The 60,948-nt window shown below is 43.0% G+C and overlaps 1 protein-coding gene across 1 annotated transcript; it reads left to right on the forward strand.

Annotated features, from left to right (window-relative positions):
- The first annotated feature begins 16,274 nt into the window (after nt 1-16,274).
- LOC126272048 (nematocyst expressed protein 4-like) lies at nt 16,275-51,052 on the forward strand. Its single transcript, XM_049974563.1, has 3 exons — nt 16,275-16,381; nt 32,531-32,700; nt 50,499-51,052. The coding sequence occupies exons 1-3, from the start codon at nt 16,358-16,360 to the stop codon at nt 50,836-50,838; spliced, it is 534 nt and encodes a 177-aa protein (XP_049830520.1). The 5' UTR covers nt 16,275-16,357; the 3' UTR covers nt 50,839-51,052.
- Nucleotides 51,053-60,948: the final 9,896 nt, after the last annotated feature.

Genomic DNA, 60,948 nt, shown 5'->3' on the forward strand with positions numbered 1-60,948 from the left:
AAAAAAAGTGTTTCGAATGGCTCTGAGCAATACGGGACTTAATATCTGTGGTCATCAGTCCCCTAGAACTTAGAACTACTTAAACCTAACTAACCTAAGGACATCACACATATCCATGCCCGTGGCAGGATTAGAACCTGCGACCGTAGCGGTCACGCGGTTCCAAACTGAAGCGCCTAGAACCGCACGGCCACACCGGCCGGCCACGTATGAAATAACGAAGACATTACCTATACTTTTCCTCCAGGAGAACGGCAACCCTAAGATCGTCGTAACCAATTTGGCATTTTCTTTTTTCGATTGTACTCTTGTCGATATCTTCACTGCTGTCCTCACCGACCGAGAAAGAAACCATTACATTTAGTATTGTTTCTTTTCTTACAGCCTCAATCTTGATTTGATCTTTTGATCTCATACCACACGTGCTTCACAATCTTCTTCCGTTTATCTGGCGTTATTTGTGAGACAGCCTCGTTCACCAGTCTGTCTGTGTCTCGAAGCGTGCTTTAATTTGAGACCAGACAAGTTTAATAGCACTGAAGTGCCAGTGGTACGGAGGAAGACTTATAAGTCTGTGGCCATGGTTTTTTGCTATTGAATTAGCTAAATATTGAGTTTCCTTTGGTTTGCATTCTCTCAGTGATTCAAAAAGTTCTGCAGTTCTCATATTCTGTTCACAATCCATGTTATTTTCCTTCAATCAGATCGAAATTTTATCCTTTATTGTGGACGCAGTCGGTGCCTTGTTTAACTGAACAGAATGGAATGGCGTGTTTAAGTTACGAAAAAGCTATCCGAACCGACGTTTGATAGAAAGCGACCAACAAACCAATTCTGAAACGTTTCAGCTCTCATTTCTTCGTTGTAATCTACGGTTTCTGTTTGATTGAAAGGGCAAGACAGCACTATCCACGTAACCGTTAGAGCCAACATGGAGAAAAATAAGCCGTCTGCCCTCATTGTACCGTGACTTGCAACGAGACGAATCTTACATGACGCACGTTTTTTCATTCCCATATTAAGTTCTCTGGGTTCACAGCTAGCAACTCCCGGAATAAGCGACATCTCCACGCCATTACGTCTCCGCGTTTCATAAATACTTCTCTGCCCGATAAACTTCTCCACTTGAAGCTATTTTTTTTTCTGAAACCAATTGAAAGGCTTGTCGAACTGACTGAGAACATATCGCTTTCCGACAGTGAAACTAACAACTTTTTAAGTGTTGGATACTCTTTCTTGCAGTAAAATGCATACATATGCCGCCTAATTGCATTTTCGTCCAAGTTGTCAATATTTGTCACAATGAACATTTTCTTCTTTGTTCTTCCGGGTGTCACAAGATCAGAGCTTCCAAATGATTCCCTCTCTCCTTCTCCTTCGTCGCTCTCTTCACTGCCGCAGTAGAGATCTTCAAAGCTTCTGCTACTCTGTCGATCGCGTTACCGACTCTTATGAAAGGACGGTCGTTGACCCTTTTCCTTTCAAAGCAATCACGTAATCTTAGAAAAATTAGGGTGCTTGTCCTTTCAACACAACACGTTTTTCAAACTTTGTTTTTCCCGTTCTATAAGAAGCCATTATCACTAGCGTCAATAAACTCACTGACGGAATTCGTGGAATATACGCATGTAAAACATGCAAACCTCGCAAATAGTACCGAGCAAGCACCGAAACACTAACTGGAAACAAGGGCTCCCGGAATAGAACTCCGACAACAATGAGGCGTTTTACTGCGTCATTCTCGTATTAAAGTTTTTGTTCCGAACCGTATGAAAAGTGTTTTTTATTATTTATAAAGTTAAGATCGTTACAGGTATGTAATGGAACTGTCCAACTGATACTCTGGACGCCAACTGATTGCGGAAGTTGTGGATTTAGAAATCTAATTTATTAGTGGATGCTCGCATTAATGATACTTAAAATAAACTGCGGGACAATTTCAACAAATAATGCTGGTGCTCGATTTTTCAGATTTACTTCTTTCCAGAGAATAAACTTCGGCATGGTCCCTATGAACTTACGTGATTGTAGTGTTTAGTAATTCATATAGTTCATTATTATTATTAATATTGCTTGGCTGCAGTGTCATCTTTCATATTTCCCCGAAGCAAATATGAAAGAACGACTACGTCATATGTTCCTCACAAGCTGGCAATAGGATCCTGCAACACTTTCTAACGTGATTTCCTTGAAACTATCCAGCTGCCATTTTGTATAGAAGAGAATAGAAGCTTCCGAAATGTGGTGCTACAGAAGAATGCTGAAGATTAGATGGGTAGATCACATAACTAATGAGGAAGTATTGAATCGGATTGGGGAGAAGAGAAGTTTGTGGCACAACTTGACCAGAAGAAGGGATCGGTTGGTAGGACATGTTCTGAGGCATCAAGGGATCACCAATTTAGTATTGGAGGGCAGCGTGGAGGGTAAAAATCGTAGAGGGAGACCAAGAGATGACTACACTAAGCAGATTCAGAAGGATGTAGGTTGCAGTAGGTACTGGGAGATGAAGAAGCTTGCACAGGATAGAGTAGCATGGAGAGCTGCATCAAACCAGTTTCAGGATTGAAAACCACAACAACAACTACCCCTGTCCAAATCATGAAAACTCTAGGAGTTTTCATGATTTGGAAAATATATTTTTATTTAATCTTTGTGATCAGATGCACTCCATACCCGACATTCTGTTTTGTTTAGTGATGTGGCATACAAAACTCCTGGTTCAGATCCTCTCTCTACGTTTCCGCTATCTCACATTCTGCAGCCGGTTACGAAACACCAGACTCAGCTCTTGCGCCAGCAACTCGAGTGTGAAAGTGCTAGAAAATCGGAGGCCTTGATGCAAGGTTACGAGTAGGTGGTGTCATCAGCAAAGGTCGCGCTATCGTCTACAAGCACCCGTATCGGACAATGGACTCTTTATCACGTAAATAACGCCTATGTGATGGCAATGTCACACGGTCGAACAACAGCTGCTAGCCAGCCGAAACAGGACTGCTAGTAACAGAAACTTTCTGTCATATATTTTTTAAGCTTTACTTTTCTGTGGTTTTTCATTGCATTAACACAGCTGTTAAGAGAAGCTTCAACATTTACTTTTGGTTGAGTAAGATGTTAACATTCTCGAAGTGTTTGCTTTATATTACCTCTATGCCATATTCCGTAAGTCGAAATCAAATACTGAAACACTTGTGCTAAACTTTTTATCTCCTGCATTTATTTCTCGTCGTATAATAATCAAGTCTCCCTATAATCAAGCATTCACCATCAAAAACGATCATTCGTAAATTATAAATGCACCACCATTGCAGGAATTTTAGGTAACATGTGTTTTGCTTATTGAAACATTGTCGTCACAAAGTATAACGGTTCTCCGTCCAGCACCGGAACCTCTTAATCACAAGAACAATATCAGTGCCACTGATAACTCACCTTATTTCGTGTTTCAGAAGCGATTGATTCGAGTCCCTACTTTTGACATAGACTGGCATCGCCGCATTTTTGGCGTCATTCTTGTTGCCTTAATCGTCGTAGAAGACGATTATAACATCCGCGATATATATATGAACGTGTGGAAAATTACGTAACTCAGTAATATTCATTCAATTATGTATTAAAAAGATGATAATTATCTAAAACAGAGACAATATTTGTCTCACATTCTTTGTTAATCTATGTCATTCTTTTCTTTTGTTTTCTACCCTTTTGTCGTCTTCTTCTGACGTACGTCGCCGACGCAAGACGCGAATCGATTTGAGGTCTGTTGAATGAAAAACATATAATGTAAAATTATTGTATTTTTATGTTCATTTGCTGGTAAAAACAAATAGGGCCAAATGCGTTAAAACTATTTATGATTAATTATTGAAAAATCACTACCTCTTTTAATTGTAATTTTGTATTAATTGTTTTGTCATAGTTGCAAGAAGCGCAGCAGTTGTTAGCTGCGGTTATATAGCAACTTCGTCTGTACTTCTAGTTGAAAATAGCATGGGTTTGTGTTAAACTAATTTGCAAAACAATTTAATATTTTTTTATTGGTGGCATCAATTTAAATGATTAATTATTTATTGAGCAAAGGAAAATCTTAATTAAAAAAGAAATCCTCTATCTTTTATTGGCCGCCATCTTAACTTTTATCCAGCGGCAAATTTAAATTACTTCAAACTGCAAACAATAGTCTGATGTTTAAGAAATAAATGTGCACCGGTGGAATTGAACTCTATTTATAAAAGAAAAAATTAATCGAATCAGATTGTATTTTCTAAGAACAGTGCTGATGGTATTTATCGTTGAACAAGATTTCATTGCTGATGTATATGGCCAAAATTAAACTACGGACGAATCATGGAGAAAAATATTTCTTGTAGCATACGTCAGTGTTGTGTGCGGGTGGTATTCTGTGGTTCCTTTTCATGATCAATTTGCTAAGAATAATTAAATCCATCGAAGACAAAAATTATACAAGGTCTGATGTACTATCTGTAATTTTAGTGATATGAACACAACTTACAGTCAACATTATTACACTAAGTCAGGTGGAATTCTTGTGCAATTTGAACAAAATAATTATCCGGGAGAAGTTGTAGTATGAATAATGCATTATACATGTGTATAATATTGTCAGTATCATTTACAAAATCAAATCAATGCAACTGCTAAAAAACAGAGTGAATTCAAACCGCAGAATACCATAGAGTACCGTATCATCCATATTCATTGCATTTATCCATGTTGATAATACGCAAAAACAGCCACACGATGACAACCACTTTCTGCTTAAGTCATTTTGACAAACCGATAATTCATCGTCTGCTTAAGACGAAACTGAGACAGAGGTTACGATACTGCTATCGAATCCAAACGAGATTTACTGCGACTATCGTAAGTCATTTTACAACATTTAAAAAAAAATAAAACCGTGATGATTCATTGTCTCACCAGTATCCTAACGAGCTAACTCTCTGCCTTTAATGACTTGTATGTTCCGGTGACCTCAGACTTCATAGAAAAGCGTCAGCCGTGGCCTCAAAAACATCAAGAAAGGCGATGATAATTAGACGCTGAAGCATTTCGGGGCACGGTGCTTCCGAATTCTTCTACGGAGTGGCGCAACAAGTAACACGATGAGATTTGTACGACATCCTTAGGGTATTCCTCGGTCAGAACTCTGGGGTATTTCAGGTGCTAAGTATGTCAATGAGGGATGTGGCGAGTGACCTCTTAGCAGCAAATAATCTTGAGTAGTCCGCCTCCGTAGCGCTGCGGCAGCGTTTCCGCCTACCTCGCAAGAGGGTCCGGGTTCGATTCCCGGCATGAGACTGTGTGTTGTGTGTCCATCATCATTTTCATCATCATTGACACTCAAGTCGCCGAAGTGGTGTCAACTAAAAAGACTTGCAATACGGCGGCCGAACCACGAAGGGGATATCCCGGCCAATAAGTGCCACACGGTAATTTCATCTTGAGCAAAAACGGACCATCATGTTAGGTATAGGGATTAGGGACCGCACTGTCATTGTAGTAACACTGAATACCGCGACATCCAAATCTACCAATAATTAAGAGGAATTATATCTAAAAAAAAAAAAAAGAGGTACAAATTCGCTTGACGCCTTTCTACGAGACGGTCTTCAGTCCTAAGCTAACTAAATAAGCGTAGACCAGATGAGGATTAAATTCAAAGAAATAGTATTGATGGCAGTTGATATATTTCTATCAAGTAAATCAATAAGAGACGGAACAGGTTCTCCGTGACACACAAAACAGGTCAGGACATCTTGCAGAAGCAACGAAAGAAGCTTGCCGGTTTTAAAAGAACGCGAAATCTCCAAGACTGACGATGCTTTACTGAAGTTTGAAATTTAGAGCGTAATTTAGATGCTTCTAATAGTTTCGACAATGAAAATACGTCTTGAAACTTGGCAGAAAACCCAAAGAGATTCTGGTCGTATGTAAAGCTGACTAGCGGCAATATACAATCAGTGCTTTAACTGTGCGATAATAACAGCAATATTACCGGTTAAAGTGTCACTCAAGCGAAATTAGTAAACACGGTTTTCCGAAATTGCTTCACTCACGAGAGCGAAATAAATATTCCGGAACTCTAATCATGGACAAAAAAAAAAAAAAATGGCTCTAAGCACTACTGGACTTAACATATGAGGTCATCAGTCCCCTAGACTTAGAACTACTTAAACCTAACTAACCTAAGGACATCACACACACCCATGCCCGAGGCAGGATTCGAACATGCGACCGTAGCAGTCGCGCAGTTCAGGACTGAAGCGCCTAGAACCTCTCGGTCACAGCGGCCGGCCTAATCAAGGACAGCTGCCAACATAAGTAATTTAGTATATTTCTTCGATGTAGCGAAGAAACTCAAATCACTTAATAAACGCAAGCCTTCTGGTCCAAATTGTATACCACTCAGATTCCTTTCAGAGTATGCTATATAACAGCTCCATACTTACGTCGGATATAATCGCTCGCTTGACGGAAGATCCGTACCTAAGGACTGGAAAGCTAAGCAGATGGCACCTATAAATAAGAAAAGTAGTAAAAGTAATCCGCTGAGTTACAGATCGGTATCACTGAAGTCGATTTGCAGCAGGATTTTGGAACACATATTTCTTTCGAACATTATGAATTACCTCGAACAAAACGCTCTATTGATAGATAGATAGCACATATTGTTCTTGTGAAACACAACTTACTCTTTATTCCATTGAAGTAATGAGTGCTATCGATAGGAGATCTGACTGATTCCACATTTCTAGATTTCAAGAACGCTAAAGACACAGTTTCTTACAAGTAGCTCCAAATCAAACTGCGTGCCAATGGAATATCGTTTCAGTTTTGCGGCTAGATTCGTGACCTCCTAATGGAAAGCTCAAATTTCGTAGTAACTGCCGGAAGCTCATTAAGTAAAACAGAATAGGTTGTATGCAGATGATGTTGTTGTTTATCATTTAGTAAAGTCATCAGATCAAAACCAATTTCAAAATTATTTAGACAAGATAGTTGTATGGTGTAAAATGTGGCAGTTGAGTCTAAACAATAAAAAGCGTGAAGTTATCCACATGAGTACTAAAAGGAATCCGTTAAATATCGGTTACACGAAAAATCACACAAATCTAAAGGCTTTCAATTCATCTAAATACCTGGTGATTACAATCATGAACAACTTAAACTGGAACAATCATAAAGAATATTTTGTGAGGAAGGCAAACCAAAGACCGTTTTATTGGCAAGCTTTTCCGTTTTCTTTGGAGGACTGATGCGCAGTATGAGATCCATACCATACAGGACTGGCGAAAAGTCGAAAGAGTTGAGAAAAGTGCAGCTCGTTTTGTATTATCGGTAAGTAGGGAAAGAAAGGCACGGATACGATACGCCAGGGGTGCAGCAATCATTGAAACAAAGGCGTATTTCCCTACGGCCGGATCTTTTCATTAAATTTCAATCACCATGTTTTTTCTCCGAAAGCGAAAATTTTTGCAGGTGGCCAACTGCATAGGTAGAAATGATTATCGTAATAATATAAGAGAAATCAGAGCTCTCGTGGAAATTTTTAAGAGTTCGTTTTTCCTACAAGATGGTCAGAGTGGAACGGTAGAGAAACGACGTGAAGAATCTGACATCATAAAATGACGATGGCCTTGTGCGAAGTGTTGCACTCTAGAGTTTGTAGACGAACGTGTCCTCACACGTGATTTTTTTGGAAATTTGTGGGAAGATCCTGTGGGACCAATCTAGGCTTACACACTACTTAATGTAACTGAAACTAACTTACGCTAAGGACAATATACACACCGATGCCCGGGGGAGGACTCGAATCTCCGACGGGGGGAGCCGCATGAACCGTGGCAAGGCGCCCGAGACCGTGTGGCTACGGGGCGCGGCCCACACATCATCGACATGAACGATATTATATGAATATGTATAAACCAAAATCGTAAACCAACGTTTCTGGCCAAGTCATCATAAGTTCTCTACATTTTCAAGTGATCTGTGTGCTGGTAGTGACTGCTACATAATGGCCAGCGAGCTATAAAGAGCAGATTATGCGCAATCATGATACGTAAACGTTTTTGTTCACGAATGTGTCGTCCTGGGTGATATCAGTTTGCAAAGAGGTTCCGTCAAAAACTATAAGGATGTAGCATATAGAATGGAGAAGTCTCACAGTTCCAAATCAATTTTGTGGGAGCCAAGTGTTTTAACTCAATGTATGGCTGTGCACTTTTCAAGAGTTCATTAGGGTTGCATTTCAGTGCCTGCGTTCCTTTGCTCAGTTTCAAAGAATACCGTATTGTTAAGTTTCCCACAGTGTTTTCACATCAAAAGTCTCACCATGAAAATCAAATAAGACACTGGATAAGTACGGTTATCGCGTGCGTGTTAACTTTACGTAAAAAACGCAGGATTCTTTGATTTATCCCAACTTACTTGACATTATGTCATTATCAGTGTGAGTTTTACTACATTTTTCAAACTGTAAATGTATGGAAATACTACTTTAAAAAATTATTCAATTTAATTTTTTTGCGCCGGTTATTTACGTTTTATCTTAACCATTGTCGTTGTTTCCTGCTGTAATATTACAGTTGTGTATAGTTTAACATATCACTTTCTGCGTATTTGTTATCATTGTGGAGGCGGGATTCGAGAATGCACTAATGCTCACCAAGAATGTGGTGTTGTCACTAGTCAGTTGCCTAGAGACAATTACATGGCTTATAGCTATGCGAAATTATTCGTGTGTAAATGAAACTGGAACTCCATGCAACCCAGATTCATGATTGACCGTCAAACACACTGCCTGCATACGGCAACTTTATCTGAGCGTCGGAGTGAGAGATTTCCAGAAGGCACGCCCGAGTCTCGTTGAAGAGATACGGAGCTGTGGTAGTGCATCTTGCAGCCAACAGAGCGCGTTAGCGCTCGGTGTTAGCTGGCTCGTTGAAACGCCCCGCTTTTCGCCATTACATGACGAAGCCGCCAAAAACTTGTCATATGGGAATTAAAACTGATTTAAGCCCCCGTATGCGATCCACCAACACGAAATGCATATACATCAGAGAATCGATTAACCGAACAGCTGGAGACAAGGAGGTGTTCGGATAACTGCTTATTCGGATAAACGACGATTTAGGAAAACATATTGCACTAGCATTCATAGGAACCTGAAACAAAGAAACAGTTACACACAAAACTGTTGAGACTTAGGCCCTTTGTATCACATGTTCAAGAAAAACACAGAGAACTGACTAGCTTTGATTTTAGAACTGACTATCCTTGATTTTTAAGAGCAAAATGATAATTAAAGTAGGCCCACAGCTTAAGAAAAGAGGTCAAAAATTTTTCTTTGTGAACTGAGGCCTATATCTTCGCTGCAGATGTTTAAAGACAACATCTGGACAAGCATCACATTCTTGTTCTAACAACTTTGTAGCCGTCTCACGGCAGTGAAAAACTTCCTCACTCGACGGTCCTTCTCCAGGAGGGTCGTTATCGCTGAGCTAATCCTGGTCATCAGGGGGCTTTAGTCGTCGATGGCAGTGGCAATTATTTCGTCGTCCGTCTACACGTGATAGCCACGATCATCAACAACACATCCGAGTCTGTGTTCAATATTTTCCTCGTCGGAGCCATCAAATCTCGCAGATTCTTTAACCACTCCAGCCGCTTCGGAAACAAATTGGCTGTTTGGTGGCTTTCCAGAGAAGAAAGGAATGAGCTTACTTTTTCTAAGCTTTGTGCAGTGTCTATATTCGTGTTTTCTGCTACTTCCATCTTTTTTCTTTACAAGCAAGTTTAAAAATTTTCTTTTAGTATGACTAATTTTTAATGTCCGAATTGTTGTGTTTCCTTTCTATACACATAATTAAATTAAATTTCCCTGCCACTTTTTATCTGAATTGTGAAGGCTAGTCCCAGGAACTACTTTAGGGATTCTGGTGCAGTTTACACTAATACACTCTAAGGCAACAAAAAGAACAAAAAAAAAGAACGACGCACCACGAAAGAATTATTCGAATGTGCCGGAAATAAGTAGATGTGATGTACACCTTACCTTGGCTAGTGAGGTCGCCGAATCTCTCCCTAACTGACAACGTTTGGAGCATTATGGGTAGAGCCCTCCAACCATCTCGCGACAATGACGATCTAATGCGCCAGTGGGACGCAATATTGCCCGATATCCCTCAGGGGGGCATCCAATAATTCTGCCAATCAATGCCAAGGCGAATAACTGCTTGGATGAGGGCCAAAGATGGGTCAACCCGTTATTGACCTGCTCAGTTTGTTAAGCTCTTTCACATGAATAAATCATTCAATTTTTGTGAAACGTAATCATTTTTTTGTCTGTACATGTAAAAAACATCTAAAGATTTCCGTCCCATTCGGGTAATTCCTTCATGGTGCATAGTATGGTTCTTCGTTACTGTGTTTAAATGTAGAGAAACTGGCATAACCCCGTAACATCGTATGTTCTATGTCTGAAATTACATTAAGTAGTAGAAATAAGATTCAAGCAGTCTATACAGCATACAGTACTTGACAAGCTACTCGTTATTTGTTATTTATTTTTACGTTGTGTGTAGTAGGCTGATTCACGAGCAAGCTTTTTGTATTTACACTAGCGGATCAAAAGTATCCGGACACTTGGCTGAAAATGATTTACAAGTTCGTGGCGCCCTCCATCGGTAATGCTAGAATTCAATAGGGTGTTGACCCACCCTTAGCCTTGATGACAGCTTCCACTCTCGCAAGCATGCGTTCAATCAGGTGCTGGAAGGTTTCTTGGGAAATGGCAGCCCATTCTTCACGGAGTGCTGCACTGAGGAGAGGTATCGATGCCGGTCGGTGAGGCATGGCACGAAGTCGGTATTTCAAAACATCGCAAAGGTGCTCTATAGAATTCAGGTCAGGGCTCTGCGCAGGCCACTCCAATACAGGGATGTTATTGTCGTGTAACCACTCTGCCACATGCCGTGCATTATGAACGGGTGCTCGATCATGTCGAATCGGCATCCCCGAATTGTTCTTCAACAATGGGAGGCAAGAAGGTACTTAAAACATCAATATAGGCCTGTTCTGTGATAGTGCCAGCCAAGCCAAGCAACGCGAGAGATGCAAACCCTCTATTAAAAACGCGATCACACCATAACACCACGGCCTCCGAATTTTACTGTTGGCACTACCAACACTGGCAGATGACTTTCACCGCGCATTCGCCATACCCACACCCTGCCATCGGATCGCCACATTGTGTACCGTGATTCGTTAATCCACACAACGTTTTCCCGTTTTCAATCGTCGAATGCTTACGCTCCTTACATCAAGCGAGGCGTCGTTTGCCATTTACCGGAGTGATGTGTGGTTTACGATCCAAGTTTTCTCACATCCTGCCTAACTGTCATAGTACTTGCAGTGGATCCTGTTCCAATTTGGATGGTCTGGATAGGTCTGCCTATTACATATTATGACCCTTTCAACTGTCGGCGGTCTCAGTCAACAGACGAGGTCGGCCTGTATGCTTTTGTGCTGTACGTGTCCTTTCACGTTTCCACTTCACTATGACATCGGAAACAGTGGACCTAGGGATGTTTAGGTATGTGGAAATCTCGCGTACAGACGTATGACGCAAGTGACACCCAATCACCTGACCATGTTCGAAGTCCGGAAGTTCCTCAGAGCGCCCTATTCTGCCGAGTGAAGATGTCTAATAACTACTGAGGTCGCTGATATGGAGTACCTGGCAGTAGGTGCCAACACAATGCACTAATATGAAAAACGTCTTTTTTGGGGGTGTCCCGATACTTTTGATCACATAGTGTATAATCTATTACCGCTCACTAGACAGGCAATCCGGCCGTAGATAGTGTTACCCGTGCGAAGCCGGCGCGGGTCGTTATTATAGTACAGATTTAATTGTTTTGGGAAGTCCTTTCTGAAGGTGGACGTCCGGAACGTAATCTTCTGAGGAAGTGAAACTTGGCCAACTTGAATTTCAGAGAAGAAGAGAATAGAAGCTTTTGAAATATGATGCTACAGAAGAACCTGAAGATTAGAATAGCAGATCGGAGAACTGCTGAGGAGGTACTGAAGCGTATTGGCTACAAAACAAAGCACAGATTGACTGAAAGAAGCGATCGGTTGACAGAAGGCATTCTGAGGCATCAACGAATTGTCAATTTGATATTGGTGTGTGTGTGTGTGTGTGTGTGTGTGAGAGAGAGAGAGAGAGAGAGAGAGAGAGAGGGGGGGTGGGGGGTTAGAAATGTGCAGGAGAACTGAGGTATGAAAGGAACAAGCAGGTTCAAACTGATGTAGGTTGCAGTAGTTACTCGGAGATGAAAGGGCCTGCAGAGTATAAAGTAGCGTGGACTGCTGCATCAAACGATTCTTCGGACTGAAAGCCACAACAACAAAACAACGACAATAACATTCTTTAAGTTATCTGGAGACACAGGAAAAGAAACTAGTGGGTCCGGAATTGGCGTCACTTACTTCAAGTAAGATGGACGTAGAAGAATTATGGGCAAAGTTTAAGCAGATTGTAAATCGTGGGCTGGAGAAGTACGTGATTAGTAAGTGAATTAAGGACGGAAAAGACCCAACATGGTTCAGCAACAACATTCGGAAAATGCTGAGGAAGTAAAGGTTGTTGCAATCTAGGCTCAAAAGAGAACGCGCAAATAACGAGAGGCAAAGGTTAGTAGAAATTCATGCGTCTATGAAAAGATGACCCGCGAAGTGTACAACAACTACAGCCGTGATACCATAGTAAAAGATCTGAGCGAGAACGCGAGGAATTCTGGTTGTATGTAAAAACGCTAAGTGGGTTTAAGGCTTCTGTCCAGTCACTTGTTGACCAATCTGGTGTGGCAATTGAAGACAGCAAAACGAAAGCCGAAGTTTTGAATTTCACTTTTAAGAAATCGTTCGCGCAGGAGAATCGTACAAACACCGTCGTTTGACCGTCGGACAGACTCCCTTTGAGACGACATAGCAATGGACATTCCTGGCGTTGAGAGACAACTGAAAGAGTTGAAACCAAATAAGTCACCATGTCCTAGTGGAATCCCAAACCAGTTTTACAAAGACGACTCTACGGCATTAGCCCCTTACTTAGCTTGCATTTATGGCGAATCTTTCGCTCAGCACAAATTCCCAAGCGAGTGAAAAAAAGTACATGTGACTCCTGTACAGAAGACGGGTAAAATAAAGGAACCGCAAAATCACAGACCAGTATTATTAACATCGCTTTGCTGCAGTATCCTTGAATATATTCTCAGTTCGAATACAATACACTTTCTTGAGACCGAGGAGCTTATGTCCACGAATGAGCATCGCTCTTGCGAAACTCAGCTTGTTCTAATCTCACACGATATACTACGAACTATGGATGAAGAGCAACAGGCAGATTCCATATTTCTAGATTACCGGAACGTATTTGTCGTGGTGCCCCTTTGCAGACTAAGGAAGGTCCGAATAAATGGAATATGTGAGTGGCTCGAAGACTTCTTAAGTAATGGAACCCAGTATGTTGTCCTTGACGGCGAGTGTTCAGCGGAGGCAAGTGTATCGTCAGGAGTCCCCAGGGAAGTCTCATAGGATCGCTATTGTTTTCTTTATACATAAATGAACTTGCAGACAGGATGGGCACCAGTTTGTGGTTGTTTGCTGATGATGCTGTGGTGTACGGTAATGTGCCGAAGTTAAGTGACTGTAGGAGGATAGAATATAACTTAGACAAAATTTCTAGTTGGTGTGATGAATGACAGCTGGCTGTAAACGTAGAAAAATTTAAGTTAATGGGGATGAGTAGGAAAAACAAACCCTTGATGTTCCGATAGAGCAATATTATAATCCTGCTTGATACAGTCAAAACGTTTCAATATCTGGGAGTAACGTTGCAAAGCGATATGAAATGGGAAGAACAAGTAAGGATTGTGGTAGGGAAGGCCAATGATCGACCTCAGTTTATTGGGAGAATTTTGAGAAAACTTCCTCTGCAAAGGAGACCGCATGTAGGACGCTAGTGCGACCTTTTCTTGAGACTCGAGTATTTGGGATCCATAACGGTTTCGATTAAAGGAAGACATCGAAGCAATTCGAATGCGGGCTGTCAGATTTGTTACCATTAGGTTCGAACAGCACGAAAGTGCCACGGAGGTGCTTCGGGAACGCGAATGGGAGCCCCTGGAATGAAGGCGACGTTCTTTTCGAGGAACGTGTTTCGGCGCAACATCAAGCACCGACACATCGGCCTGCAACGTAACAGCTGAGAAGGCTGTGAGACGACGCCAGCCCACAGAACTCTGACTAAGACGACACCACGACACGAGCGGCCCCTACACGTAGAGAATATAAGCGCCGCTCCAGCTAACCTCGGTCGCACTAGAAGAGCCACATTAAAAGACAAGCCATCATCGTAACTCTTTAGTCGTGACTTGGGATCTATTTAAATTGCTTGCATGGAAATTGTGTATATCGATGGACATTGATTATTTGCGTTTTCTTGCTACCCATCATTGTAACGAACAACTTAAATTGGAAAGAACACATAGAAAATGTTGTGAGGAAGGCTAACCAAAGGCTGCGTTTTATTGGCAGGATAATTAGAAAATGTAACAGACCTACTAAAGAGACTGCCTACAGTACGCTTGTCCGTCCTCTTTTTGAATACTGCTGCGCGGTATATATATATATATATATATATATATATATATATATATATATATATATACCTCGTATCATTTTACGTGTATGAAGCACAATACTTGTCGTTGTATGCTTCCCTTAACGAATGTTCGTTTAATTAACCGTCTGGTTTAAAAAGATGTTTGACCCAACAATTTGCATGAAGCTATAAGTAGAACCACTTGGAATTGAAGATATGAAAACGCACCGCTACGAAAGCTAAGACTAAAGATAAACAATAATGTTTTGGTTTATAAGAAAATCTACTCTTTTGTTTTATTCTGATCCTCTGGGGCAGAAAATTTCAAATTAATTCAGATTGCAACCAGTTGCCACAGAAATGTGGGGGCATATCGATGAAATAATTAAAAGTAAATATTAAAAAGCACAGTTCGATAGTTTTCCAAAATACGTTCTGTTAGACAGCACCCACTCAACTCCCGAATGAAAGATTCTGTCTTCCAGCGAAGTTCGTTTATTGTTTCTGGGAGTACTGTCATTACAAAGAAAAAAGGATTTCCCCAATAATAACATTTCAAATACATGCATACTAGGCAATATCATTCATCCAGAAAAGCTGTACAGGAGAGGGAAAAGTCATAAAAGGAAACAAATTTTGAACCCATGCTATGCGTTTCTTACTTGCACAACATTCTGGTAGTAACTATTGACATTTTAGCGACAAGAGCCTGCATCCGACGTAATAGTGGCTTACTCTTTCATCCTCTCAACAGCAAGCATCTTTTTAGTTTGAGGAAAAATATTTCGTTGATTGTAATTTAAAGAGAATTCTGTGTTTCCCTTGTAAGTCTGTGAATACTATCCCGATATGCTAGTCAAAATTTAATTTCCTGGAAGCAATGTCAACTACTATCACTCCATGTGGATGGATGTCAGTCTTGAAATTCGCGGAAAGCGTTTTTCTACCTATAGGTTTAGGAGATAGCTTTCATTTTCCGAGAAGCGTATGCCATTCACGTATATTATCTTTAGAAAGACCATTTGCACGCCCTTTGCTAATCCGAATCCCACCAGACAGTGGGAGGAATGTAAATATTTTTCGTCGCCGATTTGCTAAAACTTATAAAGCTGCACTACGTAGTGAACGTTTACGGTAGTGTCTGAAAAGTAACACCAATACAGTACTGCCATTTCCTGAAATCTGGCCACCAAGTTTTCTACTGTTCCTAAATAATTTTCGTTACATAGTTTCTCTGGAGAACCACTATAAAGTGAGTTTATTTCAAAATACATAATTATCTTAGGTTATAGATATATACGACACTAAATTCTGAAATCACGTTCAGAAACATGGTGCGAGTAATAAACATAATATTTGTGTGAACACTGAGCTCTACTACTCGGCTTCCTGGTTCTTTACCATACGTCTGTTGTTCTTCTTCTCGTCTTGAAATGTCGTTAGCCATCTCCGGTTTCATTCATGTGGGGCACTCCGCATCTCGCATTCCGTTACAAAACCCACATCTGATTGCATACTTTTCCAACAGCGACACGCGGTGGCCTTGCAGCTGGTAAACTATTAAGGTAAAGGACTGAGTTCGGGTAATGACTTCTGCTACATATATACACCCCAGATACCCTGACAAGTCGTCAGTTTCTCATTTTCGAGGCAGCAGGAGATTACATGGACATCATGAAAGCGATTTTCGTAAGTATCACGCACCAACACGTTTAGCGCTTTTATGCAGCAGCGACATCTCGTTGCACGCCACCTGCTGCTAAGGCTAATATTCGGTTGAAAAACGAATAGCAGCTGCCTACACGTAGTTGTAACTTATTAAGTCATAGCTTTCTTCAGCGCTGCTCGCAAAATAAACGATACTTTTTTTTGTTTTCATTTATTCATGTATTTGTGTTATCAGTTTTCTGACTGGTTTGATGGTGCCCGCCACGAATTCTCCTGTGCCAACCGTTTCATCTCAGAGTAGTGTTTGCAACCTATGTCCCCAATTATTTGCTGGATGTATTCCAATCTCTGTCTTTATCTACAGTTTTTACCCTTTATATCTCCCTCTAGTACAATGGAGCTTTTTCGCTGATGCCTTAACAGATTTCATATAATTCGGTCCTCCGCGCGGGATTAGCCGAGTGGTCTGAGGCGCTGCAGTCATGGACTGTGCGACTGGTTCCGGCGGAGGTTCGAGTCCTCCCTCGAGCATGGGTGTGTGTGTTAGTCCTTAGGATAATTTAGGTTAAGTAGTGTGTAATCTTAGGGACTGATGCCCTTAGCAGTTAAATCCTATAAGATTTGAACATTATTTTTATAATTCTGTCCATTCTTCTTGTCAGAGTTGTCCACAATTCATTTCCTCTCCGATTCTGCACAGAGCCTCCTCATTTCTTACTTTATCAGTTCACCACATCTCAAATGTTGCGATTCCCTTCTGTTCCGATTTTCCCACAGTCCATTTTTCACTTTGCTACAATGCTGTGCTCTAAGCGTACATTCGCAGAAATTTCTTCATCTCAGAATAACTACTGCACCCTACATCTTTCTGAAAGCTCACTCTATTCATCTCTTGGTGTCCCTCTTCAATTCATCCCCCCCCCCCCTACCTCCCTTCAGTACTAAATTGGTGATGCTTGATGCCTCAGAATGTTTTCTATCTACCGATCCCTTTTTCTACTAACGTTGTGCCACAGATTCCTTTTCTGCCCAGTTGTGTACAATACCTCCTCATTAGTTACGTGATATACCCACCTAATCTTCAGCATGCTACTGCAGCAACACTTTTCAAAAGATTCTATTCTCTTCTTCTCTAGACTATCGTCAATGTTTCACTTCCATACTTGTTTACAGTCCATATAAATACTTTCAGAAATGGCTTCGTAACATTTAAATCTATATACGATATTAACAAATTTCTCTTCTTCAGAAATGCTTTTATTTGCCACTGCCAGCCTACATTTTATATCCTGCTTATTCCACCGTCATCAGTTAACTTGCTGCCCAAATAGCAACATTCAACTACTATTTTAAGTGTATTGTTTCCTAATCTAATTTTCTCAGCGTCACCTAATTAATTCGAATGCATGCCATTATCTTTGTTTTACTTTTGTTGATGTTCATTTTACATCCTCCTTTAAACACATTTTCCATTACGTTCAACTGCTCTTCCAAGTTCTTTGCTGTGTCTCATAGAATGATAATGTCTCCCTGAACTTTAATTGTACACCAAAATTCTTTGGTTTCTTTTACTGCTTGATCAATGTACATATTGAATAACATCGGGGACACGCTACAGCCCCATCCCTCTACCTTCTCAACCACTGCTTCCCTTTCATGCCTCTCGACTCTTGTAATTGCCTTCTGGTTTCTGAAAAAGGTGTAAACAGCATTTCTCTGCCTGTATTGTACCCTTACCACCTACAGAATTTCATAGAGAGTGTTCCAGTTAACATTGTGATAAGGCTTGTAAGATGTTTAGCCGGCATAATAAAAATTCAAATAAAATAGGACTTGAATGGTCTAACCTGTCAAACCGATGTATACGGATTATATTAATCAAGTACAGAACAGCCAAAACTTAGGTTGGTCACACAATTGTTAAAATGCAGTCTGCTGACCTGATATGCAATAAAACAGAAGCGAAATTAAAAAGTGGTCGCCATACGAAGGGAGGTAACGTCTCATTTGACATATTTTACTACGTTACTGGACTTTAAAATAAGCACCATGACACAAATATTTCTTGAATAGTTGTGAGATAACAGCAGACTACCTACAGCGAAGCCTCATGACCACCTGGTCGGACGTAAAACTGAGGGGCAAGCTGTGCTCCGCATGTCGTAGAAATTTAAGTAATCTTCATTCTTCTGCAAAGGTGAGGTAGTATTTGAATGAATGGGAGGAAGGAGAAAAGAATTTGTGTTTCTTTATTCTGTGTGCAGGGTTCTTATGAAAATCATATTTACATGTCTCTTAGCACCTAAATAACTAATAGAGTCGTAATTATGTATTGTTGCCTTCATCTAACATTACCTTCACTATCTTGTCGTGACATACACGTTGTTTGTTGTTGTGGTCTTCAGTCCTGAGACTGGTTTGATGGAGCTCTCCATGCTATTCTATCCTGTGCAAGCTTCTTCATCTTCCAGTACTTACTGCAACCTAAATCCTTCTGAATCTGCTTAGTGTATTCATCTCTTGGTCTCCCTCTATGATTTTTACCCTCCACGCTGCCCTCCAATGTGATCCCTTGATGCCTCAAAACATGTCCTATCAACCGGTCCCTTCTTCTAGACAAGTTGTGCCACAAACTCCTCTTCTATCCAATTCTATTCAATACCCCCTCATTAGTTATGTGATCTATCCATCTAATCTTCAGCATTCTTCTGTAGCACCACATTTCGAAAGCTTCTGTTCTCTTCTTGTCCAAACTATTTATCGTCCATGTTTCACTTCCATACATGGCTACACTCCATACAAATACTTTCAGAAACAACTTCCTGACACTTAAATCTATACTCAATGTTAACAAATTTCTCTTCTTCAGAGACGCTTTCCTTGCCATTGCCAGTCTACATTTTATATCCTCTCTACTTCGACCATCATCAGTTATTTTACCCCCTAAGTAGCAAAACTCCTTTACTACCGTAAGTGTCTCATTTCCTAATCTAATTCCCTCAGCATCACCCGATTTAATTTGACTACATTCCATTATCCGCGTTTTGCCTTTGTTGATGTTCTTCTTATATCCTCCTTTCAAGACACTGTCCATTCCGTTCAGGTGGTCTTCCAAGTCCTTTGTTGTCTCTGACGGAATTACAATGTCATCGGTGAACCTCAAAGTTTTTATTTCTTCTCCATGGATTTTAATACCTACTCCAAATTTTTCTTGTTTCCTTTACTGCTTGGTCAATACACAGATTGAATAACATCGGGAAGAGGCTGGAACCCTGTCTCACTCCCTTCCCAACCACTGCTTTCCTTTCAAGTCCCTCGATTCTTATAACTGCCCTCTGGTTTCTGTACAAATTGTAAATAGCCTTTCGCACCTCGTATTTTACCCCTGCCACCTTCAGAATTTGAAAGAGTATTCCAGTTAACATTGTCAAAAGCTTTCTCTAAGTCTACAAATGCTAGAAACGTAGGTTTGCCTTTCCTTAATCTTTCTTCTAAGATAAGTCGTAAGGTCAGTAATGCCTCACGTGTTCCAACATTTCTGCGGAATCCAAACTGATCTTTCCCGAGGTCGGCTTCTACCAGCTTTTCCATTCGTTAGTATTTTGCAGCTGTGACTTATTAAAGTAATAGTTCGGTAATTTTCACATCTGTCAACACCTGCTTTCCACACATACACGTGGTAGGGGACAATACAATGGTTGACTCTTTTGGGAACGTACGGTGTCAGAATTTTTAACTGCAATCCATAGAGTGATGCACAGCGCCTCTCTTGCAGCGTATGTCGCTGGATTTGGATGACCTTCTCCATCACTTTTCACGCATATTAAACGAACTTACGACGAACTGCGCTACTCTTCTTCGCGTCCTCTCTATTTCCTCTTTCAGTCTGAGACAGACGAGTAAAATTCAAGTTTTTGTTTTTTCCAGTCAAACCGATTCGTTGCGGCCTGCCACGAATTCCTCCCTTGCGCTAACGTTTTCAGTTCAGAGTATCACTATCTCACCACGTCTTCCCTTCCTTCCCCTAAAGTTTTCATCCTCTACAGGTCTCCCTCAAATACCATGAATGTCTCTCTCTGATGTCTCGACGTAGGTCCTGTCGTCCTGTCCCTTCTATTTCTCAGTGTTATCCACATGTTCCTTTTTTTCGTCGATTCTGTGGAGAACCTGATGATTGCTTATCTTACCAGTACACCTAATTCTCAACACCATTCTGGAGCACCACATTTTAAGCCCTTCGTTGTCAATGAATCACTAATATACAATTCTGCGCTCAAAACTTACTCAGAAATTGATTTATCAGGTTACGGCCGACGTTTTACACTAGCAGACTTCTGTTGGCCTGGAATGCTCTATTTACCTGTGCTATTTGTGATTTGTGTCCCAATTCCTTCTACAGTCGTGTGTTTTTTGGGTACCAAATAGCAGAATTCCTTAAAGTTCGTCTACTTCCCGGTCAGCAGTTTGGTTTCTAAGTTTATTGCTTATCTCATTTCTCCTATTACTCATTACTTTCGTCTTTTTAGGGTTTCGTTCCTCAATGTCTAAAAACGGAACGATTATAGCAGCGCTTTGTTGTCCGCCTGACTGCCCGACTGCTAAGAACCATTTTTCTCAGGAACTGGTAGACGTATCAAGTTCAAATTCTTGTCCCATATTAAGGTTCTCTGATCTGTTGGCAATGTAAAAATTTTAAGTTTCTAAGTGAATTCAGTCAAAAGATATGGCTATTTATGTCACATATTTTAATAATGGAAAACTCACTCATTAAAAAACCTGTATGGTACATCGCGTTGACCTAGAACCATGCAATTTGGCAAAAAGCAGGGTTTCACGGCACAAATAAAGGAAAAAGTTCAAACATGTTAATTTGTAATTATATAACACGAACAAATAGTTCTTATCGTTTTTATCCTTCTGTTTGTTTTTCTGTCCGTATGTTGTGACATATTTTTCTCGTGACAAATTGTGGTGTCACATTCAAATTTATGTCACTTAGTCAGGTCTTTAATTTCTTAGCGGCGTAAAAAAACTTAAGTTTCTAAGTCAATGCAATCAAGAGCTTCGGCCATTTATATAACATGTATTTCTATACTGGCAAACTCACTCATCAAAGCCTATAGTGTACTTCCCGTTGACGCAGAATCATGAAATTCGACAAGATGCAAGATATCGCGGCACAATTAAAGTAAAATAATACGGAATTTGTTAAATTGTAAGTACATCACAAAAATATCTTTTTGCTATAAGTAATTATATTAATTCATCATCAATGTGGCGGTTTTGAGGAGAAAGAAGAAACACTGTATCTCTGTTTGTAGGAAACTGATACTTATTTTAAAAAACTGAGAATATATTCTGATATTACAGAATTATTCAGCTCATCGCATCACCACGAAAAACAATGTGACGAATTACAAAATGAATACGTTATTAATAACTTTCTAAGGGCCGTACCAGGAGACTGACTGGTTCCAAGTGCCATAGAAAGTTTATACAAGTTGTTTCTTGGAAACAAGGAAGCAGCAGTCAGCCATTGTTAGTAATGTTTTGTATTTACAGAAATAGCGCCGTTGCCGGTTTCGAGGCGGCAGGTTCATCTTCAGGCTGGTCACGTTTATATCACATTAGTTGTTGTTTACATTAGTTGTTGGCTGCTTTTTCAACAATTAATGTAAACAACAACAAATGTGATATAAACGTGACCAGCTATCTGTAGATGAACCTGTTGCCTCGAAACTGGTTCAAATGGTTCAAATGGCTCTGAGCACTATGGGACTTAACTGCTGTGGTCATCAGTTCCCTAGAACTTAGAACTGCTTAAACTTAACTAACCTAAGGACATGACACACATCCATGCCCGAGGCAGGATTCGAACCTACGACCGTAGCGGTCACGCGGTTCCGGACTGTAGCGCCTAGAACCGCACGGCCACTCTGGCCGGCGAAACTGGTTACGGCGCTATTTGTGTAAATTACTAACAATGGCTGGTTGCTGTTTTCTTCTATGCAAGAATCATGCTCTCAAAAATGTCAATCTTCATCTACACCTAAGTGATTACTCTGCTATTCACGATAAAGTGTCTGGTTAGGGCTTCAGTGAACCACCTTCAAGCTGTCTCTCTATCGTTTCCCTCTCGAACAGCGAGCGGGAAAAACGAGCATTGAAATTTTTCTGTGCGAGCCCTGATTTCTCTTATTTTATCGTGATGATCATTTCTCCCTATATAGGTGAGTGCCAACCGAATGTTTTCGCAATCGGAGGAGAAAACTGCTGATTGAAATTTCATGAGATGATCCCGTCGCAACGAAAAACGCCTTTGTTTTAATGATTGCCACTCCAATTCACGTATCATGCCTGTGATACTATATCCCTTATTTCGTGATAATATAAAACGAGCCACCCTTCTTTGTACTTTTTCGATGTCATCCGTCAGTCACACCTGATACGGATGCCACACCACACAGCAACACTCTAGAATAGGGCGGACAAGCGAGGTGTAAGCAGTCTTTTTAGTAGACCTGTTGCACCTTCCAAGTTCAATGAATCGCAGTCTTTGGTTTGCTCTACCCACAACATTGTCTATGTAATAGTTCCAATTTAGGTTATTTGTATTTGTAATCCCTAGGTATTTCGTTGAATTTAAAGCCTGAAGACTTGTGTGACTTATCGCATAATCGAAATTTAGCGGATTTCTTTTAGTAATCATGTGAATAACTTCACTCTTTTCATTATTCAGGGTCAACTGCCACTTTTCGCACGATACAGATATCTTATCTAACTCATTTTGGAATTCTTTTTGGTCATATGATGACTTTACAAGACGGTAAATGACAGCATCATGCGCAAACAATCTAAGACGGCTACTGAGATATTCTATGTCTTTCATGTAGATAAGGAACAATAGAGGACCTATAACGCTTCATTGGGGAACGCTGGATACTACTTCTGCTTTACTCGATGACTTTCCATCTATTACTACGAACTGTGACCTTTCTTACAGGAAATCACGAATCCAGTCGCACAACTGAGGCGATATTCCATAGGCACACAGTTTGGTTAGAAGACGCTTATGAGGAACGGTGTCAAAAGCCTTTTGGAAATCTAAAAATATGGAATCAATTTGACATATCCTGTCGATAGCACTCATTACTTCATGAGTATAAAGAGCTAGTAGTGTTTGGCAAGAACGGTATTTTCTGAATCCGTGCTATGTGTCAATAAATCGTTTTCTTCGAGGTAATTCATAATGTTCGAACACAGTATATGTTCCAAAACCCTACTGCAAATCGACGTTAGTGATATGCGCCTGTAATTCAGCGGATTACTCCTATTTCCCTTTTTTTGGTCTTGGTATGACTTGAGAAATTTTCCAGTCTTTAAGTACGGAACTTTCTGTGAGCGAGCGGTTGTATATAATTGCTAAATATGGAGCTATTGTATCAGCATACTCTGAAAAGAAGCTGACTGGTATACAATCTGGACCGGAGACCTTGCCTTTAGCCGGTCTTGCCTTTATTAAGTGATTTAAGCTGCTTTGCGACACCGAGGATATCTACTTCTATGTTTCTCATCGTGGCAGTTGTTCTTGATTGGAATTCAGGAATATTTACTTCGTCTTCTTGGGTGAAGGAGTTTAATAACTAGTGTTTGGTCTTCGACAAAACGGAAATAAACAATTTTTTGTTCCAGATGCCATTAATACTCAGACACTTCTTTTCATTTATGGAAATGCAAGCATAAAAATACAGTATTAGATTTATAACTAGTGGAACTGCACTCAACCAAAACTATTTCCACTTTCTTTTAAATTTTGTAACTCCAGCGGGAAGCATAGCTTGGCACAAAGATCATGCGCCATCGGCTAACATATGTTTGAAAGTCTTTCGCAGTGGTATGGCGGCTGGAACAGGTTCAGGCACATGCAACAGAGTATCAAGAACACAATAGCAAGGAAGATGGGTTTTGCGATGAATGACGCTTTCAAAACTTTCCCTTTCCACCTTTATTTCTCTTTGTACCTATATTTGTCTGTCCAACTACTGTGACTGTCCTTTTTGAATATATATTATCGCAGTATATTGTATATACCCCAGAGAACTTCAAAAGCATCTCATCATTCTTCAGAATCCCATTTCTTTGCGTATTTATTCTATCGAATGAATCTTTTAAACTTCAACTTACTCTTCATCATAACTAAATTGTGATCCAAGTTTATTTCTGCTCCTGCATACGCCTTACAATTCAGTCTCTGATTTAGACATCCCTCTCTGACCTTTATGTAATCCAGCTTGAATCTTACTGTGTCTCCTGGCCTCTTTCAAGTATACCTCCTCTTCCTGTGATTTTTGAACAGTTTATTCGCTATTATTCACAGATATTTAATGCATGAGATTGCTTCCATTGTAAGCAAATTACTATCGACCACGTTGTATAATGGACAGCGTATATGCAGCTCAGGGTGACTCTGATGCGGCTGTACAAACACCGACATTTAGGCAAGGGGTTATTTGTGACCTTCCAACGCAAGATTTTTGATTGCCCCTTATAATTAGACAGAGCGCTAGATCGCAATGAAGAACAAAAGCGAAGGCAGTCGATTGAGCCCTTTTCAAATAAGCTTCCCACCATTTGCCACAAGCATTGTGGACAACCATAGAAAACCTTAATCTGGATGGCCTGTCGGGAAACTGAACCACTGTCCTCCCGAATACAAGTCCTGAAACTGACCACGTTGCCGCCTCGCTCGATTACCATACGTAATAGGTTAGAAACGCTTCGTAGGTGCGTTCCCAAAACCAGCAACATTCTAGTTTTTTTAGTTCATTTGGATTAAAACAGGGCACAGAATTTGTGAATCGACCGTCTCAAGTGATACCGTGATTTTTATTCAGGAGCTTTTCAATTTTCCAAGCTTATAAAAACAATATAAAAAACAAGGATTCGAACCCAGGCCCTTCATTTTCACAGGCATTATGTCATCGACTGAACCATGCCCAAGGTTTTGTTTCCGAACGAGTCTTTCGATCTGCAGCTGAACATCAGTTGTTACGAAACATACTGACAAACTAAAATCTTCTCTTCTATTTTCATACTAACTGAATACCCAGTGTTGTCTGGGCATTTACTTATTCCAGTCTTTTAACAGTAAGAGGAAAAAGAACTGTGTTTCTAGCGTAATGGCAAACAAATTTTGCCGGCCGGAGTGGCCGTGCGGTTCTAGGCGCTACAGTCTGGAGCCGAGCGACCGCTACGGTCGCAGGTTCGAATCCTGCCACGGGCATGGATGTGTGTGATGTCCTTAGGTTAGTTAGATTTAATTAGTTCTAAGTTCTAGGGGATTAATGACCTCAGAAGTTGAGTCCCATAGCGCTCAGAGCCATTTGAACCATTTGAACCAAGCAAACAAATTTTATTTGCATGTATTCGTGAAAAAGAATAAAAAGTAGTAAAACATTCAATTATACACTCACATATTATATGTGATTACTGGGTGTAACAGGTAAAAATGCAATTTTTTAAAATATGTGCAACGTTAATATGTACACACATCAGTATGCATGGTTGTTTGTTCTTTTATTCGAACGGTCCATCCACAAACATGTCGCTAACTTTGCGACCTGATGTTTCCTGCATGGTCGTTACTGCACCATTAAGTGGACTCGTCTTTCAGCATAGACTAACAGTCCTGCTCCCGCGCATCAACACTGCAACACCGTTGTATCACTGTGCGAGGTGGCGCAGTGGTTAGCACACTGGACTCGCATTCGGGAGGACGACGGTTCAATCCCGTCTCCGGCCATCCTGATTTAGGTTTTCCGTGATTTCCCTAAATCGTTTCAGGCAAATGCCGGTACGGCTCCTTTGAAAGGGCACGGCCGATTTCCTTTCCAATCCTTCCTAACCCGAGCTTACGCTCCGTCTCTAATGACCTCGTTGTCGACGGGACGTTAAACACTAACCCCGCCCCCACCGTTGTATCCCTTATTTACAGGGTCTAGGGGATATAAGTACATGTATTTTTGTTGGTGACTGTGGACGATGTGCTGAACAACATTACATCAGTATTTATTTCATTTGCAGACTAATAATTATAGCTATTAGGAGTAATATGTTTACAGGCTGGTTGGTACCTTCCAGTACACGTGGCAATGTTCATTTTCCCCTGGACAGCAGGCCAGATGTTGCAGTGTGGATGCCTTGGATGCAGAATGGTTAGTCTATATTGACAGGCATAGTCGACTTACTGATGCAGAGAGCAGTTCACTCGAACATGGTACATAATAGCACATCTGTTTACATACGCGGGACTTATTCTAAACAGTGTACTGTTTGCAATATGTCTAGCACATGTAAACAGATGTGCCTCTATGCACCATGTTTGTGTGATGTAACAAGCATCTGTAAGCACTATGTATATGGACATGGCCTTTTGAACAAGGTGACAAACTTTTTATAATGCGCTGATTTTTATCCACTTGACATTTTGGCGTGAAGTTCAGTGTAAAATGAACACGTATTACAACAAAAAGATCTTTAAGACCTGAAGATGGCGGCATAGTTTGTTGAAACAGGTTGTCTTAAATAAAGAAATTATTTTATGCGATCTTGGCTGTTGAATGGTTTTTAGCAATTAAACCAGATCGCTCTTCAGTATTCTCAAAATGAGAAAACTCCATCTTCATTTTTGGCATCATGAATAGCCCTTTCTCACAACCAGTTCAAACTGTGGTAGGTCTGGCAAATAGCCAGACAGACTGCAGGTATTAGTTCTGTGATGGACGTCCACATTGCAAAAATTGGATGATAATTTTATCTCGCCAGGCATTCTACATTCTCCAATCTCTAGTAGTTTATTGGAGAAAATTTGAGAGCTCTCATCCCTGAGATGTGCGACTCTGATGTTTGCCTGTCCCTTCTGTCTCTCTCTCCCCTCTTTTACATTTTTCATCACACCCTGTCCGTCTCTACCTACCTCCTCGCAATTTGTCCAACTGCCTTCCCACATTCCAAGCATTTCCTCCTGAGTCCTTATATCGTCTTCCACATGACACCATCTCCCTCTACCATCTGCCTCCTGACACATTCTTCCTTTCTCAGTTGCCCATTTCCCATCTTCCTCATGCCACCTACGCCTCCCACTCTTTATTTCTGCCCCTCTGCTCCTACCCCCTCTCTCTGTCCATCTCCTCTCCTGCTTTCTCTCTGCCCTTCTCTCCTCCTGCCCCTTTCTCTGTCTGTCTCCTAATCTCCCCCTCTGTCTGTTTATTTCTTACCCCTTTCTCTATTCATCTCCTCTTCGCCCCTCTCTTTGTCCATCTCCTCCTTCGCCTTCTCCTGCTCTTCTTCCCTCTCTTTCCATATCCTCCTTCCTCCTTTCCTGTTCATCTCCTCCTGCACCCTCTCTGTCCATATCTGACTTTCCCCTCTCTACCCATCTCGTACTCCCTCCTCGCTGTCTACTCCTGACCTCCTACCCTCTCTCTCTCTGACCATCTGTTCCTTCCCCCTTCCACTGTCCACTTCTTACTTCACTCTCACCTCAGTGCCCACTAGGTGATTCTTACTTGCACAGTGCTTCTTTTCGTACAATACCTTCAACATCCACATTATCACTTCTAATGTAGGCTTTGAATTAGGTGCTAATCATAACGTACCTAGGGTGCTTATCTGTCACCAAATGATCCACATTAATGGATGAACGGTCGGTGCTGTTGAATTTTCTCATTCGCGTGCCGAACTTGATATCCGTTTCGGGTAGTTGCGAAAGACAAGGAAGTTAAAGGGGTTACTATTAACCTAACTAAACAAAGCGCCAGCTTCCAGTTGTTGGCCCACATTTGTGATCAGATTCGTCACTTCTTTACAGATAGAAATCAACACGTCGGAATGTCGTGCTACCTTACGGAAGTGTTGTAGGACCTTTACAATAATGCTCCAGTACACAACATCCGATGATCTGTGATACTTTTCGTGGCCGATGCCGTTTTCAGGGAGAACGCAACACCAGAAGGCTGCAGCAAAACGCAAGAACACCTGCAGATGATCGACGATTAGCGAATGGACTAATAGTTAACTAGAAATGCAAATACATCCATTATGCGCATAAATAGGCGAAGGAATCAATTACTCCTCTATTACACTACTGGTGACAAATTACTGGAATCAGTAACAACCGTAATATACCTGGGAGTAAGTAACGGTCCGGAACACCCATAGTGGAATGACCAAATAAAACAAACAGTAGAAAAAGCAAATGACAGGCTGAGATTCATTGGAAGAATGTTAATCAAATGTTCGTCATCCACGAAAGAAGTGGGTTACGAAACACCCGTTAGACTGATTCTTGGCTGTTGCTTATCACATTGGGATCCTTACCAGAATCGATTAATCCAGGAATGAATGTAGAAGATTCAACGAACAGCTGTGTGCTTCGTTATGGGATCGTTTATGTCGGCACAATAGCGTCGCAGAGATGCTCAACAAACGACACTGACAGAAGCTAAAAGAGACGCGTTGTACATCACAGGCTGGTATGCCGTTGAAATTCCGAGAGAGTACATAACTGGAAGCGTTGGGCAGTGTATTAGGGGGTACGCTCAATAAGTAATGAAAGATACTTTTTTCTGAAATCAGGTTGGTTTTATTCAGGACTCTAATACACCATATCATTCTCCACTCTTTTGGCGTTCAATGCGACGGATTTACGCCATCTTTCTCGGAGGGCCTGCTGCAGCTTTACTGGTCGACATGTCTTGCTGCGTCAATAATCTACCCGTCACTGACATACAGCTTTCCGCGGAGTGCATTCTTGATTGGTCCAAACAGACCGAAGTTTTCAGGCAGATGCGAGATCCGGGATGTAGGGGGGATGAAGAAGAACTGACCAATGATGTTTTGCGAGCTCCTCTCGGGTGCAGAGACTTGCGTGAGCCATTGTGTCATCACTGAGAAGAAGTTCGTTTGCATTTTCGTGGCGACGATCACGCTGAAGTCCTTTCTTCAATTTCCTGATGGTAGTACTATACACTTCAGAGTTGATCTTTGCACCATGATGGAGGACGTGAAACAGAATAACCCTTTCTGATTCCCAGAAGATCGTGGTCGTAACTTTACCGGCTGTAGGTGCGGCTTTGAACTTTTTCTTCTGAGGAGTGGAGTGCCGTTTTGTTTCCCGTTCGACGTAATGAACCCATCTTTCATCGACTGTGACGATTTCGACAAGGATCAGCCTCGTAACGCGCAAGCAATTCCGCACAGATGGTACTTCGTTGCTCTTTACGATTTTATGTTTAGGGGGCGAAGAAGCAAGGGGGCACACACTTTTGAGTTCCTCAACTGCTGAACGAGTGCCAGCACTAGCAACAGAGACATCCAGTTGTGCACCGATGTGTATGATTGTGATCGGTCGTTCATTTCGAATGAGAGTGTCCGCACGTTCCAACAATGCTTTTTGCGGTCGGCTGGTACGCGGGAGATTGGACAGACCTGCGCGACCTTGTTGCAATGACGGTAGACGCCTCACCCAGCGACTCATCGTGATTTTGTTCATCGACAGTTCTCTGTAGGCGCTCTGCAAAAACCTACGGGTACCTACGATGCCCTGTTTTTGCGCCAAACGAAAATCAGTGACAGCTGTGCTTCGAATGCACCTCCGTTACAGACGCCATTGTGAAAGGTGTGTGTATCATCACCACTTCACGAAACTACAGAGGCTGAAGTGGGAATATTCCACGATGTCCCACAACAAATTCCACATTCTCTCAACCGAAACTGACCGAGAAAAAAAAGTGTTGCATTGCTTATTGAACGCCCCTCGTAGCTTATTCCAACCAAACGCACGTGCACATGATACAATGTGTTCGCCTTGTACAGCAGACACTCAGGCACGAATATCGCTTCCTGACGCTCCCGCCAGGCCTTCATAGTGAAGTCGGACGCAGACACGTCTCGCTGACGTCACGTCAAACACGTCTAGCTCACAAAGTTACGCAGCGGTGAATGTTCGGTCTTTTCCTCCCCGAGTCTCAACTGAGGGCAGTTCCATACAATGCTCCATGCTCGTTATACAGTACTGCAGAGTGCGGAGTTTTAAGTCCGATCCATTAACAAATGTCTCTGTGAACATCTACAGAGCCATACGTCGCCCAGTTTGTGCTCCGCTCTGGGTATCAGTACGATTGAGAGGGTCTGACCCCGGCCGCGTGTGGGAAATCCCGCGGCACCACGAAACTTAGGGGACGATCGAAAGAAAAATTTTTCTCTTTAATGTAAGACGCAGCACTTTTGAGCACTTGTCTGTTGCCTGAAATGGCCGAAAATCTTCTTACACCCAGATTTGCACTCTGCGCTGACGTGAAACTTCCTGACAGATTAAAACTGTGTGCTGGACCGAGACTCAAACTCGGGACCTTTGCCTTTCGCGAGCAAGTGCTCTACCACCTGAGGTTCGCAGAAGAACTTCTGTGAAGTTTGGAAGGTAGGAGACGAGGTACTGGCAGAATTGAAGCTGTGAGGACGGTTCGTGAGTCATGCTTGGGTAGCTCAGATGGTAGAGCACTTGCTCGCGAAAGGCAAAGATCCCGAGTTCGATTCTCGGTCCAGCACACAGTTTTAATATGTCAGGAAGTTTCTTACACCCATATCTGCATTAACAGTTTATTCGTGTTCGTCACATTCTTTTTACACTGAAGCGTCAAAGAAACTGGTATAGGTATCGGTATTCAAATACAGAGATATGTAAACAGGTAGAATGCGGAGCTGAGGTCGGCAACGCCTATATGAGGCAACAAGTGTCTGGCGCAGTTGTTAGATCGGTTACTGCTGCTACAATGGCAGGTTGTCAAGACTTACTTTAGTTGGAACGTGGTGTTATAGTCGGCGTACGAGCGATGAGACACAGCACCTCCGAGGAAGTAATGTAGAGGTCATTTTCCTGTACGACCATTTCACGACTGTACCGTGAATATCAATAATCCGGTAAAACAGCAAATCTCCGACATCGCTGCGGCCGGAGAACGATCCTGCAAGAACGGAACCAACGACCACTGAAGAGAATCGTTCAGCGTGACAGAAGTGTAACCCTTCCGCAAACTGCTAAAGATTTCAGTGTTGAGACATCAACAAGTGTCAGCGTGCGAACCATTCAACGAAACATCATCGATATAGGCTTTCGGAGACGAAGACCCACTCGTGTACCCTAGATGACTGCACAACACAACGTTTTATGCCTCACCTGGGACCGTGAACACGGACATTGCACTGTTGATGAATGGAAACATGTTGCGTGGTCGGAAGAGTCTCGTTACGAATTGTATCGAACGGATGGACGTGTACGGGTATGGAGACAACCTCATGAATCCATGCACCCTGCATGTCAGCAGAGGAATGTTCAAATTGGTGGAGGCTCTGTAATGGTGTGGGGCGTGTGCAGTTGGAGTGATATGACCCCCGATACGTGTAGACACGATTGTGACAGGTAACACGTACGTAAGCATCCTGTGTGATCACCTGCATCCATTGTGCATTCTGACTGACTTGGGCAATTCCAGTAGGACAATGAGACACCCCACACGGCCACAATTGCTGCAGAGTGGCTCCAGGAACACTCTTCTGAGCTTAAACACTTCCGCTGGCCACCAAACTCCCCAGACATGAACGTTATTGGGCATATCTGGGATGTCTTGCAACGTGCTGTTGACTAGATCTCCACCCCCTCGTACTCTTACGGATTTATGGACAGCCCTGCAGGATTCATGGTGTCAATTCCCCCCAATACTGCTTCAGACGGCCGGCCGCTGTGAACTAACGGTTCTAGGCTCTTCAGACCGGAACCACGCAGTTGCTACGGTCGCAGGTTCGAGTCCTACCTCGGGCATGGATGTGTGTAAGTCCTTAGGTTAGTTAGGTTTACTTAGTTCTAAGTCTAGGGGACTGATGACCTCAGATGTTTAGTTCCTTAATGCTCAGAGCCATTTGAGCCATATTGAACTACTTCAGACATTAGTCGATTCCATGCCACGCCGTGTCGCGGTACTTCTGCGCTCTCGCTGGGGCCGCACACAGTACCAGTCAGGAGTACCAGTTTCTCCGGCTCTCGTATTCCGTACTTCCGAACAGTGACGCCCGACGTGTCGGTTTCCGGAAATGTAGCTGCAGTTTTGTCGGCAGTTGCTGTCTGTGCTGGTGGGTGCGGCCATCGCGGAGGAGGCAGCCACCGTGGAGAAGCAGCAGGTGGCGGCAGTGCCGGCAGCGGCGGTAGGAGGGGCGGAGCTTGGCCCCAGGACGGGCGCCGTCGACGTTGGACAGAGGAGCGCCGTGCCGCAAACGCCCATCTACCCGTGAGTACTGCTCCGCAAGCGTCTGGCACTGCAGCTCGCACCGACAGTACACTGGAGTTCAAAATTAAATCAACAAACGGAAATTTTGCAAGGTTGTCTTCATTTTGTTTCGCTGTCTCTGCTTTGTTATTGCTCGCCTAACAACTAATATATGAGATAAAATATGTTGCTACGAAAATAGCCCTGAAATACTTTTTAGGGCTGCTGTGCTGCGACTTTCTTTGGCTCATTAATTTTCAACTTAACAAACTATATTATGTTCTTATTATTCTGGATCTGGCTTTCTATTAAAGGAACATTGTTTCGTTACTGTAACTCGCTACAAAGTTCAGCTTATCTTCCTTACTTTACAGTTATTGAGAAGGTTACTGAAAATTATTTCGTTACAAATACTGAGGTTACAGTACGCAATGTTTGTTCAACATGAATATTTTGCAGTGGATTTTTGTTAACAGTAAAACAAAAATAAGTACCACGACTAACCCGAGAACATGAGACTTTTATCAGAGAAAAAATGTTTTCACTATAATGATTGCCAGACCAGAACTAAGCACAGCAAGATTGCTTTTATGTCATGAAGGTAAATTATCTTTTTGTCCTGTTAATAATACATCTTCCGCAGCCCACGTCCACCTGTAAAACACATCATGCAATCTGCTGCTCTGCCCTGCAATCCCGAAAGCTCAAAGAAATAATTTTAGTTCACTATTACCTGTACGCTTCTTTGCGGTATGATTGATTTCATTTAATGCAGTTTGAATGCGCCGCGGCAGCGGCTCGTTCGTTCGTAGCGCAGCTCTGCACCACGAATAATATTTGAATAGCTGAAAATGTCTTAAAAGGATGGGATAAAATACCAGGCAAGCTTATTACAAATCATAATGTAAGTTTTCACTAAGTAACTCTATTCAAAACATTTAGACGGATTAAATTCTTACACACCTTTACAAATCAATACCTAATGGCGTCCTTCTCACAATCTTGACCAAAGAATGCTACACAAGCATACAATATAGCGTCACAGACTCATCCTACTCACGTAACTCCAAGAAGACGGCAGAGAAATTAATGCTCGGTCACTACTATTTATACTCGTTGTGACATATTCTCGTCTTTGTTTGATATTTAATAAGCATCGTCTGTGGCGGTTTCAGTACTCGCCGACACAGATATTATCTTTAAAAAAAATCAGTACGTAATTCTATACAAGTATAAAACATGACACATAATGGTTTCTCTTATTACATAAATTTCATACAATCATTGTCCACGCAATTACAATCATTCAGTTCAATTAATCTGTTCTCTTTTTTTACCACACATAATATGTGTTTTGCCAGGAGACGTTACATTTGCCACAAAACTGTATAAACAGATGATGCCAAAATAGAAACAATGTAAAGAATACAGAACATAAACAGCTGCACCATGCATAACAGTGGACGAAAATGTTCTTCGTTTTTTTCCAACTCAGCACATTGGCACACACATTCCATCCGGTTAATGAGCTCACCATGGGGTGTGACCACCTCTGTCACCAAAGCAGGCCTGACATCATCAGTGTGATGCTGAGGCAATAACGCCCACTCGTTTGGCTGGGCAGCTGCTCGCAAGTCTTGGAGAGTGATTGGCGTATGTTGACGTGATGCAACCCGTTTTCCTAATGCATCCCAGACAGGATCTGTAGAATTCAAATCGGGAGATCGAGCAGGCCACGCCATGCGGGCAGTATCTTCTGATTGCAAGAAAACGTCAGCTACTCCTGCTCTATACGGTTGAGCATTACCGTCCATCAGTACGAAGTCTGGGCGCTTAGCATCTCACAACAATCGCACTTGAGGCCCCAAGATCTCGTCGCGATACCTGTCAGCAGTTAAACCTTTCCGATTCAACCGTACAATTTCGTGGAGAGATGTTCGAAAGATCAACATAATCGTTGCCCACACCATTAGCGATCCTCCTGTGTACGGGTTTCGAAGCCGTGTTCCACGTTCTCTCCAGATGCGAATCCGTTGAGAACCATTCTCCAGACGAAATCGGGAGTCATCTGTGAAAAGAACATTGGTCCATTTTTCGACTGTCCAGGAGGCATTTTGACGACTCTACTCTAGACCCCTTTTGTTAAAATGCCAAAGAAGCGCAAATACAGCAGGTCTCGATACAGCACGTCCAGATGTCAGTTGCTGCGCAGTACGAAGGCGGTATCGTCGTGCCCTTTCAGCCACGTAACGGTCCTCTCTTCCTCATGTCACACGTGCTCGGTCATGCCTGGTCTTCGTGGTACATTGCGGTCTCTATAATCTGTCGCCACATCCGAAAAACAACAGAACAATTCACTTAAGCCATCGGACCACTTGAGTTTCCGACTGCCCTCATTCCATTCTTCCTATGGCCCTCTACAGCAATTGTGGATGTGAGATTACCCAGCAAACATTACTCCGTTTCATAGGTGCCCTCACGTCATCGTTGGCGTGGTTATCCGTTGCTACCTTCCGTGCAGAACACGACCGTACGGACATCCGTTGACAGTTTGTATCATTATATCGAGAATTAGACACAGGGCGGGGAAATAGCGGTTTGTTGCTTTAATTTTGGGCACCAGAGTATAAGAGGTGCAGACTGCGACTTACGTACGTGTGTGCTGTCTTCAAAGATCTTCCCAAGGAATGTAACACAAAATCGATATCGTTAACCCTTATTTGGCTATGTTGCTCCCAAACAACATCAAAATTGCACACTGTTTTCTGCAGCATGTTTCTAAGTTTTGTCCTTGGAAGGGTAATGCTGGCAACATTTAAAAATCTCATATGCAGCGATATTCTCTGTGAAATGTTTCTGAGTAGTGTGCATCTTTAGCAGACATCTTCCAAGGTTACGTGAGCATCAGTTACCGGTGTAGCAATTTGATTAGCTTTGCGGCGCTGTTTTTAATTGTGCAACGAAAACTGCGCATCAACTTAAAAAGGAAGTCTTGAAGGTGAGTTACAAATGTGTTAAGGAATTCTTACCTGGGATACTGCAAGCGGACTTATCTTTTCTGGGCAGACGAAGCCTGGTTTTGAGTATTGGATGGACAATAAGACCAGAAAGTGAAGTAAACATGGGCACCTGCGCCAGTGAATGAGGTACAGTATGCCAGTTTTGATCGCTGACCACATAAAGGACCAAAAGCGATGATGCGGAATTTCCCCTCACGGATAGTTGAATGTTAGATCCTGAGAATGTGGAAATGTGGAATTGTCCTGTGCTTTGTAGCAAAACGGATTTTTTTTTAAGATATTTCACATGCAACAGTCCAAAACGCAAGCATTTTTGCAGCCACAGTACCAACATTGTAGTAATTTTATTGTAGCGTCCATGAGCCTTTTGTGGGCAATGATACTTCTAGGTAAAATATTGTATTTTGATTCAAAGTATGCAGCATTGTGCACATGACAATACAGGGTGATTCTCGAAAATCTGCAAATATTTTAATATGTTATTCAACAAGTAAAACTAAAGAACATAGTTCATAAAGACATAGGTCCGCAAATGTTTAGTTACGGAGTTACGGCTAATAAAAGATTTTACCTGAAGTATAGCAACTGCGCTAAAATGAAGCCATCGCAAAACCGTACGAGGTAAACGTAAAGCACGATCTCCATTTATTTTGTTATTATTGGTCTAGTGAATCTAATAAAACATGTCAAAGACGTGTATCTGTAGTAGTTTTGCAGAACATCCAGGGAAGCGAAGAAGTCATTTCGTAAAGTTTTTAATTTAATAACTACTTGGCCCGATTTGTTTTTTAAGGTCCATACAACTACACAAAGTTTGCAACAGAACTTGTAGAGAATTTAATTTTGGGAAAATGACGGTAATAAACATTATATGAAAATGTATTAATGTGTCACATAATCTGCTTTTATTAATACATACCACAAGCGAATTCATGTAAACCGAAAAAAAAAAACAAAGCTCAGTGTTAAGGAAGTTGTACAGTGTACATACAAGCTCACAATGCTTTCAAAACAACTCGTTTCATGGTTAGAAAACGACTGAAAAAACTCTGTAACGGTTGCCAACAATGACATAAACGTTTCTACATTATTAATGGAAAGTAAACAAATTTACTTGTTAATAATATTTGTTTCTCTGTATGTTCTGGAAAACTACAGCAGATACACGTCGCCGGCCGGAGTGGCCATGCGGTTCTAGGAGCTGCAGTTTAGAACCGCGCGGTCGCTACGGTCGCAGGTTCGAATAATGCCTCGGGCATGGATGTGTGTCACGTCCTTAGGTTAGTTAGGTTTAAGTAGTTCTAAGTTCTAGGGGAGTGATGACCTCAGATGTTAAGTCCCATAGTGCTCAGAGCCATTTGAACCAGATACACGTCTGGGACATGTGTTATTAGTTTCACCAAACCAATAACAACAAAATAAATGAAAATCATACTTTACTTTAACCTCGTACAGTTTTACGATGGCTTCATATTAGCGAAGTTGCTAAACTTCAGGCAAAATCTTTTATTAGCCGTAACTCCGTAACTATACATTGGCGGATCTGTGTTTATATGAACTTCTTTCTTTAGTTATGCTTGTAGAATAACGTATTAAAATACTTGCATATCTTCGTGAATCATCCTGTATACATTCAACTTAAGTAATTGAATAATTTTTCTTCGCGGTATTCTGAATTTTCCAAACATGGACCTTGCCGTTGGTGGGGAGGCTTGCGTGCCTCAGCGATACAGATGGCCGTACCGTAGGTGCAACCACAACGGAGGGGTATCTGTTGAGAGGCCAGACAAACGTGTGGTTCCTGAAGAGGGGCAGCAGCCTTTTCAGTAGTTGCAGGGGCAACAGTCTGGATGATTGACTGATCTGGCCTTGCAACATTAACCAAAACGGCCCTGCTGTGCTGGTACTGCGAACGGCTGAAAGCAAGGGGAAACTACAGCCGTAATTTTTCCCGAGGACATGCAGCTTTACTGTATGATTAAATGATGATGGCATCCTCTTGGGTAAAATATTCCGGAGGTAAAATAGTCCCCCATTCGGATCTCCGGGCGGGGACTACTCAGGAGGATGTCGTTATCAGGAGAAAGAAAACTGGCGTTCTACGGATCGGAGCGTGGAATGTCAGATCCCTTAATCGGGCAGGTAGGTTAGAAAATTTAAAAAGGGAAATGGATAGGTTAAAGTTAGATATAGTGGGAATTAGTGAAGTTCGGTGGCAGGAGGAACAAGACTTCTGGTCAGGTGACTACAGGGTTATAAACACAAAATCAAATAGGGGTAATGCAGGAGTAGGTTTAATAATGAATAGGAAAATAGGAATGCGGGTAAGCTACTACAAACAGCATAGTGAACGCATTATTGTGGCCAAGATAGATACGAAGCCCACACCTACTACAATAGTACAAGTTTATATGCCAACTAGCTCTGCAGATGACGAAGAAATTGAAGAAATGTACGATGAAATAAAAGAAATTATTCAGATAGTGAAGGGAGACGAAAATTTAATAGTAATGGGTGACTGGAATTCGAGTGTAGGAAAAGGGAGAGAAGGAAACATAGTAGGTGAATATGGATTGGGGCTAAGAAATGAAAGAGGAAGCCGCCTAGTAGAATTTTGCACAGAGCACAACTTAATCATAGCTAACACTTGGTTTAAGAATCATGAAAGAAGGTTGTATACGTGGAAGAACCCTGGAGATACTAAAAGGTATCAGATAGATTATATAATGGTAAGACAGAGATTTAGGAACCAGGTTTTAAGTTGTAAGACATTTCCAGGGGCAGATGTGAACTCTGACCACAATCTATTGGTTATGACCTGTAGATTAAAACTGAAGAAACTGCAAAAATGTGGGAAATTAAGGAGATGGGACCTGGATAAACTGAAAGAACCAGAGGTTGTAGAGAGTTTCAGGGAGAGCATAAGGGAACAATTGACAGGAATGGAGGAAAGAAAAACAGTAGAAGAAGAATGGGGAGCTCTGAGGGATGTAGTAGTGAAGGCAGCAGAGGATAAAGTAGGTACAAAGACGAGGGCTGCTAGAAATCCTTGGGTAACAGAAGAAATATTGAATCTAATTGATGAAAGGAGAAAATATAAAAATGCAGTAAATGAAGCAGGCAAAAAGGAATACAAACGTCTCAAAAATGAGATCGACAGGAAGTGCAAAATGGCTAAACAGGGATGGCTAGAGGACAAATGTAAGGATGTAGAAGCTTATCTCACTAGGGGTAAGATAGATACTGCCTACAGGAAAATTAAAGAGACCTTTGGAGAGAAGAGAACCACGTGTATGAATATCAAGAGCTCAGATGGCAACCCAGTTCTAAGCAAAGAAGGGAAGGCAGAAAGGTGGAAGGAGTATATAGAAGGTTTATACAAGGGCGATGTACTTGAGGACAATATTATGGAAATAGAAGAGGATGTAGATGAAGACGAAATGGGAGATACGATACTGCGTGAAGAGTTTGACAGAGCACTGAAAGACCTGAGTCGAAACAAGGCCCCCGGAGTAGACAACATTCCATTAGAACTACTGACGGCCTTGGGAGAGCCAGTCATGACAAAACTCTACCAGCTGGTGAACAAGATGTATGAGACAGGCGAAATACCCTCAGACTTCAAGAAGAATATAATAATTCCAATCCCAAAGAAAGCAGGTGCTGACAGATGTGAAAATTACCGAACTATCAGTTTAATAAGCCACGGCTGCAAAATACTAACGCGAATTCTTTACAGACGAATGGAAAAACTGGTAGATGCAGACCTCGGGGAGGATCAGTTTGGATTCCGTCGAAATGTTGGAACACGTGAGGCAATACTGACCTTACGACTTATCTTAGAAGAAAGATTAAGAAAAGGCAAACCTACGTTTCTAGCATTTGTAGACTTAGAGAAAGCTTTTGACAATGTTGACTGGAATACTCTTTTTCAAATTCTAAAGGTGGCAGGGGTAAAATACAGGGAGCGAAAGGCTATTTATAATTTGTACAGAAACCAGATGGCAGTAATAAGAGTCGAGGGGCATGAAAGGGAAGCAGTGGTTGGGAAAGGAGTGAGACAGGGTTGTAGCCTCTCCCCGATGTTATTCAATCTGTATATTGAGCAAGCAGTAAAGGAAATAAAAGAAAAATTTGGAGTAGGTATTAAAATTCATGGAGACGAAGTAAAAACTTTGAGGTTCGCCGATGACATCGTAATTCTGTCAGAGACGGCAAAGGACTTGGAAGAGCAGTTGAACGGAATGGACAGTGTCTTGAAAGGAGGATATAAGATGAACATTAACAAAAGCAAAACGAGGATAATGGAATGTAGTCAAATTAAATCGGGTGATGCTGAGGGAACTAGATTAGGAAATGAGACACTTAAAGTAGTAAAGGAGTTTTGCTATTTAGGAAGTAAAATAACTGATGATGGTCGAAGTAGAGAGGATATAAAATGTAGACTGGCAATGGCAAGGAAAGCGTTTCTGAAGAAGAGAAATTTGTTAACATCGAATATTGATTTATGTATCAGGAAGTCGTTTCTGAAAGTATTTGTTTGGAGTGTAGCCATGTACGGAAGTGAAACATGGACGATAACTAGTTTGGACAAGAAGAGAATAGAAGCTTTCGAAATGTGGTGCTACAGAAGAATACTGAAGATAAGGTGGATAGATCACGTAACTAATGAGGAGGTATTGAATAGGATTGGGGAGAAGAGAAGTTTGTGGCACAACTTGACTAGAAGAAGGGATCGGTTGGTAGGACATGTTTTGAGGCATCAAGGGATCACAAATTTAGCATTGGAGGGCAGCGTGGAGGGTAAAAATCGTAGAGGGAGACCGAGAGATGAGTACACTAAGCAGATTCAGAAGGATGTAGGTTGCAGTAGGTACTGGGAGATGAAGCAGCTTGCACAGGATAGAGTAGCATGGAGAGCTGCATCAAAACAGTCTCAGGACTGAAGACAACAACAACAACAACAGGGTTAAATATAAAATTCCAGCTTCTCTCCTAGGTATAATAATAGATGAAAATCTAAACTTGACTCAGCACGTAACTGCAGTGTGCAAGAAGACATAAGCATCTCTTCACACCATACGAAAATATAAAAAAACTCTTCCTTCCTGACCTGATAAAGGAACTTGTACAAGCACTTATAATTCCAATTATTGACTACAGCGATGTTATTCTGCAAAGCCTATCTCAGGAACGCTCACGGTGCCTGGAATTTGTTGCGAATGCCTGTGTTCCTTACAACCGTGGTATTCTACTCTTTGATCACATTTCACCGTGACACCCACAGCTATCCTGGCTGCCGCCAAACAAGCGCAGAGATTTTCATACCCTCCGTCTCCTCCACTGTCTTATCAACATACACTGTCCTTCGTATTTCTCCTCCACCTAACGCTCCTAACTCACCAGTTTGGCAGAATCATCTTAGCAGAATCAGCCGCTCCCATCAGAGCAAAATTCTTTCTGTCCCACTCCATCGTTCAGCCACGTTCCCGAAGTCCTTCCCAGAAGCAGGAATCCGGCTCTGGAAAAAACTCCAGCATTATATTAGAGAACTGAATAACATCTCCAACATCAGAAGACAGTTAATGACATATCTACTGAAGCAACAATACGGATTAGCATTGTCCCTGAACCTACTCGTTACCCTTGAACATTCGTCCTTCCGACTATATCTTCTTCATTTCCCAATATTCTTAGCCGATGCAGTCTCCTTTATTTCCTTTCCCCAGAACTCGCTATTTCAGAAAAAATATATTTTGTACTCCTATAAATTCTTCTCACAACTGCCACTGTCACTATTGTAATAATTGATATTGTTATTGTCGCCATTGTATGTGTTGTTGTTGTTGTGGTCTTCAGTCCTGAAACTGGTTTGATGCACCTCTCCATATTACTCTATCCTGTGCTAGCTCCTTCATCTCCCAGTACCTTCTGCAACCTACATTCTTCTGTATCTGCTTAGTGTATTCATCTCTTGGTCTCCCTCTACGATTTTTACCCTCCACGCTGCCCTCCAATACTAAATTGGTGATCCCTTGATGCCTCAAAACATGTCCTACTAACCGATCCCTTCTTCTAGTCAAGTTGTGCCACAAACTTTTCTTCTCCCCAATCCTATTCAATGCCTCCTCATTAGTTATGTGATCTATCCACCTTATCTTCAGCATTCTTCTGTAGCACCACATTTCGAAAGCTTCTATTCTCTTCTTGTCCAAACTAGTTATCGTCCATGTTTCACTTCCATACATAGCTACACTCCAAGCAAATACTTTCAGAAACGACTTCCTGATACATAAATCTATATTCTATGTTAACAAATTTCTCTTCTTCAGAAACGTTTTCCTTGCCATTGCCAGTCTACATTTTATATCCTCTCCACTTCGACCATCATCAGTTATTTTACTTCCTAAATTGCAAAACTCCTTTACTACTTTAAGTGTCTCATTTCCTAGTCTAATTCCCTCAGCATCACCCGATTTAATTTGACTACATTCCATTATCCTCGTTTTGCTTTTGTTGATGTTCATCTTATATCCTCCTTTCAAGACACTGTCCATTCCGTTCAACTGCTCTTCCAAGTCCTTTGCCGTCTCTGACAGAATTACAATGTCATCGGCGAACCTCAATTTTTTTATTTCCTCTCCATGAATTTTAATACCTACTCCGAATTTTTATTTTGTTTCCTTTACTGCTTGCTCAATATACAGATTGAATAACATCGGGAAGAGGTTACAACCCTGTCTCACTCCTTTCCCAACCACTGCTTCCCTTTCATGCCCCTCGACTCTAATAACTGCCATCTGGTTTCTGTACAAATTGTAAATAGCCTTTCGCTCCCTGTATTTTACCCCTGCCACCGTCAGAATTTGAAAGAGAGTATTCCAGTCAACGTTGTCAAAAGCTTTCTCTAAGTCTACAAATGCTAGAAACGTAGGTTTGCCTTTTCTTAATCTTTCTTCTAAGATAAATCGTAAGGTCAGTATTGCCTCACGTGTTCCAACATTTCTACGGAATCCAAACTGATCATCCCCGAGATCCGCATCTACCACTTTTTCCATTCGTCTGTAAAGAATTCGCGTTAGTATTTTGCAGCTGTGGCTTATTAAACTGATAGTTCGGTAATTTTCACATCTGTCAGCACCTGCTTTCTTTGCGATTGGAATTATTATATTCTTCTTGAAGTCTGAGGGTATTTCGCCTGTCTCATACATCTTGCTCACCAGCTGGTAGAGTTTCGTCACGACTGGCTCTCCCAAGGCCGTCAGTAGTTCTAATGGAATGTTGTCTACTCCGGGGGCCTTGTTTCGACTCAGGCCTTTCAGTGCTCTATCAAACTCTTCACGCAGTATCTTATCTCCTATTTCGTCCTCATCTACATCCTCTTCGATTTCCATAATATTGTCCTCAAGTACATCGCCCTTGTTACTATTATTATTATTATTATTATTATTATTACCACCACTATTAGTAACAGCTGCAATACTACGACTACTGTCACTATTAACTGCAGTAGTTCATAGTCAGTATAATTTACTCACTCAGACACTCGGAGTGAAACGTTCGCTTTGGGTAGTTGCTTGTATGTACGTAACATCCGTGTTAGATCTGTCGCTCACAGTCAATGTTACCTTTAGGCTAATTCTTGAAGATATTTACGATCGTCGTTCTAAAGTTCTCGTGGTCCAGGTATTCTGTACCACAGCCGTATGCGAACTTGATTTCGTCACACTTCTTCTCCTTGCAGCTTGTCACTGAAAGAAAACTTCACTGAAATACACTCCTGGAAATGGAAAAAAGAACACATTGACACCGGTGTGTCAGACCCACCATACTTGCTCCGGACACTGCGAGAGGGCTGTACAAGCAATGATCACACGCACGGCACAGCGGACACACCAGGAACCGCGGTGTTGGCCGTCGAATGGCGCTAGCTGCGCAGCATTTGTGCACCGTCAGTGTCAGCCAGTTTGCCGTGGCATACGGAGCTCCATCGCAGTCTTTAACACTGGTAGCATGCCGCGACAGCGTGGACGTGAACCGTATGTGCAGTTGACGGACTTTGAGCGAGGGCGTATAGTGGGCATGCGGGAGGCCTGGTGGACGTACCGCCAAATTGCTCTATACGTGGGGCGTGAGGTCTCCACAGTACATCGATGTTGTCGCCAGTGGTCGGCGGAAGGTGCACGTGCCCGTCGACCTGGGACCGGACCGCAGCGACGCACGGATGCACGCCAAGACCGTAGGATCCTACGCAGTGCCGTAGGGGACCGCACCGCCACTTCCCAGCAAATTAGGGACACTGTTGCTCCTGGGGTATCGGCGAGGACCATTCGCAACCGTCTCCATGAAGCTGGGCTACTCTCCCGCACACCGTTAGGCCGTCTTCCGCTCACGCCCCAACATCGTGCAGCCCGCCTCCAGTGGTGTCGCGACAGGCGTGAATGGAGGGACGAATGGAGACGTGTCGTCTTCAGCGATGAGAGTCGCTTCTGCCTTGGTGCCAATGATGGTCGTATGCGTGTTTGGCGCCGTGCAGGTGAGCGCCACAATCAGGACTGCATACGACCGAGGCACACAGGGCCAACAACCGGCATCATGGTGTGGGGAGCTATCTCCTACACTGGCCGTACACCTCTGGTGATCGTCGAGGGGACACTGAATAGTGCACGGTACATCCAAACCGTCATCGAACCCACGGTTCTACCATTCCTAGACCGGCAAGGGAACTTGCTGTTCCAACAGGACAATGCACGTCCGCATGTATCCCGTGCCACCCAACGTGCTCTAGAAGGTGTAAGTCAACTACCCTGGCCAGCAAGATCTCCGGATCTGTCCCCCATTGAGCATGTTTGGGACTGGATGAAGCGTCGTCTCACGCGGTCTGCACGTCCAGCACGAACGCTGGTCCAACTGAGGCGCCATGTGGAAATGGCATGGCAAGCCGTTCCACAGGACTACATCCAGCATCTCTACGATCGTCTCCATGGGAGAATAGCAGCCTGCATTGTTGCGAAAGGTGGATATACACTGTACTAGTGCCGCCATGGTGCATGCTCTGTTGCCTGTGTCTATGTGCCTGTGGTTCTGTCAGTGTGATCATGTGATGTATCTGACCCCAGGAATGTGTCAATAAAGTTTCCCCTTCCTGGAACAATGACTCCACGGTGTTCAATTTCCAGGAGTGTAGTTTACTCCTTTCTGCAGCCATTCTTCTATAATTGAAAAACTCAAGTCAGACAAACGACAGATCCATTTTACAGTAAAGTTCTGAGAAATGGCAACCACGTAACTCGACATACAAGGAAGCATTTAAGCAACGTCTGCCATCAGAGTAAGTCACTTCAAAGACGGTTTTCCTTTATTCCAGCCGTTGACAATGTCGGTGGCTCTCTTGCGCTGGGGAATCCATCGCGCCTTTCATATATCCTATCAAAGCACCACTCCTCGTCCAGAGCCAATGACCTTCTTTCCACATTTCGTTGTGGGTTTTGGCCGCAGCATATTTCCCGCACCATTTGCTCATGTAGATACAGGGGTGCACCCTGTGAATTATTTTTCCCTCGTTTACTCTACAACCAGTTAACATAGAACACGAGCGCCTTTGGCTACTGTAAGAAACCACAATAAACATCACATCGCGCTACACACTTCAGACACTCAAATCGTTTTAATACCATTTGTCATATTAAAATTGTTATTTCTTGGATAACTATTATGTAAAAACGGTACTGTATGGGTGAAACCCAGGTCCGGTGTAGGTGACGGCCTGATGGCCCTAACCTGGTTAGGTTAAATAAAGAAATAAGTACAATAATCTGGAACAGAGTATGGTAAAACACACTTCGTGCCTAGAAAAAGTGAAACACCCAGAAGGGGAGGTGGAAACGACACGAACTTCACGGGTTGAGAAGGTACATGTTGATTTCGATGATTAGAAATTGGAATTAGTTTACAAAGAACTTGGCAGTATGACCCCACATCCCAGTCTGACGTTACCCCCGCCCCTCTCCCCCCTCTCCCCCAGCCTCTGGTCTAGGTGCATGCACTGTTTCGGCCAGGAAAGGTGGGTGGTAGAGAACTGTTGCATCCTCTCTTGAGGGAAGCTGGTCCGCAATTGTTGCAACTGGCCCTTGATATCCTGGATACTGGAAGTGAAACGGATTTGACGTCCGAGCTGGTACCACGCACCTTCTACTGGTAATAGATCTGGCGATCTTTGTAGCCACGGAAGTACTCAACGTCAGTCAGTTTACAGAGGCACGTGCCGTGTGTGAACAAGCATTATCCTGTTGAAAAATGGCCTCACGATGTTACCGAATGAGACGTAACATATGAGGAAGCACGATGTCCGTGTCGTACTATTAAGCCTTTAGAGATCACCCAGTCAGTATTATTGGCCGTGACCTGAAGTCATACGTGGTGGCGGCCCACACCTCGACGGCAGAAGTAACACCGCTCCCAAACAGCGGAAGAATGACACGTCTCCCCAAATCACCGCCACACTATCTGACAATAGCCATCCGGATCAGTGCAGAAGTAACATTCATCAGTGAACGCAATGTTCAGGAATAGTCCTCTTCAAACACAGCCGCTTGTATTGTGATGTTAACGGCAGCCCAGTCCGGTTCCTGATAGTCTCTGACCGATGATATGGAATGCCACAGAATGTTGGAGGGAGTCTGTCACTTGTTCCCAGATGGCAGAATCAGATGTGATGGGACCACAATGTTCTTGGTGCAGAATAGGCGATCTTCGCTTGTGTTGGTTAGACGTGCTCGATTGCAACCTTAACCAGTATGCCCACCCTCACATTCCCAAGCAGTCTGACATCGCACCACTGTCTCAGCCGAATGCCCCCCAACTCTGGATATAGCTCGATTCGACCAGCCGACCACACTGAGATCCCACAACGAGACCCCTTTCAAATTCTGTCAGATGCTGACAACGCTGTCTCACTCGATAAGTGGCGTATCCGTGGCCTTCACAGTCACCACTCAACATCTGTCGCTGATCGTGCCCCTTACGTACCTCAATAGCTCTCGTGACATTAAACACACACAACATTAATGCAGTCTGGTTTACAGAGTTGGTGTACAAAGATACACTGATATTCGACCATGTCCTCTGGGTATTTCACTTTTTTTGTCAGACAGTAACTTATGAGGATGGTTTGAAAAGTTCTCTTAACGGAATACAAAAAAAGTACTTAAACCACTGAAACTTTTTCTATTTTTCAACGTAATAGCACTTGGTCCAGGGATGTTCCAGTGCCTTGATCCCATTTCGAAAATGAGTTTCCTCCAGGCCTGCAAAATAGTTGTCAACTCTGGCTATCAATTCTTCGTTTAAAGTGAATCTTCGTACACCAAGAAAAATTTCCAGTTTTGGGAGGAGTGAATAAAGCGGGTGTGGCGACAATTCGTTTAATTTTGCCGTGGCGACGGCACATGTTTTTGATCCAGTCTGTCAAGAGTCGCGGCACCAATCTTGCGGATAACTTTTTTAATTTCCAATTCTTCAGTTAAAATGTGATATACCCTGTGATATGACACCTGCCAAGCATGAGCAGTTTCATGCACTTTCGATCGACGATCCTCCATGACCATTTTGTGCACTTTTGCTATGATTTCTGGAGTAGTGACACATCTTGGCTTATCACTGCACGGATCATCATCTAAACTCTCCCGACTGAATTTAAATTCATTTGTCGACTGGGCAACAATTGAATATGAAGGAGCAGAGCCCCCCAGTGTATTCTGGAAATCGGCATGAATGTCCTTTGCTTTGATACCTTTCTTTACGAAGTACTTAATCACTGCTCGAATCACCTCACCGCCACAGCTCTCTTCCAAGAGCACTGACGTGGCACGTTTTTACAGGCAGCAGTCCAATGAATATCACATGAACAACTCGTCGGGCTAGCGCTGACCTCTTGTGGTGATTCCTAGAATTTTTCAAACCATCCTCGTATTTAAGAAGAACGAAATATCACATTTGGTGATGATGGGTTAAACAGAGGGGGTGGAAGGCAAAATTTTAATTTTGAAGAAGGTGGGGGGGGGGGGGGGGGGGAACGGTATAGGGTTGCATCACGATAAATTGTGGGAACTTCTTGTCTTCTCGCAAGAAAAGGGGTAGAGATTAAGGGAGGATGCAGAAGGCGAAGAAAATAAACTGGACCAACTAATGAAATCACAAGGTAACTGAGCTGATTGGTTGGTTAGTATAGACTATGACCGTCTCCGCCTGAACGATCCACATTTCTAGATAATAGTAAATGGCCAAATGTGGCCTGTTAGAATTTTTAATTTTTTTGTGATCATGGCAAAAGGAAGCAGACTATTCTTGTTAGTATGCTATACATCATTATTTCACTGTACTTTGTTGTGATATTAGAGGTAAAAGTGCCATTATAAATAGAGATTAACCAGTCTCAGGATTCCAGTTGTTACATGGGCAAATGCTTGTGGCTAATTTAACGGATTTTCAAATCATATATGCCAAACCAAATGACAATACCAGAGAAGTAAAGTTGCTACTCACCATATAGTGGAGAGTCGAAATAGGCACAATAAAAAGATTAACATAATCATAGCTTTCGGCCATTAAGGCCTTTGTCAGCAGTAGACACACATACACACATGCACACATACTCTCACACAAACACAACTTGCACACACATCTGCAGTCTCAAAGAGCTGAAACTACACTTCGAGTAGCAGCACCAGTGCATGATGGGAGTGGCGACTGGGTGGGGGTAAGGAGAAGGCTGGGGTGGGGGGTAGGGATAGTATGGTGGGAGTGATGCACAGTGAAGTGTTGCAGTTTAGACGGATGGCAGGAGAGAAGGTGTGGAAGGGGAAAGGGGTAAGTAGCGGAAAGGAGAGAAATAAAAAAAATTACAAGACTGACTGTCAAGGTGAAATGACAGCTGTGTAGTGCTGGAATGGGAACAGGGAGGGGTCTGGATGGGTGAGGACAGTGACTAACGGAGGTTGAGGCCAGGAGGGTTACGGAAACGTAGGATGTATTGCAGGGAAAGCTCCCACCTGCACAATTCAGAAAAGCTGGTGATGGTGGGAAGGATCCATATGGCACAGGCTGTGAAACAGTCATTGAGATGAGGGGTATCATGTTTGGCAGCGTGTGCAGCAACAGGGTGGTCCAACTGTTTTTTGGTCACAGTTTATCGGTGGCTGTTCATGTGGACAAACAGCTTCTTGGTTATCATGCCTACATAGAATGCAGCACAGTTGCTGCAGCTTACCTTGTAGATCACATGATGGTTTCACAGATAGCCCTGCCTTTGATGGAATAGGTGATGTTAGTGACCGGACTGGAGTAGGTGGTGGTAGGAGGATGTATGGGACAGGTCTTGCATCTAGGTCTATTACAGGGGTATGAGCCACGAGATAAGAGATTGGGAGCAGGGGTTGTGTAAGGATGGACGAGTATATTGTGTAGGATGGACGGGAAGAATAGTGGGTAGGACATTTCTCATTTCAGGACACGACGAGAGGTAATTGAAACCCTGGTGGAGAATGTAATTCAGTTTCTCCAGTCCCAGATGGTACTGAGTTATGAGGGGAATGCTCCTCGGTGGCCGGACTGTGGGACTTTGGGAGGTGGTGGGAGACTGGAAAGATAAGACACGGGATATTTGTTTTTGTACAAGGATGACAGGATAATTACAGTCAGTCAAGGCTTGAGTGAGACCCTCAGTATATTTAGAGAAGGACATGACAGCGAGATATGATTATGGCGGAGGAAATCATATATGTTGGGGGAAAGATGCATAGAGTATTGAGGAGGAATAGGTAAATGGTGCTTACATAATGGAAGAGGAAGTAAACTGAACGAATATAGTAATACATCTGTTCTAATGCGTAAATTGAAGGAAGGTACAGAGGACCTTGACAGTGAGAAGCTACGTCTGGGAGGGCTTTGTGTCTCGTATGTGTGTGTGTATGGTAGTGACTTCGAAATGATACAGTATGTTCAAGGCAGACCAGAACTCTGTACTGGATTGAACCCTTGACCCTGAGACTTTGTGTTTCATGGGCAAGTGCTCTAACGACTAAACTATTTGGTGGAGCACTTGCCCGCGAAATGCAAATGTCCTAGGGTTGAGTCCCGATCCAGCACATAGTTTTCATCACTCAGGAAGTGTTTTTTCAGCGCACACTCCGCTCCAGAGTGAAAACTCGTTCTCGAATGGTAAAGTAAGTTGGACACAATGGACTGTGGGTGCTATATTGGTTCACAACCAGCTGTCGATTTTTGAAGTAGTGAGGTTTTCTCTCAGAAAGTAACTGATCAAGCAGATAATCTCCATTGATTTTTGAGAACATTTCTTATGGAAAACAACTGTCTGGACACAAACAGTTTCGACTGCAAAAACATATATTTTGTGGTAATCAGTTTCGGTCAGTTTTTGACTATCCTTGGGCCCTCATACCATGATGGCGGTGGTGGTGAGTGGAGCGGGTGCTGTAACTCCACGAAAGTCAAGTGCTGATGTTCTTAGAGTTACAGCGTCTTCTCCACTCACCGCTACTGCCTACAATCTTGGTATGAGTCTCTGAGGATAGTCAAAAACTGACTGAAACCGGTTACCACAAAATAAATGTTTTTCGGTCTAGACTGTTTGTGTCCGTTTTTAAAATCTCTATTGAGAATGTCATTTTTTTAGTAAGTATGAGGTGGATGTTCGTCAGTGGTATAAAGAAGACAGAGGAACGTGGTGTGTTCCAGTCCCAGATGCACGTCACAGCAGAGCTGCTACTTCTTCTTTTGCAGGCACCCGCACCCGTTGTACTACTGGCCGTATGCATCTCCGGTGTCGTGGTCAGAACTGAAGCGCTCGTACGCTAAAGGAGCTGTGGCCACAGACCCCTACTCATCCTACTACAGGAACGCGTACCAGTACCCCTACTACTACAACTACAGTCCGTACTACCCGTATGGCGCATACTACCCATACAATCCGGTGGTACCGGCCCCTGCACCTGCGCCTGCGCCAGTACCTGTGGCTCCACCTGTACCTGTGGCTCCACCTGCACCTGTGGCTGCACCTGTACCTGTGCCTGCGCCAGCACCACCTGTGGGATCGTCCGTGTACTACGGCACCTGGCAGTAACAAGATGCCGCCTACAAGAAAGCAGCTCCTCCGGTGTCACCCGACAACTCACATTGTGTGGTATCGCGTAACTTATAATTACACATGTACATGCTCCTTCCTTCATCAGCTGAATAATTACAGCTCTCCACTCGATTCTTATACCATTACATATCAGTTCAACTGTAGAGTACAAACATTTCGTGCAACATCAAATAAAACTTCATGATATTAACGATATTTATAATATAACAACATTACCTTCTAGCAACTTCAGTTCCTTTTTTTCTATCCTGAAGCACCTTCACGTCTACTTTTATGATAAGCTCAATAATTTAAAAAGACTTGTTTATTTTTATACTACTGATGTCTCGCCACTCCGTCACCATTTCCCGACGAGTGTTACACATGCACTGTTACATTTGAGGTCAGGACACCGGCGGTAGCGATGCTAGCGCTTTGACCTTCAACACGGCTGTTGTTGAAAGTTTAAGCTTCGTATCGCCGCACCGCGCCCAGAGATAGCACTGCAGTTTGGAATCTTACAAATGCAGCCCTAACGGAACAGACGCACAATTCGTATTTTATTTTTGTCAGTGATCGTAATTTTCAGAAGACATTGTTGAAAACATACTACATACACCTGCAACAAACGAACATATAAGGCATAAAACTTAAATTTAAGTATTACGTAACTCATGTAATGCAGTTCCTCCCGCGACCATGGATCACTAAACAGCTTACACACATACAGCGATTATAGCAACATTTACGTTTCAGTTCTAATGTTAACGTGCAACCGAGCGTTGGAGGTAGATGTACAATCATGCTCATAAATTAAGGATAATGCTGATATATGGTGAAACAACTCTCTGGTGGGCGGTTTGCAGGTTTAAATCACCTCGGTGTTCGATCATGCGGTGCATTTGACCTGCGGTCGTCGCACTGTGGCGCTGGCAGCAGTCCACATATGCAGAGGCGTGTTGGTGCATGTCAGTGTACGGTGAAGCAAGTAAGTGTGCAGACGTTTTCAGACGTGATAATGGTAACCGTGTGTTGAAAATGGCTCAAAGAACACATATTGATGACGTTATGAGGGGTAGAATACTAGGGCGACGGGAGGCTGGTCAAACACAGCAGGTCGTAGCACGGGCCTTCCGTGTGCCGCGAAGTGTGAGCTCAAGATTATGAAAACGATTCCAGCAGACAGGAAACATGTCCAGGCGCTATAGTACGGGACGTACAACACCACAAGAAGACCGATATCTCACCAACAGTGCCTGCAGATGGCCACGGAGTACTGCAGGTAGCCTTGCTCGGGACCTTACTGCAGCCACTGCAACAGTTGTCTCCAGACACCACAGTCTACAGACGACTGAACGGACATGATTTATTCAGAGATCTGCAAGGTGCATTCCACTGACCCCTGGTGGCAGCAGAGCAGATAAAGCCTGGCGTGAAGAACACACTACATTGTCATTGGGACAGTGGTCCCAGGTTATGTTCACGCTCGAGTCCATGTATACTTTGAACAGTGATTCTCGCCGGATTTTCATCTGGTGTGAACCAGGAACCAGATACCACCCTTAATGTCCTTGAAAGGGACCTGTATGTGGTTTGATGGTGTGGGGTGGGATTATGATTGGTGCACGTACACCCCTGCATGTCATTGACAGAGGAATTGTAACAGGTCAGGTGTATTGGGACGTCATTTTGCACCAGTATGTCCGCCTTTTCAGGCGTGCAGTGGGTCCCACCTTCCTCCTGAAGGATCATAACGCACGGCCCCACCTAGCTGACATCGTGGAGGAGTACCTTGAAACAGAAGATATAAGGCGAATGGAGCGGCCTGCTCCTTCTCCAGACCTAAACCACATCGAGCACGTCTGGGATGCTCTCGGTCGACGTGTTGCTTCGTGTCTTCAAACCCCTTCGACACTTCAGATGCTCCGACAGTCACTGGTGCAAGAATGGGAGCCTATACCCCAGCAGCTTCTCGACCACCTGATCCAGCGTATTCCAACCCGTTGTGCGGCCTGTGTACGTGTGCATAGTGATTATATCCCATATTGATGTCGGGGTACATGAGCAGGAAACGGTGGCGTTTTGCAGCACATGTGTTTCGGGACAGTTTTCTCATCTTATCACCAATACGCTGGACTTGCAGATCTGTGTCGTGTGTATTCCCTATGTGCCTGTGCTATTAGCGCCAGTTTTGCTTAGTGCCACGTTGTGTGGCACCACATTCAGGAATTATCCTTAATTTATGAGCATGCGTGTAGATGCGGGAATCCTGCATTGCCTCCCTGGGTGGGTCGAGACGCTGTTTAGAGTCCCCCCTTCCCCTCCCCCTCCCCCTCCCCCTCCCCAAATGGAGCTCCGAAGCACCGTGTGCTGGGGACGTCTCCAGATGGCGCTCTGCTTTTTCCATTTTCAGGTTCAGGCCCGGTTCACACAGAAATGACGCCTGGCAGCGATGAGACAGGCACGTGGTGTAGGTGAGACTGAGCAATACACACTGAAGTGCACGCTTGCACAGAGGTTTCTGCCACTACTAAGTGCCTAGTAGACAGCCATACGTGACATGTCACAGTATTCTCACTTGAAAAACGGAATTTCTATGAACAAGTATCGAGTGAAATAGTGGATTTGCATGTCTGACTGCAGAAACTTATTGACTGAAGGTGTAAAATGATGACTGCACATGTTTAGTGTAGTTGGAACAGGAATAAAGTTAAATTTTTCTTATCTTCTGCGGCTGCTGGTGCAGTTTTATGATGTGTTTTGACCTGAATTGTTGTACTTTTTAAAATAAGCTTTCTACTTCTGCAATAAGTCTTTCAGCAGCACAACATTGTAATAGCACAGATTGTTCGTTCAGCAAAAATTTAAAAATTTTTCAAAGATAAGAAAAGCAATTGAGTGATAACTGCTGCAGAAATATGCAAACTGGTGTTTAACCTCACAGCGTGCATTAAGAAATTCCCAAAACGCAAGCATAAAATAAGCAAGCAAATAATTAAGTATAAAACATCCAGAACACGTTACACCTCAGTTATGTCAGTAACAAAATTCCATTTGATATTCAATGTCTGCTGGAACACACGTTGGTTTTTCGACAAAACGTGGACAAAAACAGTTACTGAATGCATTAGTTAAAACTTCCGGGCTTAGAGGCCGAGGTCGACCTGTGACACTACTTCTTCCTGATGTTTCGTTGCCAGCTGCGTGCAAAATCTTCCGAAGCTCTTTCATACATAGCTGATATGTTTCCCACTGACACAGTAGCTCTGTTTAGGCATTGCTTGTCCACGAATTATTTCCAGTATGTTAATTAGGTTTACGAACAAACCGAAGGAGTGGCCATGGGCAGCCCTCTGAGTTCAGCTGTTGCTAATCTATTCATGGAATTTTTTGAACGGCAGGCTCTGCAGTCTACCAGTAAAAACCCTTTGAAGTGATATCGATATGTGGGTGACACTCTTGTGGTATAGAATCACGGTGAAGAGGAATTGTATTGCTTCTTGGTGCACCTAAATAAACACATCAAAAACGGTTTTGCATCACCTCGGTTCAGAGAGTTCCGGAACCTGTACAGAAAATTGGAATAGAGATCAACATAAACATCATTTCCGCCCTTTTTATTGCTCATGAAAACCACACACTGCAAGTTGTGTCACCATACAGCGACACGTTCAGAGGTGGTGGCCCAGAACGCTGTACACGCCGGTACCTCTAATACCCAGTAGCACGTCCTCTTGCATTGATGCAAGCCTGTATTCGTCGTGGCATACTATCCACGAGTTCATCAAGGCACTGTTGGTCCAGATTGTCCCACTCCTCAAAGGCGATTCGGTGCAGATCCCTCAGAGTGGTTAGTGAGTCACGACGTCCATAAACAGCCCTTTTCCATCTATCACAGGCGTGTTCGATAGGGTTTATGTCTGGAGAACATGCCCACCCTCTAGTTGAGCGATGTCGTTATCCTGAAGGAAGTCATTCACAAGATGTGAACGATGGTGTTTCGAATTGTGTCCCTCGGCAATATGCTGCCGATATGGCTGCACTAATGCCACCTCAAAACATCAGAGAACCTCCACCTCGCTGCACTTGCTGGACAGTGTTTCTAAGACGTTCAGTTTGACCGGGTTGCCTTTAAACACGTCTCCGACGATTCTCTGGTTGAAGGCATATGCGACACTCATCGGTGAAAAGAACTTAATGCCAATCCTGAGCGGTCCATTCAGCATGTTGTTGGGCCCATCTGTACCGCGCTGCATGATGTCGTGGTTGTAAAGATGGACCTCATCATGGACGTCGTGAGTGAAGTTGCCAATCAAGCAGCCTATTGCGCACAGTTTGAGTCGTAACACGACGTCCTGAGGCTGCACAAAAAGCATTATTCAATATGGTGGCGTTGCTGTCATGGTTCTTCTGAGCCATAATCAGTAGGTAGCGGTCATCGACTGCAGTAGTAGCCCTTGGGCGGACTGAGCGAGGCATGTTATCGACAGTTCCTGTCTCTCTGTATCTCCTCCATGTACGAACAACATCTATTAAGGTTCGCTCCGACATGCCTGGACACTTCCCTTGTTGAAAGCCCTTCCTGGCACAAAGTAACAATGTGGACGCGATCGAACCGCGGCGTTGCCCGTCTCTGCATGGTTGAACTACAGACAACACGAGCCGTGTACCTCCTTCCTGGTGGAATGACTGGAGCTGATCGGCAGTCGGACCCCGCTGTTCGTGCATATTTGTTTAAATCTTTGGGCGGGTTTAGTGACATCTCTGAACAGTGAAAAGGACTGTGTCTGGGGTACAATATTACAGTCAAGGAGTACTGGGAACTGGGGTGATGCAAAACTTTTCTGACGTGTTTGGTATATAAGCTGTAACTTGTCCGTACTCGTGTTCGTACGTCTTCTCTAGATGCCTTATAAGTGTGAAGAGAGGAGAAAAGGTACTTCGTATTATTCTTCCAGAAAATTACTCACCTACGTATAACAATGAGATGCTTATTTTTTCTTGTGCTTAATACTGACTATCTTTATCGCGGCGTATGAAAAGAGACATTGAAATCACTGCGACATTTTTGAGAAAGTTAATTAATCTTATCATTAGTAAAAAGTGGTTGAATTTTAAACTCTAAATATCACTGATAGTGCGGGAACCCTTTTGCTAAAGTCCAAAAAAATTGTTGACGTAATATTATTTTATCAGAGACCTCTATTCCACACCTAAGACAACAACATGTACGTTCTTTGGTCTGGCTCACGGCAGATTTAAATGTTATTTTTGAGCTTCAATCTGCTTAGCTGTGGGTCACTGGTAACTAATTATTGGGTACCCTTTCATAAGAAAGCGAGTAATAAGATAACGAAAAGTACAATTAAATATAGGAGGCCTTCTTTTTTACGAGGTTCCTCCATATGTGGCACCATACAGTAATAAGAGAGAAAGCGAGTAATAAGATAACGAAAAGGACAATTAAATATAGGAGGCCTTCTTTTTTACGAGGTTCCTCCATATGTGGCACCATACAATAAGAGAAGTTTTACACAGCCATCCAGGCCACGTCGTAACGCAGCCATTCACGCCACGCCGTAACACTACTGAATAAATCCCAACAACACAAGATAACCTCATAAGCAGAACTGTATCTGGAGGAAAACCGGAACATCTACTCTCTTCTGCCAACGTACCGCTCTTGTTGCACCATGGTGTTAGTGTAAGACATGTGTAACTTACTTTCTGAAGTTCCTGTATACAGGGTGTTACAAAAAGGTACGGCCAAACTTTCAGGAAACATTCCTCACACACAAATAAAGAAAAGATGTTATGTGGACATGTGTCCGGAAACGCTTAATTTCCATGTTAGAGCTCATTTTAGTTTAGTCAGTATGTACAGTACTTCCTCGATTCACCGCCAGTTGGCCCAATTGAAGGAAGGTAATGTTGACTTCGGTGCTTGACATGCGACTCATTGCTCTGCAGTACTAGCATCAAGCACATCAGTACGTAGCATCAACAGGTTAGTGTTCATCACGAAAGTGGTTTTGCAGTAAGTGCAATGTTTACGATTGCGGAGTTGGCAGATGCCCATTTGATGTATGGATCAGCACGGGGCAATAGCCGTGGCGCGGTAAGTTTGTATCGAGACAGATTTCCAGAACGGTGTACCGACAGGAAGACGTTCGAAGCAATTGATCGACGTCTTAGGGAACGCGGAACATTCCAGCCTATGTCTTGCGACTGGAGAAGACCTAGAACGACGAGGACACCTGCAATGGACGAGGCAATTCTTCGTGCAGTTGACGATAACCCTAATGTCAGTGTCAGAGAAGTTGCTGCTGTACAAGGTAACGTTGACTATGTCACTGTATGGAGAGTGCTACGGGAGAACCAGTTGTTTCCGTACCATGTACAGCGTGTGCAGGCACTATCAGCAGCTGATTGGCCTCCACGGATACACTTCTGCGAATGGTTCATCCAACAATGTGTCAATCCTCATTTCAGTGCAAAGGAGCCAGCGGCATTTTTACCCCCACCTTGGCGAAAACATCAGTATCAGCTACACCCATTTCCGAAACGTGATATTTTACATATATCCCAAATGGCCTTCTTGCACAACGTCGAGTGTCAAAAAGTCTTTCGAAAAGTGGGCGAGCAACAGAATGGCGTGCAGGAGAGAAGGGAGAGAAGTAAAGTTTCTTCACCTGTCACAGCATGACGAGTTGCTGTCTGAAGTGAAGTGGCAGGTCACCAGCCTCGAATGTCCACAGAGGGAGACGAGACAATTTCACATCACTTTACACTGCTGCAGTACTGATTAAGTTGCAAGAGAGGTGACGGGCAATACATGAATAACGGGAGTCCTTTCTGCGGTAGGGTCCAGAGGTTGCAATGCCACAGCAAAGGCGGTAAAGCGTATCGCTACCACAGACATTAGCGAGGACTTAGTGCAGTCCGCAACGACGTATGAGAGGCACTCCACACATCCTTCTCAGCAATAGCAGCGCTCTCACACTGATGTCAATATGGCGTTTAGCTTTCAATTGCACAGCCCCAGTTTGAGAGAGCTTCTGCAGTCAGCTTCGTCGCCTAGGCCCAACGAGTAGTTACAATTTTTGACGAACATGTAGTGTTATTAATGTTGAAAATTGTATGGCAAGAGAGCATTTGTTAATTAGTGCATCAAGTGATGTTTCGCTACCCAGTTACAGCTGTAAATTATCCAGCATTCTGTGGTAAGGAAATGAGTCAAAATTAAGTTATTCATTTACTCATTTATGTAATAAAGCGAATTAATATTTCTTGCATTCTAGTTTGATGAGCCATCTTCAAGAGCAACCAAGGAACCCACAGTTGTGGCCATACGAAAGTATTTTCTCCTGGCCACAATACTTTCAGCCTCTTCTTCATAATGTACAAGGTAGCAGTAAAAATCTACGGCATAGACTTGTGACCAGGCTATTGGGCTGACTGCAGCCCCTCTCTGCCTGCTGCAGCACAAGTGGGGGGATTGGTGGGTCCCTCGCCCCAGCCGCTCTTTACCCCCAGGGAAGATACGCAGTATTCATTCTGAGAGCAAGCTGAGGAACTCTGGGACTGTCCTGGAGGGACTAGAATTTCCCCATTTTGTCTGTGATTGAACCCCTGAATCTCCAGGCATGGAGTCTACTGCTCTACGCGTTTTTACTTTATTTCTTTCTTTTAATCTGTTTCTTCGTCGCTTTTTCATCAGGGATTCTGTGTGGATGTTGGTCGACATCTTTCAGATTTCATCGATGACAGCTTCACTCAGTTTATTTTGTTACAGATGGTGGTCACTTCTCTCACTGAACACACTGAGGCAGCGAGCCCGCGCCCATTACACCACAACGTCCACCACTGTACAATGCACTCATATCACCAAGCGCACAGAAACAACGCCATAATGAAGAAAAGAAATAAGCTGGCTTCAGAAACTCTGCTACAGACCACTCCTAAGTTGCGAATGAAGTCGTAGAGGGGAACAATGAGTATGAACTGACGCGTTACCTGGAATTCATATACACTGACGAGCAAAACTTAAGGAGGAAACTAACTTTCGCATGATGTGCCCCAGTCTAGTAACATAGCTCGATGAAAGTGGGACCGTATGAAGAAAGAACTGTTACAGTATAGCACAAAAGGTAACTGAAAGAAGTAGGCAATGAGACGAACAAAAATGACACTTGTATTTAAAAACAATAATTACACTGAAGTCACCGCATTTTATGATGGTTCCCTGAACTTTACAACAGGGGGTACACTGATCTTAACATGATGCGTGATCGTCACGGATAGCAGCTCATGTTCTGCAATGTGCTCCGATGGCGGGCACCAGGTTGGCAAGGGGTTCTTGTGGTAGGCTGCTGCATTCCGCTACCGGTGAGGTTCACAACTGCCGGATGGTCGTTGGTGCATAGGTCTCTCCAGCGCATCCCACATGTGCTCGATTGGATTTAAGTTTTGGGGGAAACGGGCAAGCCAGTCCATTCGCTCAACATCCTCTCGTTTCAAAAGTCCTATTCGCTGTGGAAGCCCATTGTCATCCATAAAAATGCACTCAACGCCGAATGCAGCCTTAAAAGGACGCACGTGGGGTAGGGGTACAGTGTTACAATAATATTGCCTGGTCACTGTACCGTATTCAAAGATCTGGAGATCAGTATGTCCATGTAACAGTATGCCTCCCCGCACCGTAACTCATGGACCACCAAAACCGTGCATTATGTGCTTCCCCCTCTCGCCATATGACGGTACGTCCAGAATCGCTAATCAGACTGAATTTGTTGTCAGCCAAGAAGAGCACGCGATCCAAGTCCTCGTTGGTCCACTCCCTATACGCTTGGCACCACCGCAAATGGTGCCTCAGATGTATGTATGCCAACGAGACAGAGCGTACTGGTCGTCGGGTAAACAGACTACACCCAAGGACTCGCTGTGGATCGCGTGATTGCATACCTTGCACTCCTGTTACATGTGGTTGTATTTGCACCCTCTGTTTGACGTTAGTGGCTTCTTGTCTGTTGCACAACGTAGCGGTCACTGCTGCCATAGTTGGAGGTCAACAACCTCCTCCCCGTCGGGCAGCAGTGCCTGTGGTTCGGAATTTTCTCCGTGCGCGGTTCGCAACTTTGTCCATGCTCGCGAAACAGTGCTGTGAGCAATACCATAACTCTTGGGCTACATCCATCACGCTTCGTTCTTCTACCAGTTTCCCGATGATTCTTCCGTACGTGAAGTCATCCAAATGTTGTAATGAACAACACCACTACACTCCACTGTAACTGCTCGCTAATCGACACACACATTGTCTTTCTCCGTTCCTTTACGTGCCTCGTGTTACGGGGTCGATCACATTGGCGCCATGGACACGCTGATTTCCGGCCACATGACGTCCATCTTTCTGTGCACGAAGGGGACACCTCAGGCAACATGCTGCCGCACTTTCATTCACTGCCACCTAGTTGTTAATGTGTTGTATTACTTTATCTACGACTGCATGCTGAAAAGTAATGATCCTAATTTTTAGTCTGAGAACTCTTCATGATTTTTAAATAAAAGAAAGGTTAGTAACATTCTTCATCTTTATTTTTCATGTCCACATTTTTTAAAATACATGTCTACATATTTATTTCTCAACACAGCCACCCAGGCGACGAACACATTTATCTCCACGAAAGACTAGATTGTTGATACCATCAATGCAGAATGTCAGACATCGTTAAGAGAGCCGCAACGTCACATCTGCTTCGACCGCTTCATCACAATCAAAGTGAAGTCTTCGAAAAGTGTCCTTTAAGTGGCCGAGCGGTTCTAGACGCTTGTGAAACAACACAATGATCCTATCTATGTTAGTGTGCTGAAGATTAGCTATATCAAAGTTTGAGCTTTCTTTAGACTTTATCAGGATTGTGAGAAGTTCAAAGTTGAAAGACGAATTGTTCTGAGCAACTCATAGGTAGGGAAATTGACTCTGAAAAGGTTAAAAGAAGAAGGAATTCCTGCAAATGAAATACCTAAACCACCTCCGACTTGCTGATGGAACATCCTTTTTTCCCCTCTGGAGCAGATAAACGTCAACAACCAATGGAACTTAACAGA

The sequence above is a fragment of the Schistocerca gregaria genome, chromosome 5 (assembly GCF_023897955.1).
Source record: "Schistocerca gregaria isolate iqSchGreg1 chromosome 5, iqSchGreg1.2, whole genome shotgun sequence".
Taxonomy (NCBI): domain Eukaryota; kingdom Metazoa; phylum Arthropoda; class Insecta; order Orthoptera; family Acrididae; genus Schistocerca; species Schistocerca gregaria.

What these genes read in the sequence shown, in the direction of transcription:
- LOC126272048 (XM_049974563.1), top strand. Translation starts at nt 16,358, where the DNA reads ATGGACATCATGAAAGCGATTTTC. An exon ending in ACATCATGAAAGCGATTTTC is followed by an intron (nt 16,382 to 32,530) that starts GTAAGTATCACG and finishes TTTTGTCGGCAG; the next exon opens with TTGCTGTCTGTGCTGGTGGG. An exon ending in CCGCAAACGCCCATCTACCC is followed by an intron (nt 32,701 to 50,498) that starts GTGAGTACTGCT and finishes CTTCTTTTGCAG; the next exon opens with GCACCCGCACCCGTTGTACT.